Below are 72089 nucleotides of genomic sequence, written 5' to 3'. Positions count from 1 at the left end.
TCGTCTGAGGGACTAATATAAGGCCCGTTTATAAATTTTTGGGACTAAATAGAAGCAATTAAAACCTCAAAGACTAAATTGAGACTCGCGTGTAAGTTCAGAGACTAAATTGAGTATTAACTCAAAAAAAATCAATAACAAACTACAGATCAAATTCAAATCCATTAACTATTTCACAGACAGACTTAGGTCCAGTTTGAGTAAACAGCTTAATTAAGTTACTCTTGAAAAAATAGTTTAAATAATAAATGACTATATTAAAATTAGCTTATAAATAAGTTATTTTGTATTTGGAATTTTAGTTCTAAAATTGCTCATTTTATAGAAATGTGATAAAAAAAATAGTAGTAGTACGAGAAAAGTCATTTTTTTAACTTTTCTATAAACTCCTAAATAGTTTTTTAAAAAACTACAATTTTATTTTAAAAATTGTGTCAGACATTAATACTACTACTTTTCATAAATCAAAAGTTCAAAAAAAAAAAATAACTTTTGAAACTTCTTAAACGGTCTTATTATTTAATATTTGTTGTGATAAGATTGCCTGAGGTGGATGCCCATTTTCCACAAGTCTCAGGTTTTCAAGGAAAATAATATTAAATGAAGTTTGAAAAACGATGCTTATGTATATCTATATATAGAGAACATGTTATGAAGTAACACACAGTAACAATAAACAAATGCAATTCTCTCTCTCTTTACTTTAATACTTCTTTCTATCTTTATATATATATATACATATTACAACATATAATATTATTATATATACATAAATCATTATTGAGCTAATTATATTAATGCTAGAGTCTTCTATTTATACATCCTTATTTTATATTTAATATATCTTTTATTTATTTTACAACACGTTATCAGCACGAGACTCTGATCAAATCTTTAGGAAGACTTAGGTAACAATTTTTCATTATGTCGAAACTCTCTCATCTTGAATTCAATGCTCTTGATATATCTGGAAACAATTATTTATCATGGATACTAGATGTTAAAATTCATCTTGATTCAATGGATCTTGGAGATACCATTAAGGCTGAGAATAATGCATCCCAGAAGGATAAAGCCAAAGCCATGATTTTTCTTCGTCGTCATCTTGACGAGGGATTGAAAAATGAATATCTCACATTAAAAGATCCTGCAGATCTTTGGAAAGACCTTGAAGAAAGGTATAATCATCAGAAAACGGTGATACTTCCTCAAGCTCGATATGAATGGACGCACTTGCGTCTACAAGATTTTAAATCCATAAATGAATATAATTCTGCAATGTTTCGAATCACCTCACGAATGAAATTATGTGGGGAAAAGATCACTGATCATGATATGTTGGAGAAAATTTTCTCAACCTTCCATGCCTCGAATGTGCTCCTACAGCAGCAGTATCGAGAAAAATGATTTAAAAAATATTCTGAGTTAATTTCTTGCCTTCTCGTTGCTGAACGCAACAATGAGTTACTTTTAAAGAATCATGAAGCGCGCCCAACTGGCGCCGCCCCATTTCCTGAAGTAAATGCGGCAAATTACCCCATAAGAGGTAAATGGCAAGGTTTTAATAATAAGAAAAATTATGGAAGGAAAAGGAATTATATTCAAAAGAAAGGATCTCACCAGAAGTGGGATAAAGAAAGAAATATCGGGCAGAATAAATCAACAGAGGATAAGTGTTTCCGTTGTGGTGGAAATGGCCATTGGTCACGTACCTGTCGTACCCCAAGGCACCTAATCGATCTTTACCAGGCATCTTTGAAAAAGGATGACAAAGGAAAGCAAACAAATTTTATTTTAAATAATGCTGAAAATTTCACCACTCATTATGATGTATCTGATTTCTTTGAGGATCCTGAAGGAAATATTGGTCATTTGATCAATGATGGAATAGTTTAATGTGAGAGATTATTAAGCATTCATGTAAATAAATAATGTAAAAAACTTATTATTAAGTTTTATTTTCTATGTATTTAAGTTTCAAATATGATGTATATAAATAATGAAATATTAATGTTTATAAATTTTGAAATCATTAAATGTGTCATGTTTTAAAATAAAATTTTAGTATATGACATTATTTTTATGTGCAGTATTTTTTAGAAAAATAATTCCGATCAAGTATTCAATTTAACTGTGCATACTATTCATTTTATTATTATTTGTCTTTGAAGAAAATGGCAAGGATATGTAATGAAGATGTATGCCTTGCGGATAGTGCAAGCTCGCACACTATTCTCAAAAATGATATATATTTTACCCATCTTGTGCCAAAAGAGGAATATGTTAATACTATTATTGGCTCAGACAATGTGATAGAAGGCTCCGGAAGAGCTATAATTTTATTTCCTGGAGGAACAAAATTCATAATAAATAATGCACTATTGTCTACCAAGTCTCGAAAAAACTTGTTGAGCTTTAAAGATATTCGCCGAAATGGATATCATATTGAAACAATGAATAAGGAAAATCGTGAGTATTTATGTATCACAGCTCATGATTTAAATAAAAAGGTTATATTAGAAAAGTTACCCTCACTTTCATCTGGGTTGTATTATACCAGGATCAATGCAATTGAATCACATGCCATTGTAAACCAGAAGTTTACTAGCCCAAATGAATTCATTACTTGGCACGACCGATTGGGTCATCCGGGAACAACCATGATAAGGAGAATTATTGAAAACTCTCATGGACATTCACTAAAGAACCAGAAGATTCTTAAAACTAGTGAATTTTGTTGTGCTGTATGTTCTCAAGGAAAGTTAATTTTAAGGTCATCACCAGTAAAGATTGGATTTGAGTCCCCTGAATTCCTAGAAAGGATTCAAGGTGATATATGTGGACCTATTCATCCACCATGTGGATCTTTTAGATATTTTATAGTCCTAATAGACGCATCTTCGAGATGGTCACACGTGTGCTTATTATCTTCTCGCAACCTGGCGTTTGCGAGATTACTGGCTTAAATTATTCGATTAAAAGCACAATTTTCAGAAAATCCAATCAAAGCAATTCGTCTTGATAATGCTGGTGAATTTACTTCCCAAGCATTTGACGCTTATTGTATGGCTAATGGAATAAGTGTTGAACATCCAGTAGCTTATGTTCACACACAAAATGGGTTAGCAGAATCACTTATTAAACGCCTCCAATTAATTGCTAGACCCTTGCTTATGAGAACAAATCTCCCAACCTTGGTTTGGGGGCATGCTATTTTACATGTCGCAGCACTTATCCGTTTGAGGCCAACGAGTTACCATCAGTTCTCTCCTATGCAATTAGCTTTTGGCCAGCAGCCAAATGTCTCTCATTTAAGAATATTTGAGTGTGCGATATATGTTCCCATTACACCACCTAATCGCACCAAAATGGGACTCCAAAGAAAATTGGGATATATGTTGGATATGATTCTCCCTCTATAGTGAGGTATCTTGATATACAAACTGGAGATGTATTTAAAGCCCGGTTTGCAGATTGTCATTTTGATGAATCAAAATTTTCAACATTAGGGGGAGAGAATAAGTTTCCTGAAAAGGAACTTAATTGGAATGCATCATCCTTGATGCATTTAGATCCTCGATTAGGGCAATGTGAACTAGAAGTTCAGAAGATTATACATTTGCAAAGAATAGCAAATGAATTGCCTAATGCATTTTCCGATACAAAGAGGATAACCAAGTCGTATATACCAGCGGAAAATGCCCCAATTCGAATTGATGTCCCAGTAGGACAAGTAGCCACTGAAGCAAATTCACGTTAGAAGCGTGGCAGGCCTGTCGGTTTCAAAGACAAAAATTCTCGAAAGAGAAAAGAGGTAAATACGATTCCTGTTGAAAAAGACATTGTAAAGACACCTGCAGTTGTCCAAAATTCTGATATGATTTTAACGCCAGAAGACGTTTAGGTACCTGAAAATTGTGAAAATGATGAGATCTCGATAAATTATGTCTTTACAGGAAAGAAATGGGACCGAAATAAGATTGTCAATGAAATATTTGCATATAATGTGGCATTAAATATCATGCATGAAAGTAAGGATCTTGAACCAAGATCAGTCGAACAATGTCGACAAAGAAATGATTGGCCAAAATGGGAAGAAGCCATGAAGGTTGAATTAGACTCACTTGAAAAACGTGAAGTCTTCGGACCTGTAGTCCGTACACCAGAAGATGTAAAATCTGTTGGATACCGGTGGGTATTTGTGAGAAAACGAAATGAGAAAAATGAAGTTGTGCGCTATAAAGCCCGACTTGTGGCACAAGGTTTTTCACAGAGGGCCGGTATAGATTATGAAGAAACGTATTCTCCTGTAGTGGATGTAATAACATTGCGTTATTTGGTCAGTTTATCTGCATATCATAAACTGTATATGCATTTAATGGATGTAGTAACAGCCTATTTATATGGCTCATTAGATCGAGATATCTATATGAAAGTCCCTGAAGGACTAAAGATATCTAAACCATCCAATGAATATTCACAAGTGTTATACTCAGTTAAATTGCAAAGATCTTTATATGGTCTGAAGCAATCTGGACGAATGTGGTATAATCGTCTTACTGAGTATCTGGCCAAAAACGGATTTAAGAATGATGATATTTTCCCCTGTGTCTTCATAAAGAAAACTGCATCTGGATTCATTATTATTGCTGTGTACGTTGATGATTTAAATATCATTGGGACTCCTGAAGAGATTCCAACAATTATAAAAACTCTAAAAGAAGAGTTTGAGATGAAAGATCTTGGAAGGACTAAATTTTGTCTCGACCTGCAGATCGAGCATATAAAAATTGGGATCTTTATTCATCAAACAACATACACAGAGAAGATCTTGAAAAGATTTTATATGGACAAGTCACATCCCTTGAGTACTCCAATGATCGTAAGATCTTTGGATGTGGAGAAGGATCAATTCCGTCCTAAAGAAGAGAATGAAGATATCCATGGTCCTGAAGTACCATATCTTAGTGCCATTGGAGCGCTAATGTATCTTGCTAATAATACGCGACCTGACATATCATTCGCGGTGAATTTACTAGCAAGATATAGTTCATTTCCAACCAGAAGACATTGGAGTGGAATCAAACAAATTTTTCGATATCTTCAAGGAACGGTTGATATGGGATTGTTTTATCCCTATGGATCCAAGTCACAATTAGTTGGCTATGCAGATACTGGATACTTGTCTGATCCACATAAAGGGAGATCTCAAACAGGATACCTGTTCACATATGGTGGTACAGCTATATCATGGAGGTCCACAAAATAGACGATAGCAGCAACCTCCTCTAATCATGCCGAAATACTAGCGATTCATGAAGCAAGTCGCAAGTGTTTTTGGCTCAGGAGTTTGATCCAATATATCATGTCATCATGTGGACTGATTGATCATAAGATAGCTCCTACTGTCCTGTTTGAAGATAATACAGCATGCATTGCTCAACTTAAGGGTGGATACATCAAAGGTGATAGAACAAAGCATATCTCTCCTAAGTTCTTCTTCACTCATGATCTTCAAAATCAAGGGACAATTGATGTGCAACAGATCCGCTCAAGTGACAATCTGGCAGATTTATTTACAAAGTCACTCCCAAAATCCTCTTTTAAAAGATTGGTACATGAGATTGGGATGTGCCGATTTCGAGACATTAAATGATGTCGACAAGAGGGGGAGACTGTACTCTTTTTCTCTTGGTCAGATTTTTTTTCCCATTGGGTTTTTCTTGACAAGGTTTTTAATGAGGCAGTCTCCATCACTAAAGGATATTGTACTCTTTTTCCTTCACTAAGGATTTTTTTTCCCACTGGATTTTTCTTTAGTAAGATTTTAACGAGGCAATAATTCTAAATGGTCATCTAATGGGGAGTGTTGTGATAAGATTGCCTGAGGTGGATGCCCATTTTTCACAAGTCTCAGATTTTCAAGGAGAATAATATTAAATGAAGTTTGAAAAACGATGCTTATGTATGCCCATATATAGAGAACATGTTATGAAGTAATACACACAGTAACAATAAACAAATGCAATTCTCTCTCTCTTTATTTTTAATACTTCTTTCTATCTTTATATATATATACACATTACAACATATAATATTATTATATATACATAAATCATTATTGAGCTAATTATATTAATGCTAGAGTCTTCTATTTATACATCCTTATTTTATATTTAATATATCTTTTATTTATTTTACAACAATATTTATTCATTATTAAGGATATATAGTGTGTTTCCACTTTCCACCCCTAACAAGGAGCGATGATATGTGTGAAAGCGTGATAAATGTAGTTAATGGCAGTTTAAATGAGAGTCGGCACCAAATGACACGTGGCATCTAATTCACCCTCTTCCCCGTATATGAAACTTCCCACTTGACTTCACTGGACCCCAACAACCAACATACTAACAACGTAAACACCAAACACCAAACCAATTGGAATTGGAATTGCTGTGAGATCTTCTTCCGTTTCTCTTCTTTCATTTATCATCGATTCTGTGCTCCAATTTTATTCATTTTAATAATATTTATTAATATCACACGGGAAAGAAAAAGGGATAAGGATTTTATATGGTAAATAATAACTATTAGAAGGGAAGGTTTATGATTAGACTTTTTAGATGCTTTGCATTTTGATTGTTTCCATGATTCAAAGTTCGGATTTGATTGGTCAAATTCAGTAATGGATGTTCCTTCCTAGCACACGCTTTGCTCTCTTGGAACTCAAAAGGTGAAAGTCTTCTTTTTTTTTTTTTTTTTTTTTTACTTATTTGTCTTTTATCTTTGACCTTTCTCCGTTTGTGAATTGTTGAAAAGGGTGCCAACTTTTTGCTTGTTTGTAAGGTTGGAACGGTTTTCTGAGCTGAATTCAGAAGCAAATTACTGATTTTGAAATTTCCGGTCCCTGAGTTACTGTGTGTCGGTTACAATTTTATGAATTTGGTTTATGTGATTTCGGAATTCAGAGAGGGAATTTTGGATGAGGTTGGTTCAAATTTTACTTTTACCTGATGGGATAGCGCTTTGCGGATTTTCATTCTAGTTCTACTATGCTTGTTTACATTTACTTTATAATTTTAGGTCCTTTTTTTTTGCTTTTCTTTTCTGGATTTTTCAATTACATTGAATTTAGCCTTCTCAGGAACAATTGGTTTCAAAATTTCACACTTGTTGCATAATCTACATGTATGACTCTAAGGGCATGTTTGGTTGTTGCATAATCTACATTGCTTTTAGGCATATAAATTTCCACTGCATTTTTACCTCAATCAAACATAGCTTAAAGGTCCTGTGTTGACTTTGCATGTGTGACATTTCTGTTTCACTGTTTTCTTCCGGCAGATTTTTTAGTCTAGAAAAGATGGGTTGCATATGGGAGCAGCATTAGACTTGGGACAATAGTCGAAATCAGGAAGGAGGAGTTTGAAGGAAGATAATGAGGTGCCTACAGTCTGGGGAGCCATTAGGAAGAGCAGTTGAAATGGTTCCATCGTCAGAATCTGTTGCGACCAGTGACTGCTCAGCAAGTGGTCATTCTTGCCTTGGTGGACAAATTGGCAACAAGAAGCCTGACACTGGCAATATAGAGGAAGCTGAATCATCCTTACGCGAGAGTGGTGTCTTGAACTATGAGGTTGGTTTCATCAAAAATACCTTGCCATTTATGGTTTTGAGAACTGGAATTTACCAATTTGTTCCGTATATGATCTAGGTCCTAGGGAGAGTGTATATAGATGCCATGAAGCAACTAAATGTTTCTTTCCTGTGCACAAAATAACTTCTTGCTTGTCTGAATAGTCTACATGTAAACTGTCTCTATGTAGACATGATACATGACAGAGCTCAATGGCATCGTTTGATTCATGTAGCCGACCCCACCTATGGGACAAGGCTTTGTTGTTGTTGTTGTTGTTGTTGTTGTTGTCTGAATAGATTCTTCATGATAGGTAGGTTATTAATAGTTGTTACTTGTAGTCTAAACTGTATGTATGCTTGTATTTATTGCATATCTGAATGAATTCTTCACAGAATTCATAGTTGTTGGATCAAGCACTTACCATTAAGCCAAAAGCTATAGGTCTATAGCTAATTGGGAAAGGTGCAACTTTCTTTACTGTTTCTCAAAACTGCATCTAGCATAAGGGGTTGCACTACAGGCGCCTTGAGCCCATCGAATCTTAAGTAAGACCAATTATTGTAGTTTGATTGAATTCTTTATCCTAATTCTTTTAATTAAAATATAATATCAATCAAGTGGTTTCTTCAGAACATAGCTAATGCAGGTAGTTTTCTGATGATCTCTTTATTGGAATTGATGTTCCCTCTATTTAGCAATATTTAGTTTGAATATTAAAGTTGTGCATGTCTGTGATCCTCTTGTTAAGATTAGTGGTTATTGCTGCCGTTATTATTTAAGTAAATATGTCTGTAATCTGCAGGAAGCTAGAGCTCTGTTAGGAAGATATGAATATCAGAAGGGAAATTTAGTAGCGGCTTTACATGTCTTTGAAGGAATAGATATAGTTTCTGTGACTCCCAAGATTAAAGATGCCCTTTCCAAAAGCCGAGAACGGCGTAAGAGACATTCCCAGAATAATGATGAACCGCAAATGTCTGTACATGCTGTTGCCTTATTGTTGGAAGCTGTCTTCCTAAAAGCAAAATCTTTGCAGGTTCTTGGAAGGTTTAAAGGTATATTCAGTGATTGTTTTAATTTAAAGATTTTGCTCTTTGCTTTCACTTTTTAACTTTACTTTCACTTTGAGGAACATATGGGTTGGTTGAATTGTTTCGGTATGACCTCAAGGACAAGTTCAAGTTGTAGAATCAACCACATATGCTTTGCAAAGGGCTGCCTTTTCATTTTTTGCTAGGGCTTCTATAACTAATAATGAAATTATTGATTTAAGTTATTATGACAAGGTGTTGACATGGCTCTTTGAACAAGCTAAAAGAGTAAGCAATTGCATAGGCACACTTGTATTGTTATTTTCATGAATCATTTGCTATGCAAAATATTCCTCTGGAGTTTATTCCTATTGCAACGAGGCATAATATCTTTCTAGGTTTTACCGTTCCTTCAACTTCGACCCCTAATATAGTGCATCACCTGAGTTGTTAATATGTTAAATAATCCACTTTCTGTGCTTGAGCTTCACAGCCTAGAGATCCTTGGGTCAAGTACAGTGAGATCCCCTTTTCAATTTTGTTGTTTTAAAAAAAAGGTGGATTGGTTCAACTATATAAGAAACTATGAGTTAATCTAATATATTTTTCAAATAATTCTTGCAGAAGCTGCCCAATCTTGCAAAGTTATTCTGGACATAGTGGAATCTTCATTACCTGAAGGCTTGCCTGATAACTTTGGTGCTGAATGTAAATTGCAGGAGACTTTGAGCAAGGCAGTTGAGCTACTTCCGGAATTATGGAAACTTGCTGATTGTCAACGAGAAGCTATTTTGTCTTACCGGCGAGCACTCCTTCATGAATGGAATCTTGATGCAGAGACGATAGCGAAGATTCAGAAAGAATTTGCTCTTTTTCTTCTATATAGTGGCGGAGAAGCAATGCCACCTGATCTTCGTTCCCAAATGGACGGATCGTTTGTGCCTAGAAACAACATTGAAGAGGCTATACTTCTTTTAATGATTTTGCTAAGAAAAGTCACTCTAAATAGAATTGAGTGGGATCCCTCAATTTTGGACCACCTTTCATTTGCTCTATCTGTTTCTGGAGATTTGATGATTTTAGCCAATCAATTGGAAGAATTGCTTCCTGGGACTATCCATCGAAAGGAGAGGTTCTATGCTTTAGCTCTTTGTTATTACGGAGCAGGGAAGAACGTGGAAGCGCTGGATCTTCTTAGAAAACTGCTGAGTCATAGAGAGGACCCAAGACATGTTCCAAGTTTGTTAATGGCTTCTAAGATTTGTTGCGAAAACTTCAGTGTTACAAAAGACCCTGGGGTAAGCTTTGCTCGGATGGCACTTGAGAACTTGGTTGGAAGATGTAATCAGTTAGAAAATATGGCCAATTTCTTACTTGGTGTTTCACTTTCTGCATACTCGAAATTGGCCATTTCTGATGCTGAGAGGGTTAAGAGACAATCTGAAGCACTTCATACCCTTGAAACTGCCTGCAAATTGAGCAGAATGGAAGACCCTGTTGTATTATACCATCTGAGTTTAGAATATGCTGAGCAACGGAAGTTGGATGCTGCACTTCATTATGCTAAGTGCATTGTAAAACTTGAAGTTGGCTCTAATGTTAAAGGTTGGTTACTGTTATCTAGGGTATTATCCGCACAAAAGCGGTTCTTGGATGCCGAATCTATTATCAATGCTGCTTTGGATCAGACTGGGAAATGGGATCAAGGTGATTTGTTACGAACAAAGGCGAAACTTCAGATTGCTCAGGGCCAGTTAAAGAGTGCCATTGAGACGTACACTCAGCTTCTTGCTGTTCTTCAAGTTCATAGTAAAAGTTTTGGTTCTCGGAATAAGCTATTTAAGGTTTGTTTTCTTAATTTTTACCAGTCCCAAAAATACTTTTTCATAGTGATATTGCTTTAAGCTCCTTACCCTTTTCCATACCATCGGTGACAGGACAAAAGAGATCAGATTAGGAATTTGGAAGTTGAAGTATGGCATGATCTTGCTTATGTATACATCAGTCTTTCACAGTGGCGTGACGCAGAGGCCTGCCTTTCAAAATCTCGGGCCATCAAACTATACTCTTCTACTAGATGTCATGCAATAGGTAAATATGTGAGCGTTTTCCTTTGAGGTTTTTTAAAATTTTCTTTTAATTAATTTTTAGTCCGTGATTGAACTTTCCCTAACAGATTATGATTAATTCAAATAATCAGCATATATTGTTGTGTAGCATGTACTGTAAGGGCATGTTATAATGCCATTACTCCCGGATTGTTAGAAGAGTAGCTTGAGTACTAGTAAAGAGTAGTAAAAATGTATAAAACAACTGAATAAATTAACCAATGATAAACTAATCTAACTCGGTCTATGTTTACATAGCCGGTCCCAAGCCCGGAAAAATGAGGAGGGTTGTTCGGTCTGCAATAGCCAACGTAAAACAATGTCGCATCTCAATGCATGGCCACGATGCAATGACGTCTTTGGAACCATGCTGGGTTGTGTTAGGCTTGTGACAGGCTACGTAAAACAAGGTCGCATTCCCATGTCTTTGATCCATATAGTTGACCCTAGTTAGTGGGAACAGGCTTTGCTAAAGAAGAATGATAAAGTAATCGAAGTCTGCACACAGTAAACATATTTCAGTATGCAAAATATAACAGCATTGAAGATCAAAATGTAATACAGCATAATATTCATGATATTTAGATGAAAGTTTGGTCCGTGGAGCATTCCCCTTTTGTTTGGATTTACATTTGTAGCTCAAATATCATAGTTTGTGTAAAAAATTAGAATGAAAAGCTTCTTCCCAAAGTATGATAGAGGGCTTTCCAAAACAAATAACATATGCTATTGTAATAAATATTATATCGAATTGTTTCCCAGGATCTCATGTAATGTTTATTTGTTCAATTCCTCAGGTAAAATGTATGAAGCAAAAGGTCTTTACAAGGAGGCTCTAAAAGCATTCCGCGATGCCCTGGACATTGATCCTGACCATGTCCCCAGCTTGATCTCCACTGCCATGGTTCTTAGACATTGCAGTGATCAATTGAATCCTGCAGTCAGAAGCTTTTTGATGGACGCACTGCGGCACGACAGATTTTGTGCTTCTGCTTGGTATAATCTTGGCCTTCTCCACAAGGCTTACGGTACAGAATCAGCATTTGTTGAAGGTGCAGAATGTTTTCAGGCAGCACACTCTCTTGAAGAATCTGAACCAGTTGAACCTTTCAGATGACTGGTTCTATACCTGTCTGGTTTCTATTTATATTTACTATCTATTTATTCTCTAGTTTTCATTTTTTAATTTTGTGAAGGAAAAAAGTCAAAAACAAGAAATGGAAACATAAAACAGAATTTTATGGCATGTTTGGTTTGTGAAAAGGTTTTCTTATGTCATGTTTCATTTTTTTAAGGATTTTATAATGGAAAAAATGAAAATAGTAAAACAATAAAATGTTTTCTGTTTTCATTTTTCCTTCATCACAAACCAAATAAAATCCACAAGATTTTTCAACTTTTTTTTGTCCATAAAATTCTGAATATATAAAACTCTAAAAGAAAATAGAAAATGAAAACAGAAATTAAACCGTCATTTGTCCCATGCTTCAGGTTATCAGGTTATGCATCATGCATGACTATCCTCTATCATTTGTTTTTTATTGGGGTTAGATGACAAGGATTTTTGTTGCGAATCCGATCCCCTTTATGTTAGCATGGTTGGTCTAGTTTGACTTTGACTTCACCAGAGAGGTAGCATATATCAATTTAATGGAGATTTTGCCATGTTAGTCAAATAAAAATGATGGCAGACTCTCCAGGAAATTTTTTAATGCCATAATTCATGGTATATGTTTCACTTGTTCATGAATTCTGTAAAGATACTATCTCAATAAGGAATCAGAGAAAAACAGATGAGACATGTTTAATCCTACACTACAATTTCGATTTGAGAAATATTTGTGATTTATTTTATTATTATATTCACAATTTTATTTTCATAGGATGGAATTTGTCTTCCACGTTGAATGTAATGATTTAGTTATTAGCTTCTCTTGTAAGCAAATTAAAACCAAGGTTTAAACTTAAACAAGCTGGAGAGCGCAAGAATGTTACCCTAGTTGCCTTGGGAGTTGAACAAGGACACACTGTTTTTTTTTTTTTTTTTCGGTATTCTGACACCGGTTTTTATATAGAATTCTTTGTATCTTTTCAGTTTTCATCCCTTCTTGTCTGAACCATTTTCAATTTAAATATTTGTTGAAATTTAAAGAGTTAAACTCCAAAGTGTCTTTGATTTATCAATTGCGCTCTTTATGTTCTCGATATTAGAAAAATTGTACTTAGTTTGTTACTTATCTTATTTTTGGCCAATTTCGTTGCCGTCGACAGTGACATGCCACGTTGAAGTGAATAACGGTTAAATGAGCTGGTAATTGAAACTCTTTTGACCCAATTTGGTCGCTTGTCCCTTTTTCTAACTTTGTTCCTGGTCCCTTGTCCCTCTTTTTAATCTTGTTCCTGATCCCTCCTCCTCCTCCTCAACAGGTACCAGAGCGAGTCTCGCCGCCGCTGTTGTGCTGTGGCTGCTGTCGCTTTGCATTGATCGCCGCTACTCTGCTCTCGCGCGGCGCTGCTTCTGTTCTCTTTTCCCAGTCTCACCACTGCTGTTTTGCTTTTTTAAGTCTCTCTCTTAGACTCACACACCTACATGGAGGCCACTTCTCTCTCCAGCGTCGCTGTTCCTATGTTCTCCTTACATCGCTGCCTTTGTTCGTCACTATCGCCTTACTTTTGCAGGTAGGCGTCAATCCAAAATTTGTTTATTTTTGTGCTGAATTTTTCGCCAGTCCCCATTTTAGTGATTTTTTATTACTGTGTTGATTTATTTTCTGATTTTGATCACTGAATTTGTCACTTTTTACTGAGTCTGTGTCCTGCTTTTTCATCCAAGTCAGAACAGAGTTTTGCAGGTACTAGAGCGGTGTGGGTGTGGCTGCCACCCTATGCTCATCATTCCAAACTGCAATGATGTTGCGCAACAAAAAAGAAGAAGAAGAATGATGGTGAACAAATAGAGAAGAAGAAGATGAAGTGCTACTACAATTAGGGTTAAACAAAGGATAGGGGATCAATTGGGTAAAAGAATTTCAATTGCCAACCCATCTAACCGTTACACACTTCAGTGTGGCATGTCACTGCGATATCATTGTCGGGTGCAACAAAATTAGCCGGAAAAGAGATAAGGGATCAACTAAGTACATTTTTTTCAATTTCAGAGACATAAAGAGTGCATTGGTAATTTAGGGATAAAATTAGTATATTTCGTGAACCTCAAAAACCACTTTGAGAATTAACTCAAATTTAATCCAAATATATATATGTTCATACTATCTTAGGTATTAGGCATGAATGTGGAATTGGATTAATGTTAAAATGACCCATTTATAATAGAGAAGTTAATGTTCATATTGGTCTTCAAATTACGCTTGCATCTCAAACTTTTTTAAAATTTTAATTTAGTCTCCAAAATTTATATTTGTTTATTAAGTTAGTCCTTCGAATATTTTTCGTTAACGATATGGTGCAATGGTACATTGTCGTGGACTATCGATACTATATGTCATAACATGTTTTGACTAAGTGTAATGGAGTAATAATGTGTCACTCAGTGACATGTGATATGTTGACATAAACAGTGGTGTCACATAACAGAATGTAATTTATTCATGTATCGCAATATAAATTGTTCACTTATTATTAATATGCCATCATTATAAGTAATTCAATTTAGTCTCTTAATATTACAAAACTAGTTTAAAATATGTGAACTATTGTATTACGCTTTTGATTATCACGTTGAATTTAAATCGAAATTGTTATGAGAAAATGTTCAGAAAGCTTGATAGGGAAAATTTTGTATGCATGAATCACTATCCATTTTTAGTTGGCATTAATCATTCAAATAATATCAAAAACCTAATACTAGAAAAATATTTAAAATTTCACTAAAAATTACATTAAAAAAGTGAGATACCTATATTAGAATATTTAAAACTAAAAATGCATCTTATTTATTTATGTCAGGTTAGTGATGATTAAAAATTCTAAATTTAAAACACAAAAAAAAAAATCCTAAACAATTAATATGAATATACAAAATATAACATCAGAAGAACAACCAAAATTCAACTGAAATTCTGAAAAGAACATTTTCAAATGATGTATCTAGATTGGAACATGTATAACTAAAAATCTAAATTAACTAACATACAAATTAAAATTATGAGAAATAGAAAAGGCATTTGCCAAAGAAGAATATAAAATTAAGTTGTTTCAACCTCTTTTTTTTTTATTAGTTATGAACACATATAAAACTATATCAAATATTTTCTATCTTAAAAGACATAATTTACGATCCTAATAAATTAGAATACACAACTTCCTATCCTAGTAATATACACGAGAGTACTCAAAGAGCGCTGTATCTATATTTTATTATCCATTAATACCCCCTCAAGGTGGAGTATGCAAGTCTTCAATGTTCAACTTGACTAATATTGCTTCAAACTTGTTGGCACCAAGAGTTTTAGTAAAATGGTCGGCCAACTGAGTGTGAGTGAGAACATAAGATGGAAGGAGGCGTTGATGCACGATCGCATCCCGAACAAAATGACGGTCTACTTCAATATGCTTCATGAGTTAATGAAAAACTGGATTTTTAGCAATGTGAAGAGCAGCTTGATTATTGCAATAGAGACAAATATGAACATGATGAGGCACGTATAAAGAGGAGAGTATATCTTTAATCCACATAAACTCTTTTGTTATCTAAGTCATTGAACGATATTCAACCTCAACAGAAGAAGCAGACACTGTCTGTTATTTCTGAGTTTTTCAAGATATTGATGAGTGACCAAGCTAGATGAACCAGCCTGTGATTGACTTGCAAGTAAGTAGTGGACAACTAGCCTAATTGGAGTCATACCATCTATAGAGCAAATCATTTTCTCATGGGAGAAGAATTCCTTGCTCAGGGTATCCCTCTAAATAGTGTACAATACGTAAAGCGGCTTGCCAGTGTTCGGTGCGTGGATTTTGCATGAACTGGGATAACATGTGAACACCGTAGGTTAGATCAGGCCGAGTAAAACACAAATAAATTAGTCTTCCAACAAGCCGACGATATATGCTAGGATCGGATAAAAGAGAACCTATAGGTGACCCCAAACGATGATTCTCTTCACACGGTGCTACAGGCTTAGCACCTAGAAATCTTGTTTTGGTCATTATGTTCAAAGCATATTTTTCTTGGCACAGGAAGATTCCAGTTTGAGATCTGGCAACCTCAACTCCCAAGAAGTACTTCAACTGGCCTAAATCTTTCATGTGAAAATATTTGTGTAAATACTCTTTGATACGTTGAATTGCAGCACTATTATTTTCTACAATTACAAGGTCATCAACATACACCAAAACTACCAATTGCATGCTATTGTGGCGAAGGCTAAATAAGGAATGGTCCTTTGGGGATTGTTGAAAATCATATCGAAGAAGCATAGATTAAAATTTTGCAAACCAGTAACGTGGAGCTTGCCGTAGGCTATAGAGAGATTTCTGAAGTTTACAAAACAGTCCTTGTTGAGGCACTTGAAAACCAGGGGAAAGCTTCATATAAACATTCTCATCAAGCTCTCCATGAAGAAATGTATTGTGTACATTCATCTGGTGGAGTTCCCAGTCTTAGACTGTTGCCACTTCGAGTGTTCTGTGAATTGTTACCATCTTCACCACTGGAGAAAAACGTTTCATTCTAATCCAAGCCTTTCACTTGATTATTTTCCAAAATTACCAGTCTTAACCTCTCTATTGTCTCGTCAGAATTGTATTTAATTTTATAAACCTTCTTACATCCATGGGTTTTCTTTTCTGGGAAAAGGGTTGTGAGTTTTCAAGTGTCATTGATTTGAAGCGCACGAATTTCTTAGGACATAGCTTCACACCAACACTCATCTCTATCTGCTTGTGAGAAAAATAAAAGCTCATGTTCTATCTGGACAAAAGCAAAAAATTGCGGTATTGTTTGGAAAAAGAATTATAATTCACAAAATTTTGTATAGGGTAGGACACACCTGAGGATTTTGATGGAGAGGGAGGTTGGTCAGTAGGGCTTATTGATATCGTGGCAGTAGAAACGAAGTCGCACAACCTGACTGAGGGTGTCATCATGTTGTGACTCCGACCAAGTGAAACTTCCATCGTGACTAGTGGTAGATCGGAAGTCGGCGTTATTTCTGCTGTACTTGGTTCCGATGCATCATCAGCGATGTACTCTTCAATCTCTTCATTGAGTTCATGTCCCCTTTGTTTGTTAATAAATGCTTCAATGAGGAATTTTTCAGCACAGTCATTGAAATGTGGAGTACTAGGCTCAAGTGTGAGTTCTGAACTTGGCCCATTATGTGTGTCTTCTTCAATAATTATTTTTGTTACAGGAGGTCCAATATCTTCAATCTTTGGTGTCGGTGCCAAAGCCTGAACCTCTTGAAAAGGAAATATATCTTCAACAAAATAGACGCCACAAGAGATAAAGAAAACTTCTTTTTTCAAGTCAAATAGTTTTCATCCTTTTTGTCCAAAAGGGTACTCGACAAACACACATTTTCTACTACAGCTGGCAAATTTGTCCCGTTGCCTATTCTGATTTTGAGCATAATATAAAGAGCCAAAAACCCTTAAGTGCTCATAACTTGAAATTGTTCCATGAAAACCTCATACAGAGTCCTGCCCTTCAGTACTGAGAATGGGGTATGATTAATTAAATAGCCAACAGTTAAGACACATTCTCCCCAAAACCGAATAGAAAGATTACCTTGAAAGCGTAATGATCTAGAAACATTGAGAATATGTCAATGTTTGCGCTCCACTCGTCCATTTTGTTGTGGTGTATTGACACATGATGATTGGTGAACAATGCCTTGTTGTAAGAAGTATTGTTTTAAATACATAAATTCCATTCCATTATTAGATCGCACCATTTTAACATATTTGTTATATTGGCGTTCAACCAACGTGAAAAATTTTTCAATGTGATTGATACCTCAGCCTTTTCTTTCAACAAATATATCCAAACCGCTTGTGAACAATCATCTTAGGAAATACAAAGTACCACACGAGGAGGGAGTTCTATAGGGTCCCCACAAGTGACAATGGATTAAATCATAAATATTGGAAGCTTGACTTAAAGGAAACTTATCTCTTATTTGTTTGGATTTTTCACAAGTTTCACAAATTTCATTGTTTGTATATTTCTCACTTACATTGGAAAGCATTTTCACAATTTTAAATTATGGATTCCCTAGTCTCTTATGCCAAAGCGCTAGTTGATTCTCTATTCTGGCATGACGAGCTTGAATCTTGTGTGTCGCACGATACCAATAAAGCCCATCCTTTCGCTCACCCGCTCCAATAAGTATCCTCGAAGTACAGTCCTATATGACACAAAATTCATCAGTGAATTATACTAGACAATGTTCTGCATCTGTTAATTGAGAAACTAAAAGTAAGTTGCATTTTAATTTAGGTACATAGAGAATATTTTTTAATTCAAGTCCTCCGTCAAGAATTATTGTCCCTTGCTTGCACAGTGCACACTATCACCTGCTCTCCATCCGCTAAACCTACTGGACACCCGCATATAGTTTTCTTTTCACATAAATTTTTCAAAATTTCAGTCATGTAGTTGGAAGCTCCACTATCAATGATCCATAAATAAAAAATTCTCTTATTAGTCATTTTCTCAAATTCATTTGGTTTTTGCTTGTTGATCATATCTACCAATGCGTTCAATTGCTCATTGGTTAATCCTGATATCTCACGTCTCTTGTCTTCCGTGTTGATAGCATGGCTGCTATTTCCACCAGTGTGTGCCACATTTGCACATGCTGGAATTCCTCCAATATGTGTGCCTTGTCGTCCGTAGCCTTTGCCACCGTCTCTTCCTTCATTCCTTGGTCGATCACTCTACCATTCTGGATATCCCACCATCTAAAAGCATCCTTTAAGATCATGCCCACTTTTACCACAGAGCATATTGTTGATTTTTGGCTATCATCTCCTCGACTTTTTGTCCTGTTCCTTGCCTGCATTGCGAGTCCCACAATCAACCCTCTCTTTTCTGATGCCTTAGCCATCGTTTTCACTCTCTCCTCTTGGACTAGCATTGTGTATACACGATTCAGCGTTGGTAAAGGATCTGTTGCTAGAATATTTGACCGCACTGTTCTATAACTCGCATTATTTAGGCCCATCAGAAATTGGTGGACCCTCTCTTCTTCCCTTTGCTTCTCAAGTTGAGAGTCAATTCCTCACTTACATCCACCACACTTGCATTTGGAAATTTGCTCGCACCGTGCTAATTCATCCCACAGTACTTTTAATTTTCCATAATACACCGTCATGGCCATTCTTTCCTACTTGCATCTCGTCGTCTGTTCACAGCAAAAAAACCGTTCTTTGATGTTTTCTCACAGTATCCACGCGTTCTCAACAAACACAACGGTTGACCGAAAGCTTGGTTCGATGTGTTCAAGATCCAAGATACGATCATGGATTGGACTGTCCACCAATCCTCAAGATCAAGTGCATATTTTTATGGTTCTGTCGTTCTCAACAAACACAACGGTTGACCGAAGGCTTGGTTCGATGTGTTCAAGATCCAGTATACGATCATGGATTGGACTGTCCACCAATCCTCAAGATCAGGTGCATATTTTTCTGGTTCCGTGAGAATTCCATCGATGAATCTCTATTTTCTCCGAGCTCAAAGCGATATTTTTCACTGGTATAGCTTATTCCCCATAATTTTAATTTCTCGACGCAGCTGCACTTGTGTGATTACATTTTTTGGGTTGTCATTGACATTGAGATCATATGACGAGTAAGTTTTCTTAGTTTCTTTTTCTGAAGTTTCTGATTCATTTGCAGAGTTCTTTTCTGATTTTGTTACCATGATTATGCAATCTAGGTTTTTTTTTTTTTATTTCTCGTATTAAAGTGATAACAGTAGAAGAAAAATTGTTTCAACTTACTTTTCTATTAGTTACGAACATATATATATATATATATATATCAAATATTTTCTATCTTAAAAGGCATAATTTACTATTCTAATAAATTAGAATACATAACTTCTTATCTTAGTAATATACATGAGAGTACTCAAAGATTAATGTATCTATACTTTATTATCCATTAATATGAATTCATTTCAAAATTTTTTTCTAAAATAAAATAAAAAATTTTATTATTTACCCAAACCCTATTTTTCAACTTTAATTCCCAAATACAATTTTTCTTTTGGATTTAAGGAGAGTTCGTCGCACCCGCGAACTCCACTTCAATTTATTTCCAAAATACACTAAACTCAAATTTTTAAGGCATTATCATGATATTCAAAAGTACATAGGAGTACACAAAAATATACAGATAACTTCAATTAATTTAAGCTTCACAATAGATAATGACAAAAATAATAACTTTTTTATTTTATTTCAAAAAAAATCCAAATTTTTAAGCTTTACAATGGATAATGACAACCATTAAAAATTTCTGAAAAACCCATATTTCTAGAGACTATAAAAATAATTGCTATTGCTGTCTGCAATGTTGAAAAAGTCATATTTATGTATTTTAAAAATAATTGAAGTGAACTCTCCCTAAATCCAAAAAAAAAAAAAACGTATTTAAAAAATTAAAATTAAAAATAGAGTTTGAGTAAATAATAATATTTTTTATTTTATTTAAGTGAAAAATCCATTTATTCCAACTCTAAATTACCGCCCACTATTGATTAAATTTTTGGATTATCCAAAATCCAAATTTTAAGATGTTTAAAAATTCATATATTCGAAAACATCCGAAAATATTTATTGTAGAACATCCAAAAGTAAATAAGCAATTTTGGCCACTTAGATTCATAAAGAAAATTAAGTCAAATAACAAAAATTCAACAATTATATTTTTTCTCTATACATTCTTCTGTTTATAGAGTAAAGGAGTTTTTTATTTAAATAAATTAAATAAATATATTAATTATTGGAATAAATAATTTTAAAAATTATTATTAAAATTTATTTCTAAATTTTATCTCATTTATACGTCTCTAAATCTTATCTTATTTACACGATAAATAAAATCTATTTCAATAATAATTTTTAAAATTATTTATTTCAATAATTAATACATTTATTTAAATAAAAAATACTAGAGTAAAAATAAGATTTAGAAACAATGTTATTCTAAAATGAAAAGAGAAAACATTAAAAAAAAAAAGTAGCGGAGTAGGAAGAAGGAAGGTTCTGGAAGAGAAGGAATCAGAATCTAGGAAGCAAATAACAGAAGGGGAAATGAACACGTCAGCAAATAGTAGAAGGGCTAAAGGCAGCCACGCTACAAAATCACAGGAGCCAATCAGCATAAGAACTTGGATCTTGGGGTGGCCCCTTGTCTTTATCCTTGTCTCCGTTCCCTTCTCTCTTCTCTTCTGTTCTCTTCTGGTGCACTTCATAGCCCAATAGAAAAAAGCAAATAACAAATGAAATTGGCTTCAACGAATGAATGAAAAGTGTTGTGGTGCTGGTACCCTTAACTTTCCTTCTCATTAAAAAAAATCCCACTTCCCTCGCAATTTAAAAACGTCTCTTCTTTCCTCGCCGCAAATGCACTTCGCGGTTCCCATTCAAAACCCTCCTTTCTTTACTTCCGTTCTTTCTCTTGAGCTTCAAGAATAAACTAATATCTAACCAATCAAGTGAGTGAGTGAGTGGCTGGCTGAATTGGTAATTTCAGCCAGCCAATCAGGAACTGACACATGGAAACTGCACCCGCTTGCTTCTTCTGCGGTGGAATCCCTGCAACTGCAACTGCCACAGCGACATCAACTCCGAATTCTGTGCCTTTCCGTTGTGCCGTTAGAGTTCCCTTCTCTTCTTCGTTTGCCTCGCTCTGCCTGTTAGCTCGTACCAGGCACGGCGGCGGCGGCGGCGGCGCTTCTGTTTTCCGCTCTTTGTTCTCGTCGTCGTCTTCTTCGTCGGTCTCCGGCCTCGGCCTAATTCGAAGCGCCGCTAACAGCGAAACGAAGCTCCCGGCTCCAAGGAACGCTAAACGAAGTAGAAGAAGAACGCGGACGCCAACGGTTTCTCCTCCTACTCCTCGGCCTCCGTCTCCGGAGAAAACTAACAGTAACGGTAACGGTAACAGCAATGGGAATGGGGATCCTCTCGGGTGGAAGGATCTTGGGAAGAGTGTTGTGAGATGGATTAGGGAGAGCATGAGGGCCATGGCGTTGGATTTCGCGGCGGCGGAGTTGCAGGGGGAAGTGGAATTCGGGGAGTTGAGTCAGCGAATGGGACCTGGTCTGACTTTTGTGATCGAGGCCCAGCCTTATCTGAACGCTGTTCCGATGCCACTTGGGCTTGAAGTGATGTGCTTCAAGGCCTGCACACACTACCCAACTCTCTTTGATCACTTCCAGAGGGAGCTTCGGGAGGTTCTCCAGGACCTTCAGAATAAGTCCTTGCTACAAGACTGGCGCCAAACGCAGTCTTGGAAGCTGCTTAAAACTCTCGCCAATTCAGGTAGCTTTTACATTGTAGAGATTAACCTATATACAACTTTCATTTGGTAACTAACTAACTATGTCAATTTCATAATAAAATATGTGTCATTATGGTTAGAGTCATACCTTGCCTAGAGATAAGGCCTGGGCACTTTTTGTAAGAGTTTGGACTTATCGCATGAACTAGCTTTTGGGGTTTAGTTTTAAGTACACTTCTAACACGTGATTGCTTACTTAAACTAACGATCATATTTGCAATTACAGCTCAGCATCGAGCAGTGGCCAGAAAGATAGCCCATCCCCTGCCCAGGACTGTCCAAGGTGTTTTAGGAATGGACTTGGACAAGGTCAAAGCAATGCAGCAGAGGATTGAGGATTTCACCAACCGTATGTCTGAACTACTCCGTATTGAAAGGGATGCTGAATTGGAGTTCACTCAGGAGGAATTGGATGCTGTTCCTAGGCCTCTGGATGATGCTTCAGACCCCTCAAGACCGATTGAGTTCTTGGTTAGCCATAGCCAGCCTCAGCAAGAACTCTGTGACACCATTTGCAACTTAACTGCCATCAGTACCTCTACCGGTATTCTCCTTTTTTCATTTTCTTACGAGTTATCGAGAGATATAGTAGGCAAATATCCTGCCAATTTGGTATCTGCAATTCAACATGTCTTTAATTATGTCCATTCCATTTGCCATAAAAGAACTTGAATTGTTCACTTCATTACAACTTACTATTTGGAACACTATTTATAATAAGTGCCATGAAGCAGAGATGACAGGAGGACTAAGTCGCTCACCCGTTCTTTCATGAAGACTATTCCGAATTCATTTATATTAATGTATTGATATGTTTGTATAGTCTGTCAGTAGTTATTATTCAGTGGTTTCTTTTTTATTTATTTAATCATCCTCATTTTTTGTTTTAATTTAAATCACCCATCTATTCTAGTGAATGTATAGGGATCAGATGCCATTTATTGAGTGCATATCTTTTATTGATTTGATCCATGTTTTCTGTTGTAGATTTAAAAATACAATCTTTCTTCTCAAATGTCTGATTGAGTATGTTTGTTACTTCTGTATATGGCTCTTGTTTTCTTTATAAAGTGTGGACTTAATCATATTTGCTTGGTAAATCCATGTATTCACTTGTTAATATTCCTTACAAAAAGTTAAGAATTTTCAGTTAACTTTATGGAGGAATGGAAATGTTGAAGGTAGACTCAGACCTAGGATAGACCTTGACTAGTCTAGTTTTAGCATGTAAAATTGCAATATGATCCACTCAGTGTCTATCCTGAGTAATAAAGCTCTTAGCTAACCTTTGCCCTATTATTCAAACATATGCCGCTCTTTATGCCGTGTTAACACTTCACTGATGCAATTATGGAGACTGTTAATCAAACTTGGACCATGTAATTTAAAATGCCTCTATATGATCCCATTTTATTTTGTAAACAGGACTTGGGGGAATGCATTTGGTGTTGTTCAAGGTTGAAGGCAACCATCGATTACCACCTACTACTCTTTCACCTGGAGATATGGTTTGTGTCAGAACATGTGACAGCAGGGGTGCAGTTACAACTTCTTGCATACAAGGATTTGTGAACAATCTTGGGGATGATGGCTGCAGTATTATTGTTGCTTTAGAGTCACGCCATGGTGATCCTACATTTTCCAAACTATTCGGAAAGAGTGTGCGCATAGACCGTATTCAAGGACTGGCTGATACACTTACCTATGAGGTATTTGAAATCAAGAATGTAAATTATTGCATATAGTGGAAATATTCTGTGGTTCGAAGAAACATTTTTCGTAAAAAGGTTGAAGTAAGATTCTGAGAATTTTGTAGCCAAGGGAGGGCTATGCCACAATGATGTGTTTGACCAAATTCAGAAAATAAAAATGAAAATATATGATGTTTGCTGGAAAAGAAATAAAAGGAAAGACAGTGCTATGGTTGCAAGTGTCAACTAACTGCCACCTACTTCTCTTCTAAAATTTAGCTATATATGTTGCTGATTAGTTTCAAACAGATTAACCAACATAATCTGACTATTATGGTTATCTATCAATTTCACTAATACTCTCCTTGGCTAACTAACTATACATGTAAATATATGTCTTTTAAAAAACTTATATTTCTTGCTTCCAGCGCAACTGTGAAGCTCTAATGCTGCTTCAGAAGAATGGTTTGCGGAAGAAGAATCCTTCAATTGCTGTTGTAGCTACACTTTTTGGAGAAGAGGAAGATGTTGCATGGCTTGAGAAGAATAATTTTGTTGACTGGGAAGAAGAAAAATTAAATGGACTGCTAGAAAATGAAACATTCGATAGTTCTCAGCAGCGAGCAATTGCATTGGGTTTGAATAAGAAGAGACCTGTATTGGTTATCCAAGGGCCTCCGGGTACAGGCAAGACTGGTTTGCTCAAGCAACTTATAGTATGTGCCGTTCAACAAGGTGAAAGGGTTCTAGTGACGGCACCTACGAATGCAGCTGTTGATAACATGGTTGAAAAGCTTTCAAATGTTGGATTAAATATTGTCCGAGTTGGAAATCCTGCTCGTATTTCAAAAGCTGTGGGATCAAAGTCTTTAGGTGCAATTGTAAATGCAAAGCTTGCAAGTTTTCGAGAAGAGTATGAAAGGAAAAAGTCAAATCTAAGGAAGGATCTAAGACTTTGTTTAAAGGACGATTCACTAGCTGCAGGCATACGGCAACTTCTGAAACAGCTGGGAAGGTCTCTCAAGAAAAAAGAAAAACAGACTATGAATGAAGTTTTATCTAGTGCGCAGGTTGTGCTTGCCACTAATACTGGAGCAGCTGATCCCTTGATTCGAAGGCTAGATGCTTTTGACCTGGTTGTCATAGATGAAGCAGGACAAGCAATTGAACCATCTTGTTGGATTCCTATATTGCAGGGAAAGCGCTGTATTCTTGCTGGTGATCAATGCCAACTTGCTCCTGTCATATTGTCCAGAAAGGCCTTAGAAGGTGGCCTAGGAATATCACTACTGGAGAGAGCTACAGCATTGCACGAAGGGATTCTAACCACCAGGCTAACAACACAATACCGTATGAATGATGCAATTGCTAGTTGGGCCTCAAAGGAGATGTACGGAGGATTGTTGAAGTCTTCTGAGTCTGTCTTTTCTCATCTTCTTGTAGACTCTCCTTTTGTTAAGGTACTATAACCAAAAATGATATTTCACTTCTCCATTTTTCATTTAAGTGAATCAAGGTTGTCCTAACTAAATCATTATTCTACTTCTTCCTGTTGTCTGCTTTGCCAGTTCTTGTTTTTCAAAAATGCTGCCCAAGATCATTCAAGTTGTTTGTAGAAGTTCTATATATAAGCTCTGCATATGAACATAAAAATGTAATATTGATCACTTATGCTTCTTTATAGACGACATGTAATCCTGCAGATGACAAATGGCAACACTTTTCAGGAAACAGTTCTCAAAAAGTGTGGTCAAGAATGTATAAAATTAACAAATAACTTCCTGTTGGTTACCATTCTGTGAATTGTCATATCTTTTCTGTTTTATTCTGATTTGTCTGTGCTTTTTAGTCTAGGATGTATTTGATCTTTGTCGGTATTTCCATTCCATTTACTTCCGCTAATACTTGGGAGAATGCATTTTCTGTTTTTGCAGCCTACTTGGATAACCCAATGTCCACTGCTATTGCTTGATACAAGAATGCCATATGGAAGTCTGTCGGTTGGTTGCGGAGAGCATCTGGATCCAGCAGGAACAGGCTCATTTTATAATGAAGGAGAAGCTGATATAGTTCTGCAGCACGTCGTTTCCTTGGTTTATGCTGGTAATAACATTTGACTCTTTTAAAGTTGTGACTTTCATGATCTTGGGTAATACTTTTTCAAAAAACTATTTTCCTACTGTGAATGTTCTATGGTATGGACAACAAGTGATATCAACAAAGTAAACTTATCAACCATGTAGGGCATGGCAGGTTGTTCTTTGGTTGTTCCTTTTTTTCTATGTATTATATGTACTTATACCCAAGGCTTGACTCTCCAACTGTATAGATGATCAAATAAAATCTTGGGATGACCCTTCCATTCTATACTAGTTGGAACATTTTCTAGATAATATTGCATCTTCTCTATAAAGTTTCAAATTCTCAATCAGTTTCAAAATGAGTCGTGCCTTGTATTTCTGCCACTTCCAACCTTGCTTAAAATTTTAAGCATATTACTTGTAAGTCAAGAAAAAATATGTTAATGCATGTCCTCTCTTTCATCATACTTATAAAATCATGTGACATTATTTGTTGATCGTGATCTCGAATAAGATCTTCCTTTTGATAATTTGAATCTGAAATGCAGGTGTTAACCCAGCTGCCATTGTGGTGCAGTCCCCTTATGTCGCTCAAGTGCAGCTTCTGAGGGACATGCTTGATGAGGTACCTGAAGCTTCTGGTACTGAGGTTGCAACCATTGATAGTTTTCAAGGTCGCGAAGCTGATGCAGTAATTTTATCCATGGTATGATCTGAAACTCAATAGTGATTTACAGCTTGTCAAAGAGCCCATATCATCCAATTGCAATAGAATGTGAATGGGTTATTATACTGCAATCATTTTTCTATCTCTCAATGCCAGCATCCGGTTCTTATTATCAAGACTTTGACTACTCTGGCCTAACTCAACTAGGTTCTGAGAAGGATGTAGGGATCTCCTAGCGAGGATTTACCTACTTTCTTCATGGGACCTCAGCTAAATCAGATTTGATTAGTCAAGTTCCTGATTATAGGACCTTGATACGAGCCATTCACTCACGAAAAATAAAAAACAAAACCTGTGCTGTATCAGTTTTTCATGTGAATTGATGTTGTTTGGCTTGTTTTCTCCTTGTAAATTAAACAGGTACGGTCAAACACATTGGGAGCTGTTGGATTCCTTGGTGATAGCAGAAGAATCAATGTTGCCATCACAAGGGCACGCAAACATGTAGCCGTGGTCTGTGACAGCTCAACAATATGCCACAACACCTTCCTGGCAAGACTTCTGCGTCACATTCGACACTTTGGTCGGGTGAAGCATGCAGAACCAGGTAGTTTTGGGGGTTCTGGACTAGGGATGAACCCCATATTACCCTCCATTAATTAGTGTTGCATCAATAGCACTAATAGTTCATGGCCTTTCACGTGGCCAAAACTTATAATGTATATAGCAATTCTTGAATTTCATATTTGTATACAAAGTACAGCTTGCGCATGAAAAATAGCAAAATGCTTCATAGCCAATATACATATTGGCAAAATCTGATAGGAATACTTAAGTTTTAAAGCAAATTACTTGTTAGTCACCCCTTGTACTACCAATTGTGTCGCTTGTTGTAAAATAAATAGGGAAGAGGTAATAAAATAAAGTATAAATAGAAAAACACTATTATCAGTATTTACCAATACTATTATACTACTATAAAGATAATATATTAATATTAAATTAATAGTATATGAAGAGAGAAAGTAAAGAAGTGCTTTGTAGTGTAAGAAAGAGAGAATATTTGTTTTATTATTGCTTGTTTTGTGTTTGTGTGAGGCTTAGCCTCCTATTTATAGGCATACAAAAGGTAAATTTTCAAATGGAATTAGCTTCAGTCTTCCTTTGATAGTCTAAACTTTTCACTTGGAAAAGTTAGCTGCCCAAACATTAATGGGCATTCGTCTCATGCTTTATCACAACACTCCCCCTTTGATGATCATTCAAGATAATGCCTCGTTAAAACCTTACTAAAGAAAAATCCTGTGGGAAAAAACCTTAGTGAAGGAAAAAGAGTACAATATCCTATGTGATGGGAACTGCCTCATTAAAAACTTTGTCAAGAAAAACCCAATGGAAAAAAAAAACCTAACCAAGGAAAAAAGAGTACAGTCTCCCCCTCTTGTTGACATCATTTAATATCTCGAAATCGGCATATCCCAATCTCATGCACCAATCTTTCAAAGGAGGATTCTAGGAGTGACTTTGTAAATAAATCTGTCAGATTGTCACTTGAGCGGATCTGTTGGACATTAATTGTTCCCTGATTTTGAAGATCATGGGTGAAGAAGAATTTGGGAGAAATGTGCTTTGTTCTATCACCTTTGATGTATCCGCCTTTAAGCTGAGCAATGCATGCTGTATTATCTTCAAACAAGACAGTTGAAGCTATCTTATGATCAATCAGTCCACATAATAACAGAATATATTGGATCAAACTCCTGAGCCAAAAACACTCGCTACTTGCTTCATGTATCGCTAGTATTTCATCATGATTAGAGGAGGTTGCTGCTATCGTCTGTTTCGTGGACCTTCATGATATAGCTGTATCACCATATGTGAACATGTATCTTGTTTGAGATCTCCCTTTATGTGGATCAGACAACTGCATAGCCAACTAGTTGTGACTTGGATCCATAGGGATAAAACAATCCCATATCAACCGTTCCATGAAGATATCGAAAGATTTGTTTGATTCCACTCCAATGTCTTCTGGTTGGAGAGGAACTATACCTTGCTAGTAAGTTCACCGCGAATGATATGTCAGGTCGCGTATTATTAGCAAGATACATTAGCGCTCCAATGGCACTAAGATATGGTACTTCATGACAGATATGGTACTTCAGGACCAATGATATCTTCACTCTTTTCTTTAGGACGGAATTGATTCTTCTCCACATCCAAAGATCTTACGATCATTGAGGTACTCAAGGGATGTGACTTATCCATATAAAATCTTTTCAAGATCTTTTCTGTGTATGTCGCTTGATGAATAAAGATCCCATTTTTTGTATGCTCGATCTGCAGGCCAAGACAAAATTTAGTATTTCAAAAATCTTTCATCTCAAACTCTTCTTTTAGAGTTTTTATAATTGTTGGAATCTCTTCAGGAGTTCTAATGATATTTAAATCATCAACGTACACAGCAATTATAATGAATCCAGATGCAGATTTCTTTATGAAAACACATGGATAGATATCATCATTCTTGAATCCATTTTTGGCCAGATACTCAGTAAGACGATTATACCACATTCGTCCAGATTGCTTTAGACCATATAAAAATCTTTGCAATTTGACTGAGTATAACCCTTGCGAATATTCATTGGATGGTTTAGATATTTTTAGTCTTTCATGGACTTTCATATAGATATCCCGATCTAATGAGCCGTATAAATAGGTTGTTACCACATCCATTAAATGCATATGCAGTTTATGATATGCAGATAAACTGACCAAATAACGGAATGTTATCGCATCCACTACAGGAGAATACGTTTCTTCATAATCTATACCGGGCCTTTGTGAAAAACCTTGTGCCACAAGTCGGGCTTTGTAGCGCACAACTTCATTTTTCTCATTTTGTTTTCTCACAAATACTCATCGGTATCCAACAGGTTTTACATCTTCAGGTGTACGGACTACAGGTCCAAAGACTTCACGTTTTGCAAGTGAGTCTAATTCAGCTTTCATGGCTTCTTCCCATTTTGGCCAATCATTTCTTTGTCGACATTCTTCGACTGATCTTGGCTCAAGATCCTTATTTTCATGCATGATATTTAATTCCACATTATATGCAAATATTTCATTGACAATTGTTTTATTTCGGTCCCATTTCTCTCCTGTAAAGACATAATTTATCGAGATCTCGTCATTTTCACAATTTTCAGGTACCTGAACGTCTTCTGGCGTTAAAACTATATCATAATTTTGGACAACTGCAGGTGTCTTTACTATATCTTTTTCAATAGGAATAGCATTTACCTCTTTTCTCTTTCGAGAATTTTTGTCTTTGGAACCAATAGGCCTACCATGCTTCTAGCGTAAATTTACTTTAGTGGCTATTTGTCCGACTGAAACATCAATTTGAATTGGGGCATTTTCTGCTGGTATATAAGACTTGGTTATCCTCTTTGTATCGGAAAATACATCAGGCAATTCATTTGCTATTCTTTGCAAATGTATAATCATTTGAACTTCTAATTCACATTGCCCTAATCGAGGATCTAAATGCATCAAAGATGATGCATTCCAATTAAATTCCTTTTCAGGAAGCTTATTCTCTCTCCCTAATGTTGGAAATTTTGATTCATCAAAATGACAATTCGCAAACTGGGATTTAAATACATCTCCGGTTTGTATCTCTAAGATACCTCACTATAAAGGGAGAATCATATCCAACATATATTCCCAATTTTCTTTGGGATCCCATTTTGGTGCGATTAGGTGGTGCAATGGGAACATATATCGCACATCCGAATATTCTTAAATGGGAAACATTTGGCTGCTGGCCAAAAGCTAACTGCATAGGAGATAACTGATGGTAACTCGTTGGTCTCAAACGAATAAGTGCTGCGGCATGTAAAATAGCTGCCCCCAAACCGAGGTTGGGAGATTTGTTCTCATAAGTAAGGGGTCTAGCAATTAATTGGAGGCGTTTAATAAGTGATTTTGCTAACCTATTTTGTATGTGAACATGAGTTACTGGATGTTCAACACTTATTCCATTAGTCATACAATAAGTATCAAAGGTTTGGGAAGTAAATTCACCAGCATTATCAAGACGAATTACTTTGATTGGATTTTCTGGAAATTGTGCTTTTAATCGAATAATTTGAGCCAGTAATCTCGAAAACGCCAGGTTGCGAGAAGACAATAAGCACACATGTGACCATCTCGAAGATGCGTCTATCAGGACCATAAAATATCTAAAAGATCCACATGGTGGATGAATAGGTCCACATATATCACCTTGAATCCTTTCTAGAAATTCAGGGGACTCAAATCCAATCTTTACTGGTGATGGCCTTAAAATTAATTTCCCTTGAGAATATGCAGCACAACAAAATTCACTAGATTTAAGAATTTTCTGGTTCTTTAGTAAATGACCATGGGAGTTTTCAATAATCCTCCGCATCATGGTTCTTTCCGGATGACCCAATCGGTCGTGCCAAGTTATGAATTCATTTGGGTTAGTAAACTTTTGGTTTATAGTGGCATGTGATTCAATCGCACTAATCTTGATATAATATAACCCAGATGAAAGTGAGGGTAACTTTTCTAGTATAACCTTTTTATTTAAATCATGAGTTGTGATACATAAGTACTCATGACTTCCCTCGTTCATAGTCTCAATATGATATCAATTTCGGCGAATATCTTTAAAACTAAACAAGTTTCTTAGAGACTTGGTAGACAATAGTGCATTATTTATTATGAATTTTGTTCCTCCGGAAAATAAAATTATAGCTCTTCCGGATCCTTCAATCACATTTTCTGAGCCAATAATAGTATTAACATATTCTTCTTTTGGCACAATATGGGTAAAATATATATCACTTTTGAGAATGGTGTGCGAACTTGCACTATCCGCAAGGTATACATCTTCATTATATATCCTTGTCATTTTTTTCAAAGACAAATAATAATAATAAAATGAGTAGTATGCACAGTTAAATTGAATACTTGATCGGAATTATTTTTCTAAGAAACACTGTACATAAAAATAATGTCATATACTAAAATTTTATTTTAAAACTTGACACATTTAATGATATAAACATTAATATTTCATTATTTATGCACATCATATTTGAAACTTAAATACATAGAAAATAAAACTTAACCATAAGTTCTTTACATTATTTATTTACATGGATACTTAACAATCCCACATATTAAACTATTCCATCATTGATCAAATGACCAATATTTCCTTCAGGATCCTCAAAGAAATTAGATACATTATAATGAGTGGTGAAATTTTCATCATTTGAAACAAAATTTGTTTCCTTTCCTTTGTCATCCTTTCCAAAGATGCTTGATAAAGATCAACTAGGTATCTTGGGGTACAACAGGTACGTGACCAATGGTTCTTTCCACCACAATAGAAGCATTTATCCTTAATTGATTTACTTTGCCCATTGTTTCTTTTTCTATCCCACTTCTGGTGAGATCATTTCTTATGAATATAATTATTCTTCCTTCTATAATTTTTCTTATTACCAAAATTTTGTCATTTACCTCTTCTGGGGTAATGACTTGCCGCATTTACTTCAAGAAATGGGACCGCACCAGCTAGGCGCGCTTCATGATTCCTTAGAAGTAATTCATTGTTGCGTTCAGCAACAAGAAGACAAGAAATTAACTCAGAATATTTTTTAAATCATTTTTCTCGATACTGCTGCTGGAGCACATTCGAGGCATGGAAGGTCAAATAAGTTTTCTCCAACATATTAGGCTTGAGGAAGTATTACCGTCTTTTGATGATTGTACCTTTTTTCAAGGTCTTTCCACAGATCTATAGGATCTTTTAATATGAGATATTCATTTTTCAATCATACGTCAAGATGACGCCGAAGAAAAATCATGACTTTGGCTTTATCCTTCTGGGATACATTATTTTCAGCCTTAATGGTATCTCAAAGATCTATTGAATCAAGATGGATTTTAGCATCAAGTATCCATGATAAATAATTGTTTCCAGATATATCAAGAGCATTAAATTCAAGATGAGAGAACTTCGACATAATAAAAATTTGTTACTTGGAGTCTTCTAAAATTTGGTTAGAGTCTTGTGCTGATAACGTGTTGTAAAATAAATAGGGAAGAGATAATAAAATAAAGTATAAATAGAAAAACTACTATCAGTATTTACCAATACTATTATACTACTATAAAGATAATACATCAGAGAGAGAGTATTTGTTTTATTATTGCTTGTTTTGTGTTTGCCTGAGCCTTAGCCTCCTATTTATAGGCATACAAAAGGTAAATTTTCATATGGAATTAACTTCAATCTTTCTTTGATAGTCTAAACTTTTTACTTGAAAAAGTTAGCCGCCCAAACATTAATGAACATCCACCTCATGCCTTATCACAACATCGCTTAATTTTTTGGCGACTAAAATGCATTATAAGACCAATATTTTCATATATAAAAGAAAAGTTGCGCATTTAAAAACTATACTTACCGAAAGAATATGATCAATATTCGGTGCACTCCCCAGTTAATTAAACTCTTTTTAAAAAAATAGTTTAAACAATAAATACTTATATTAAAAATAATTTATAAATAAATTATTTTGTGTTTAGTTTTTTAGTTCTAAAAGTACTTATTTAAAAAAAATTTGATAAAAAACTTTTTATTATGAAAAAGATTATTTTTTTTAATTTCTCCATAAACACTTACATAATTTCTTAAAAAGTTAAATTAGATTTTGAAAATTGCACTAAACATTAATACTATTACTTTTCATAAGTTAAAAACTCAAAAAATAACTTTTGAAACTTCTCAAACGCACCTATGTATTGCACCTCCAACAATCAACAAATTGTAACATGATATCTTGTGATTTAATAACATAATGAATACTGGATGCGCTATGTCAAATAGATAAAGAAAAATGAATTGTATTCCCTCTCAAGTTTCAATTCAATATATTGAAAAGTGTAATTGTAGAACGGCAATATGAGCATCAATTGAAAAAGTGATGCGGGTGGATTGAAACATTTTGGACCATACACATTTGAAACTCCCTTAAACCTTTTGGTATATTAAAGAATTTAGGAACTCTCAAAGTCTAAAACAGAATACTGATCGCCAGTTGCATGTGAACATATAATGTAATCGCAGTAATAAGATTATTGATTCATTCCAAGAAAGCCTACAAAAATTATTAGGTGATCAAGATTCCCGTGAGCCTTTATCATTTTGTGGCAGCTTCGGCAGGGGTGCGAGTTGTCATCTGATCAACTGCGTGAACTGTGCTCTGAAGCTCCTCCCATATAGCTTTATACACCATCCTTTGCCGATTTACAGCCGATTGTCCCTCGAAGGCAGTGGATACAACATCGATACTGCAATACCAAACCACAAATTAGAGCTATGTTCTAGTCAGGCCATATAACTGTGTCAAATGCAACTGTCAACTACATGGAGCCTTTGGCTAAGAGACAACTTTTGATCAGAATACACATGCAACCATATATTTGAAATTGTCACTATTTTCAGTTTGCCTTGCATTTAGTTGTTTTTGGTAGCGTTCTATTTTATCCTAAAAAATTTTGGAGAACAGGATTAGAACGACACAAGCAATCTGCAATTACCAATCAACATTCTACATAGGCTCCAATAGTTGTTATGCAAGGAACAAACATATTCATTAAATTCTTCAGAGGCCCTAGAAATAGTTGGATAGCAAAAGGTTTATATATGATTTATGATAGACATGCTGAAATTAGGATGTTTAATTATGTGAATATCACCAGAGGATGTGTTTGATATAAGGGTAAAAATAGATAGAAATTTCATGAATGGATTCTAAATGTAAAATTTACCCCTCACCTTGACCCCATATCAAAGTCACCCATAATGTAAAATTTATGGTACTATTTAGTACATTTTGTTGAAATGTCATGCTTGCATTAAGTATGTTTCAATGGCTAAGATTGGACAATTGGCTTTTATTTAATGCACATTAGCTAATCTTTTACAGGGCTTTCCTCAACTAAAAGGATTAGACAACTTTGTTTCATTCAAGCTTGAATCTTTATCAGTTGTTCTCTAAATCCCTAGAATGTGTCATACCTATTGCGATGATCTAGAAAGCACAAAAACGTCATGTTTTGTCATCCATGGAGAAGTTACCACAACAGCATTTTGAATGAAACAAAATCTTTTAAGGAGAGGTAATTGTCAAAAAGAGAATAATCTTTTATGTGGGCTGTTGATTCCATGATCCGTGTCAAACTTGTTGTAAGGACTAATTCTATATATTTTGCAAATCTTAGCCTCTTGTGTAAGGATCAATGTGCTACACCCCTTGTATGTTTCTAGTTAAAGTTTTCAAGTGGCTCTCTACTAATGTTTGCTAGTAAATAACTAATAATTGATAATATATGTTAAAAATAAAATTACGTTGAAGTGATTTGCAAAACAAAACTTCACTTGGATGGTTGAAGAAAATGCTTACCTTACATGGCGTCCATCACCATAAGCATCTTTTACGGTGACTGATTCAGCATTGAGTTGATCCTTTATCTGTCAAAACACATTACAAATTATTTAAGATTGACTGATTCAGATACACAAATGTGAGTAAAAACGGAGTATTCGTGGATCATAGCCGTCCTTTTACCATATTTCTCCTCCATTTTACATTAACATTTTCAGTAATTTTCATACAAATTTTTGATAATCCATTGATCTTTCGTAATAACCCTAATTTCACTGTTCCATCCTAAATACCATATCCAATTTCCCAACCCTGTTTCAGTGTTAATTGGGGAAAACAAATTAAGAATAAAAAAACTATATAAATGGAGGGAAAGGATAATTATATAATTAGTGAATAACACAAGATGAATAATAAATGAAGAAAGAAAGAACCTTTTTCTCCATGGACTGCATGAGAGGGGAGTCAATAGAACCAGGGTCATTGACATGGGTGGCGCGTGTAGAAAACCTGCGAGTGGCGGCGAATAGAGAAGAAGAAGCAGCAGAAGGAGTGGGAGGAAGGGGTGAACGATAGCGTGATGAAATGATGGAATTAGGGTTAGGAGCAGAAGGTAGAGTGAGAGAGGGATGAAGCTGAAGGAGAAAGGGAAGAGCTTGACGGAGAAGTGTTGTGGTGGCGTTGGATGAGAGTGACAACATCTGAGGACGCATCTTTTGTAACTAACTACTCAGCTGCTCCTTCCTTGATTCGCCGATTATTATTACAGAAACACTCGTCTTCTTGCAAACAGGAACGCAATGTGGATGCCAAAACCATGTGGTGCACATTGCACAACACTTCCCCAACTTCATATTTTTTCTATTTTTTTTTTTTTAAGGATTTAAGTACTCCGGTTACGAAAAAACCAAAATAAAATACTTTTGTTTTTTTATCTGAATAAATAAAAGAATACTGAAATTGTAATGTCATCTATATTTTATATACAATCCTTGCAATTTTTTCTAACCATAATAATTATAAATTCAGTTTAAACCATTTTTAAAAAATAACTTCATTGATCTAAATTATTGAAATTGAATATATTGTAAGCATCATGGATTTTTTATTCTAAAGACTAACTCTAAAGTATAATCTATTTAATATTTTGTATAGTTATACATTTATAATCGAAGTAGTGTCTAATTTGTTTTTAAAATTCTCAATGAAAATTTCATTATGAATCAAATTAATACATCACTTTTAAAAATTGATTAAAATTAGTTTTTGAAATTAAATTTTGTGAATTTTTGTTAGTTTCTATCTTAGTTATCGTTAACATAATTGGTAAGTGCCAATTAGATATAGGGTATGTTTGGCAAATCCGTTTGAAGAGAAAAAGCACGTTTAAGTTTATTGAAAGTTTTAATTTTTTTTTTTGCTAACTTTTGATTTGACAAACGCAGAAGTGATTTTGTAATCAAAATTACGTTTACAAAGAAACAACAATTTCTAGCTTCTGCGTTTCACTAACAGGCTTTCAGTCATTTACACTAAACATCTATTTTTTCTTTTACTAATTTTATCTTTTAGACATGTTATTGTATTATTTATGGAATTCTTATTATTTCTCCCTGTATGAGCTCTTTTTTCTATTATTTATTATTTTTATTTTTTTGTTAAATTTTTATTTGACATTATATACTCTTATAATTGTGATTTTTGTATATTATATTTATTATTATCTTTTCATAATATGATTTATTGATCCCATTAGATAAAGTAAATTAAACAAAAAATTAACCATAAATAATAATAATAGTAAAAAATTATAGGTGCTAAAAAAGAATACTAAAAGAACTAAAAATATATTATATAAAATACATCATCAAAAACTTTTAGATTTGTTTCGATCTCTACCAAAATAAATATTTAATTTTATTATTTTTAGTATTCTTTTTTATAATTATAATTCTGGTATATACAATTTTTTATTGTAATTTTTTTATAACACAAATTATGATTCCATTAAAAAAAGACAAATTAAATAAAAAATTAATCATAGGTATTAATAAAATCATAAACGTTGGATTCTAAAATAATATTAAGAATAAGATTATTGAGAGTATTAAAATAAAAATACGATGTAAAAAAAATACTAAATTAATATTTTTATATTAATATTTAAAATTTAAAAAATATAACATATTTGATAAATACTCTTATATATATAATTTATATTTCTTATTTTTAATATAAAATATATTTTGCTAATTTTTATATGTTATTTTTATTTTAATAAATAAATATTAATTTTATTATAAAATTAATTAATAAGATTATTCAAATATCTAAATTAAAATAACTGGATAATATAAAAAAATTATTTAAATTGATATCTATTTTAGTAATTTTTCATCTAAAAGTAATTTTAAATAGTGTAATCCAAACAATATTTATTTTACCATAAATTTTATATTATAATAGTGTTTTAATTTAGTAATTTAGATTCATTTTAATCTCTCTACTAATATAAAACCCTAACTCTCAATTTACAACACTTTCATCATTTTCACATTTTCTTCTTCTTGTTTGTTGAAATTTATGTGTCCTTTAATTCAGTTCATATGAGAGTCTTCATCACTTCAGAAATTCATATCAAAGACACTTTTATTTTCAATTATGTTGATTTGTATATTATAAAAGGATAAGTTATATATATTCCACCTGCTCAATTTATGTCTAGGTGCACAATCTTACACTCAAGTTGAGTGAAAAAAAAAATAGAAGAGATAATAAAAAGTCAAGGTCTTTATTAGAAAAAGTAAAAAAATGTCACAATATTTTTTCAAGGAGTATTTGAATATAAATTAGACTCATATAATTCATCTGCATAAGGTTAAAAAGTAAGTAGAGACATATTATTTACTCAGATAATGCATTTTATTATTTTATTGATATTGATTCATTTTCAATCAAATATATAATTAATTTTTTATGCTATATTTTGTATAAAAAAATATGAACGAGTAAGGCATTTTTTGAGAACAGACCCAAACCAATCCAAACCAATTAATTTCAGATTGGATTGGTTTTGGTGGTCGGGTACCCAATTAAATCTTAAATTTAAAAAAAAAATTGGGAGAAAAGAAAAAAAATTTTCTAACAGTAAAATTTAGAAACAGATATGATTAATTTTAGCAATATCAAAACAAATCATATTTATACTCCAATTCTTTTTTTAAATTCACAGAATATCAACCCTAAACCAACAGATTTACAAAAATTAACCAACAAATTCACAAACAAACTCATAAAAATCCACTAATAATAGAAGAGAACATTAACCCTAAACTAACAAACTGACAAAATTTAACAATCAGATTCACAAAAAATGAAAAGAGAACAAATTGAAAATGAGAAAGATTGCTGAAGCACTGAAGCATAAGAAGATTTCTAAAGCATTGAAGCAGAAGAAGAGCCAACAGTGAAGACGATGCTGACGGAGACGATGATGCTACCGGAGAATGCGATGTTGACGAAGACGACGATGCTGCTGATAGAAATGACACTAACAAAGTCACTGACGGAGAGGAAGCTACCGTGAGAAAGATGTTTACATTGAAGAAGAAGATGATGCTACCGGAGAATGCGATGTTTACATTGAAGAAGATGAAAGGGGGTGACGGCTATATCTGTTAGGGTTAGGAGTTTGGGGAAATTAGGGTTTAGGTAAAATTAGGTTTAGGGGTAGTTTGGTAATTTCAAATAAAAATAGGGATAATATAGTAATTGGAAATAATTTGTAATCCAACAATAATAATATATAGAAATACTATTTGCTCATCAATTTTATAAATTAGTTTCAATAAAATGTTCAAATCCAAAAATTAGAAATAATATACTTAATTTCTTTATTTTCCAAAACAGTAGTATTAATATCTTAAAATATAAATTATTTAGTCCAAATCATATAAAATTCTTATTATTTCATAACTACCAACTTAATGATTTAAATATAGAAAATAATCCAATAATTAAAAAATTGGATAATAATCTTAATTTATTTCAAATTCAATTAATCAAAACTTGCTCTAATTATCTTTAATAAAATAATTTCTGAAATTAAGACTATAAATAACTATATGGTTTGAGGCTTGATCATCATAAGAGTTTTCAAAAGTTCTGGGTCTTACAAAGAGTATTTACAATGATTCTTGAAGATGCTCGTACTCGGACTCCCTGACCCAAGGTCAGTATTATGTCAAGACTCGTTTCTTAACTGCACTTTACGATTTTCGTGCGTTGCATTCTCTTATTTCTTTAACTGCTATATGTAAGTTGAGACGAGATGAGAAAATACAACACACCTGAAGACTAGAAAATAAGATAAGGACCGAGTACTAGCACCTGTTTATGGGTAAAGAAAATTTTGAGGGCAAAATTTTCTTTTAGAGGGTAGAATATAAGAACTCTAATTTTTGCACCAACGCGAGTTTTTCTTAAAATAATATTTTGAAGCGATTAGTTTTATTTTGACAAGTCGACTTCGAACTCCGAAGTAAAATAAATGGTAATATAATTCAATTATTATGTTATTTATTTATTTTACTTGCCCTAATTATAATGGAGCCTGGATAATAATATTATTATTATTATCAAATTCGACTTTTACCGATATAAATAATTATCGGTATTTCTTAATGAGTTTAGAGTTGTTAAAATTTTATCAAATATCTTTTAATTTCTAAGTTACTAATATCATTTATATTAGTAAATTATATACATTTAACCTTATATATATTATTATTATAATTATACTAACATTGTTATCATTATTATTGTTGTTGTTACGCAATTATCATTACTATTATTACTACTATCATTATTATATTAACATTACTATTCTTACCATATTATCATTAGTATATTATTATTATTACCCTTAGTTTCATTGCCGGTTTCATTAAAGAAACAAAAGGCAAGAAAGAAAAATTAAATAAAGCTTATGCATGCATATACATATATGTATATATATATGACCGAAGCCAAAGAAAGAAAATTGGATGTCTTTTATATATATATATATATAATTAGGCATGACACCTAATCATTCCCTTCATATCAATCTTCATCATCCGGTCACATTATTCATTGCATGCAAACGGTGAGGAAGAGAAGAGAGTGACCGAGAGAGAGAGAACCATAACCCCACCAAATTTCTCGCTCGGATTTCTTACGATTCGTAACTCCAATAAAAAATTTAATCCGGTAAAAGTGTTTGTATCCTCATCCTTTACGTGTTGGCGTCATTTTTGATCGGTGGAATTCGACAGTGATATAGCTTCCCTACTCCTTAAGTTCGGCCAACTGGAGTTCTAGGAGGCACAGACGATTCCGGACGTTTTCTTCTTCGGCAGTTCGGTCAGAAGGCTTCTCTGGAGTTTCGAGTATTTTGATTTCATACGAAAGTAGTGTTTTGGTAAATTCTCATTAATTAAATTTGAGTTGGATAAGTGAATGATTGTTGTGATTAATTATTGATGGAGTTTGGTTGACTCTATATTGAATTTTGTGGATATATTGTTATATGTGATTAAGCTTGTGATCTGGTTATATTTGTGCTGCCTAAACTGTGATCATGAGATTGATTTGGGGCTGTCGTTGTGTTAGTTTGAATAAAATGGGTGAGGTTTAATGGCTGACGAATTAAATTAAAAGTTGTAGAAAAAATCGGTAACCGAAAAAGCTCGAAAAATGGATTTAAAATCAAGTATATATTTTGAAAGGTCACACGAAAATATTTTGGTTTTGAAAGAGTTTTTGTTACCACATTAAATATTATTTTTGAATATGAAAATGTAGTTTGATAAAAGATCGAGGTTATTTTTAGAAATACGAAATTAAATTAATAATTTTTATAATGCTGGGTTAAAAGTAAAATATTTAAAAGTTTAAAGAATAGAACATTAATAAGCATGTTTTGATATAAAAATAGTAATGATAACACTCTTTTATTCTTAAAACTAGCATTATTTGTATCATTATAATATATTAGTATTTTATTTAAGACACTTAGGAAAAGGCGAGGGAATAATGTGAGGATGATTTATGAACGATAAGAAAGAAAAAAGAAGAAAGAAAAGAAAAGAAAAGAAAAATATTAAAGAAACCTCTACCACAGAAGAGTAGAGAGCAAAGATTAAAAGAATCTAAAGAACCTCTGCCACAGGAGAGCAGAGAATAGAAAAGAAAAGAAAGAAAGAACAAAAAGAAAAGGAGAGAAGCAGAGATGATTGTTTACCTACTGAAAATGAGCAAAGATATGGTGGTGAGTCCACCGTGATTTGCTTTCCAGAGATACATCAGCCAATCCAGGGGATGGTTGCACCTGTAAGACAGAGGTTGCTTACAGAGGTTATCGCTACATACATTTGCTAGAGAGAGCCTCACCTGTAAGACAGAGGTTGCTTACAGAGATTATGTTTGCATACATCGGCTCAAGAGAGTCGCACCTGTAAGACAGAGGTTGCTTATAGAGGTTATGACACTGGAAACCAAACTCAGACAAAGGTTGCTGAGTTACGTTGGGAGCGGGTCGAAACCGACAGATGAGCTCATTACATGCACTAGGGATAGACATGCATCATGATTGTTTGAGCATATCTTCTATGAATTCTGTTTTCTGTGATTGTGTATGTGTTGTGTTTGTTTTCTCTTTATGTTCTTTAGTTATTATGTTTGATGCGTGATTCGGTTGTTGCTGCTGACTGGGTATAGTATTAAAACGGACTTAACTAACCACCCCGACCCTACTAAGAATTCCTCAGTTCTTACCCCTGCTCTTCCCCCTTCGGATGGAAACAGGAGCTCTAGTTAAGATTACCCCTATACATACGAGGACCCAGCGAAGAATATGAAGGTGATAGAGATCTCGCCTTTTGGCTGCAATGATCGATCAGAGACAGTAAGAGTTGGTAGCGTATTTTGGGTGGCACTTATAGTGTAGCGTAGAAATTTTAGTTTAGTCTCTCTCTTTTGGATAGATCCACCGAGAGATTAGGAACTGTAACTACTGGCTAGGCTAGTTTTGGGCGCCAGCTTAGGGGCTTCCTTTATGGACCAGGGACCCGGAGTGTTAATTATGTATATAGTAGCAAGATATGAAGGGTTGTATGCTAACTCATGATATATATAGTAGCACCTTTATATGTATGTATGATCTATGATATATGTTATGTTTATATATAATGTTGGCCTTGTGTATGCTTTATTTGATTCCTTACCATGGTTTGTGTATGTTTAATTAGCTGTCCTCGTAAATCTTTTTATAAAGTAAAAGTTTTTCAAAAAATTTGATAGTGCGCTAATTTGATTACAGACTTAATAGTAAATAGTTAAAGTTTTGGGTAAGCAAGTTAGTGACACTCGATTTCCAGTATGATCATGACGTACTGAGAATTGAGTCGTTACATATAGTAGTGCCAACGATGATTTAAAAGTGATCCATCAATTATCAATTATTATTTAAAGGGATAAACTGTGTATTTTTGTTTTGTTTATTATCATTATCCCCTGATGTTCAGCCATTAATCCATTAATTATTTTTTTTATTGAATAGTCATTCCTCTGTGGTGATGTGTGTATATGGCCCTGGTGGGCCCAATAATTCTATCTACCAGTTTTATCCATTAACTATATTTTATTATAACATTTGGTAATTTCGTAACTTGATAGTTTGATGGTATTAATTATTTAAATCAGTCCCCAAAAGATTTTAGAATTGGACATTCAAGTCCCTAAGAAAAATTAATACACAGATCAATTCTCAAGATTTTACTCCGGCAGACAAATCAGTCTCCAGTTCATTTTTTGGCAGAGTAATTACCCATATCAGTCCCTAAAGATTTTAAAAATGGACATTTTAGTCTCCAAGAAAAACTAATGTACAAATCAATCTCCAACGTTTCTCTCTGTTAGACATAACAGTCCTCCGTCCAAAAATAAAATAAATAAAATAAAATTATTATTATTAATTGCACAATAATATTGTACTATTTTTTTGTATTTTTTGAAAAAAAATAATAATAAATTTATTCATTAAATTCTTATATATATATATATATATATATATATATATATATATATATATATATATATATATAAGAATTTAATGAATAAATTATTATTATTAATTGCACAATAATATTATACTATTTTTTTTGTATTTTTTGAAAAAAAATAATAATAAATTTATTCATTAAATATATATATAGTCACTCAATAATAATAATAATAATAATAATAATAATAATAATAATAATAATAATTAGAGATTATTTTACAAAAAATTTAAGGTTAAAACCATTTGATATTTTTTTATTTAATAAAATTAAAAGATGTCCTATGTAAAAAAAATATATATGTTTGTATTAAAAAATATGTATTAAAAAAATATTTTAATTTGAATTTATATTAAATACATATTTTTCTTAATACAAACATATTTTTTAAAATAGTACATCTTTTGATTATATTAAATACAAAAATATCAAATGATTTTAACCTTAGATTTCTTGTAAGATAATCTCTAATAATTTTATTGATTATTATTATTATTATTATTATTATTATTATTATTATTATTATTATTATTATTATTATTATTATTAATTACATAATAATATTGTACCATAATTTTTTGTATTTTCTAGATAAAAATAATGATAAATTTATTCATTAGATTCTTATATTTGTATTTATATTTATATAGTCACTCAATAATAATAATAATAATAATAATAATAATAATAATAATAATAATAATAATAATAATAATAATAATAATAATAGAATTATTAGAGATTATTTTACAAGAAATTTAAGGTTAAAATCATTTGATATTTTTGTATTTAATATAATCAAAAGATATACTATTTTAAAAAATATGTTTCTATTAAAAAAAATATGTATTTAATATAAATCCAAATTAAAATATTTTTTTAATACATATTTTTTAGTACAAACATATTTTTTTTACATAGCACATCTTTTAATTATATTAAATATAAAAATATTAAATAGTTTTAACCTTGAATTTTTTGTAAAATAATCTCTAATAATTTTATTATTATTATTGATATTATTATTATTATTATTGAGTGACTATATATATATATATATAATGAATAAATTTATCATTATTTTTGTCCAAAAAATGCAAAAAAATATAGTACAGTATTATTGTACAAATAATAATAATAATAATTATTTTATTTTTGGATGGAGGACTGTTATGTCTAATAGAGAGAAACGTTATACATTAATTTTTCTTGGGGACTAAAATGTCCATTTTTAAAATCTTTGGGACTGATCTGGGTAATTACTTTGCCGAAAAATGAAATGGGGACTGATTTGTCTGCTGGAGTAAAACCTTGGGGATTGATTTGTGTATTGATTTTTCTTGGAGACTAAAATGTCCGATTTTAAAATTCTTAGGGACTAATTTGGGTAATTACTCATTTTTTTTACAATTTCAAACCCCTTGGTTATGCTTTATTATAAATATCATTGTTACCTATAGCAATTAAATATCAGTCTAAACTCTATCGCTTTCTCATCCCAAATATTCCCCACCATTCCCCACCCTTTTCTGTTTCCCCAGACTTTTCGATTTATCTTTTATCATGCGGTCGCTTTCTTCCATAATTCAAAAGTTTTTTTTTCATATTAGTGGACCATGGGTAAGTAACTAAATTGGTTTAATTATTCTGTTGGTCCCTATAGTTTCGCGAAATTTTCAATTAGGTCCCTATACTTTTTTTCTTTTTAATCGAGTCCTTGCACCAATTTTTTTAATTGGGTCCTACAATTTTTTCCTTTTATTTAAGTTCCTGTACTAATTTTTTTTTAGTTGGGTCCTTATAAAATTAAGCCGATTACTGCTGAGAGGGACCTAATTGAAAAAATAAATTAGTGTAGGGATCCGATTAAAAGGAAAAAAAGTATAAGGACCTAATTGAAAATTTCGCGAAACTATATGACCAACAGAATAATTAAACCAACTAAATTTCATATTGATACACATTTATGTGCATACACACACGTATATTGCTGCATGTTGTTAACAGTTCGTGGTGATGCTTTTACCTAATTTGGAAGGTCCATTTTCATACTGAACTTCTGATATTCTTACTTTCATTATGTCATGGATGTGCCTTTGTCCCTCTACACAGGCTGGTGAGAATGGCGATCCAAACCACGATTTCTATAGACTTCTCTTTCTTACATTAGACCCTGTTGCCGTATGTTTTCTTTTGCCTAAATCTCATCCGTTATATAGATTTTCAAAACTGCTGATTACGCCGATACTTTCATGGGTTCCATTGTTTTTCATTTATTTTCCGGCAATATCTTCTTGCATATTGGTTTTCAGGTTCATTTAATTATATATTAATATGCAATAGCTTATATATAAAAAATACATATAGATATAATTATATGCTCTAAATCATATATATATATATCTTATGCTCAAATACATGTTTCTATTTACATTTATATTTTTTTTTGCAAACGTGTTTACATCTATTTATCAATTGTAAATTTATAAAATAATTTATTCATGTGTGTGTGCGCGCGCCTTTCATCATGAACTGGGTAATTTCATGATATTTAAGAATAATCATGGAAATGAGTTTCGCGTTATGTTAGATAAGGTAGGACACAATACGTTTTTTTCTGAGGGATTCGGTTTGATGGTTGCCGCCTATAATATTAGGCACGGGACTTAGTTGCACGCATACTACCAAGGTGTTGGAACTCTTTAAATTTCTATAAGCAACCTTGATGGAATCCAGATTGTTTATCCGAAACCACACACACATAGCAACTCAACTGTTCCGAGGCCGGTAAGAATGGATCAACGTCGCCCAGACGCCCTTTCTCGTGATGTGTTTCGTACGGGTGACGTGATACCTCCATTTGCTCTCGAATATACTCCTCTCCCGTCGCCTGCATTGAGCAACAGAAATGGCAGTTCGGACTACCGAGCCAACAGCTTTGGATGTCCTATATACTGTGCATCAACTGGTTCCCGAACAAGTCCGGTTAGCCGTGATGACATCATGTCACCAAGGCGAGCACAAAGTCCACCGATTATACAAGGTAAGTGCCGCAGTGAGTTATCTTTATCAACCGGCAACTGCGTTCGTGTATGTGCCTGTCATAGTTCTTTATAACGCTTATATGCAATTACTATTTTTTCGGTTGGGATTATCTAAGTCCTTTCGTTTATTGATTATGTGTTTAGATGCAGATCCGGGGAGTTTTTCTGAGTGGATTCGTCTGTAAAATTCCTTCCGTGGTTGCTGAATGATGCTCCGAAGCATGTTTAATGTCGTAGTTATTTTCCTTTACTACTTTTAGTTCTTGCCAACTTGATACTTTGCTTTGTTATGGTTAATGTTTTTTGGCTTTCGTCCTCAGGTTCATGCTTAGGTTGTGTTGTGGTTATTGTGGATGTGATTACATGCTTTGTTATCTTGAAGCATTGTTTTGTTATTTGGATGTTGCAACATTTGTGCGTGCAGTGCAATCTTGATGCAGGACATTAAGCTGGTAGATTGATTAGAGCTGTTTAAACACTGTATAGTTCCAATGACTCGGATAATAGTATTGCATGTAAGTTATTTATACATGGGCTACACGCCTACACGTAGATATAAATATATGAATCCTTATATCTATATACATATACATACAGATTTAATTATAGTCAGATTTAAATATTGATATATATATATATATATATATATAACTAATGCATTAACGTCATTGTGTTCAGCTTCAGTAATTTTGATTGTGAGTGCTAACAAATTGGCGTCCAATGTCCTTAACTAAATGCGACGCCCCCGTTTTTTGTTATAATGTTAACTTTTATTTTTTTTTCATGGTTCGCTCGTATCTTTGATATCAGTTGTTTTCAATGCAACTGAAATCGTTGGCAACGTTGACCAAATTTGTCGCCAGTATTATATTTAGAGGCTCCACCTAATTATATTGATCCGGTGGTGTGCACACGCGGTTTTGTTGTTACATATGCCCACAAAAAATGTGTGATTAATCTGCCTATCTTGGATTTTTTGAAATTTGGTTTATTTCTCTTTAATTAAATATTATTTTAATCCTCCTTATCAACAACAGAAATGCAGATGAGACATAATTGATTACTAATTTTATGGGTGGCATACGCAGCATTTATGGAGATGCAACTGTTGCTGTACTTGGTTGCATAATAGATACAGCGGATGGGGTTACCTCCCAGCAATTTATATCATTGTTTCTTTGCATAAATGTAAATTTATTTTATTTATTATATATATTAATATCATAGCTTTATCTTTATATGTCCACATTCGTCTTTTAACTTTTATCTATTTCCGTAAAACTATTTTTTATTTTTGTTATTTCTTGATTCGTTACTTATTATTTATTTTTTTATTTTTAATTTGTATTTATGTCTTATCTATAAACTCTTGGTATCTAATAAGCTTACCTATGTTGTTATCAATCTATTTAATTAGCTTATGTATTTCGCTAGCAATCTATCTGTATATCTATGTGTGCAACTAATGATCCCTCAAATCTTTTTAACTTTTTTATTGGTTTTTTTAATGGATTCTATTTTTTTGTGTGTCTCATCATGCTTTCATTTTATTATATTCAATGCACAAGTTAATACTAATAAATACATCACCTTAACAACCTGTGTCATTCAATTAATGCTCAATTTCGTTTGACTTATGCATGCTTCTGCGCCGAGTCTTTTTTACCAAAGAACAAGAATAAGCCAATTGGTGCGCTTCCCAAATTGCCTTCGTAGGATTCTTCTCTGATCTTGCATTTCTTTTCACAAACGGTGAGTGCTCTAACTTTTCATATCTCATGTGTCAGCTATTGTTGTGATTTCTCCGCGCTTATGCAATCTATTATTTTGTGTTGGCTGGGATAAACTTTCTTTCTAACTTTCTTGGTGGTACCATAAACTTAATTTTGTTATCCATCATCGTGCACACGCCGTTTGGCCTAGCTGGATGCTTCGTGTCAACTGGTTTCATGTTGAAGATGTTGCTTAATATTATGTTGGAATTAGCTCTGCAATTGCGATCTGCTTTTTTTTGTTGTTGACGATTCACATGATTTTGCTTTCGTTGGGGCATAACTCTCTCTCATCTGCCAGTTTTCTATTTCAGGAAACATGTCCAACTCTTCTGCGTTAGGCCTTGCATGCAGATGCATGGTTTTTCGTGTGGACCCAATTTTGGTTCTTTTTTTACTCTAACATGATATTAGCGTCTGTTCCAGGGATTATCAGATCATATATGAACAACTTTTTGTAGTAACAACAAATTTTTTTTCAGGCCACCGTCGCTCTTCCACATAATTTTAATAGTCAATTCCGGGATGAACTTTCCGCCGAGGTTAAATTCATTAATTACTCAGGTCATCAATTCACCATGGCGCTCCGAAAGACTCCTTCTCTTTGTCTCATAGTTGGGGGATTGACTTAGTTAATTCATGCTTATAACATTAAGGGAGGTTTGTTGGTTTTTCCTGGCTTATGTTGGCAACGCGGAGTTTCTTATCATTCATGTGTTGCGCGCTCACGCACATTTGGTTGATGATGTCCTATCGGTGGACGAACCATTTTCTGTTAATGAAATTCTAGGGGAAATATGTAATTTTCCCGATTCTTTTAAATCCATGGTAGGTGATGATGAGGATTTTTGCTATCCAATGAGTTTCATTTGTATTTGGTTTCTCCTTTACACCTCAATGGTGATGCATACTCGATCCAGTTAGCATCTAGCGTAGAAAACATGCCAACCTTTTGGTTATTCTGGAGTTATATTTGACCCCCTGGACTGCGTTTGTCCTTGCATCTTTTGATTATCGTGCTCTTAGTTCAATCTTTGGTCGTTATTCAGTTGTTTACCCAGGAATTCTGCCCAGATTGCTACCAAATTGGGAGGTTGTTGTTGTTGACAAAAAAATTTCTAAATATCAAGCCGATGAGTATATTCTGGTGAGCTTTTCTTGCATGATTCCGTTGCTTTGTGTCTGAGTTTTTCTTCACTTTCGTGTTTAAAGTCTAGATAGCGACATTATTATTGTATAGTATAATATCCTATAATTGTTGTTGACAGTCCTTGCATCCCGTGTTTGTTTTGTCCATGATTTCTGTTACTCTCTCACTGTCGCATGTTAGGAAGTCATTATTTTCTTCAAGAAAACACATTTTGTTTACTTTGTTTTGTAGACTCTCTCCATCAGTTTTGTCGAAAGGGCTTTTTGTGTGAAACCTGCTCAAGTCGATGTGGTTGACGAGGCCGGAGTTTGTTACACGGTGGATGTTCGCTCCAAATCCAGTTGGCCCCAAGAGTGCTATCTTGGAAAGGGATGGAGGTCTTTTTGTCACCACTATATGCTTCAAATAGGGAGCATAATCAGACTAATGGTTTATTCCCTAAAGTACTGGCGTGTGCATTGTCGTGTGTTATCTATTTGATATTTTGTTGAGTAATACAGAAAACTATGTACACAACATTAACTGTGGATACTGTTGTTGTGGGTTTGGGTCACAGATTGGTGTTTGGTTTATTCATAGTGAGGTTCGGACCATCCACCGTGTGTGTGTTAGGCCATACTTAGCAAAAAATCTTCTTTTCATCAACCTCAAACTGCAAATTAAACACGATTGAAAGTGAGTTTATTTTAACCTGGTCCATGTTTTCCATTTTAGTGTTTAAGTTCAATATATTTATAATAGAATCAATGTGTTGTTTATAGAAATCAAAATGACTTATATATGAAAATTGCTTAAACAGGTGCTAATCTAAATCACTTTTAATATTGTTAGTGGTTGAAACACGTTTTAATTATTTTATTAACTCATTTCTAACCAAATTATTGCTGTCGTATTAAATTAAAGTTCCATGGGAGAATTAAGCACATATGTTTCTTATTGCAAGTAAACAAAACTCGAAGCATATTAACATATAAAAAACCAGGAACAAATTTCTATCGTTCCAGTTTAAATTTACTATCGCATAATTAACCTACGTCCACTTAGATCGATACACAATTATTATAACAAAATCTGTTGCAATGCAGTGCAAACAATAATCTACCAAAAAACTTAACTAATTTCACAATGGTGACCGCCGTCGTGAATGGTTATTATATTTATTAATACTATTAATACTATACACGCACTCACTATGAATTTAGTAAGAAATAAGACAAATATATATACAATATGTCTAACATTCATTAAATTTAAATATATTCAGTTGGGATAAAGTCATCACATGATCACGTAATCTTTGGCACGCAAATTGCCTTCACATCGGTAGCCATCTGAACCTACAATCAAAATCAAAATACATTCATAAAAGCTTCAAAATCAATACAGTGACAAGGGTGTTAATATTGTATTCACCTCCCGAGCATTTCGAATGCTGTGTTCTACTAAGTTAATGACTATTCAAAGTAAATAAGAAATTCAAATAGATTAGATAGATTATATATAGGTAATAGGTAATATAGGTATCATATTTTTCTAATTTTCTGAAATCAAAGAATTTAGTGCTGAGTCAAAGTAAATAAGAAATTCAAACTTAACCACAAGTCATTTTGTCAACAGTTTCGTTCGACGGTGCATTTAATTTGTTCTCAGTGTCAAACATTGCGTTCGCCGAGCTCTGTCACAGTTAGGTGGATGCACCTTCATTAATGCGTCACCTTCGTCCCTATAAATTATCCGATCCTCTGCATCATGCATCCACAACGACTTCCTCCAACACTTTGATACTAGTCAATTTTACATATTTACTTGCTTATCGGTTGTGTATTTGGTTATGGTTATTACGATAAACACAAGTAATAGCTTATGCTTCACTGCGTTATCTATAATAACATAATTACAACATTGAATGAAATACTTCAATTTGAATAATTTTTTTGCTTTTTTTTATTTTTCTTTTTTATATGTCTTAGCCTGTTATGATGGTAATGTAATAAGAACTAAAGTTTCTTATATTGTGTATTCTACAGTATATTATGACATTATATATATATATAAGTTCAGAAGTGAACTATTATTTTTGGTTACATGTCATAATATATCTTAAGGTTTATAGGATTACAACCCAATTAAATTAACAATTTATTCATCTTATTATGATTATATGTTATACATATTTTATTTTCATTGCCATCACAATTATTTGCGTCTGTTTTGCTCCTGTTATTATGACAGTAACTATGATAGTTATTAATATATTAATATATTGATATATATTGATATTACTATTGTTATTATCGATAATGGGGGATACTGCAATTATTATTATTATTATTATTATTATTATTATTATTATTTCTTATAATTTTTATTCCCTCCCTAACGTGATTTGTATTGTGCCGTATATGCTCTATACCTTACTGCTAATCATCTGTCGAATGTATACCATTGTGTTATTATTATTATTATTATTATTATTATACTTTTTTCTTTGAAAATTTATTATTATTCTTATTCTTATTGAAATATAATCTGTTTTATTTCTTCCTATTCTATATTTAGATTCAAACTTTTTAATATATTCTTTATATCTTTCTACAAGTTGACCAGGGTTTATAAGGTTGTTATCTCATAATCTTAATTCAAGTTGCACCATGACGGATATGGACCATATGGAACAGACTTTTGATGCTATTAAAGACATCTCTCCTATTCCCAAGAAAAATTGGTGTCTTAGAGTCAGGATTTTAAAGATGTGGAGGGTACCCTCATATGGACAGAGTAACTCCAATTTTTTAATGGAATTGGTTGTGCTTGACAAGGAGGTTTAGGACACTAGAGGGAAGATTTTGTTTTTAATTCAAATCTTTTTCAAATCATATCTCTTCAATCATATCTTTTCAAAATCAATTTCTTTTCATTTTTTTAAAATTATTATTATTTTCAAAAATCCTTATTACAATTAATGATTTAATTCAAAATTTTCAAGTTGTTACTTGCCTATTAAGAAAGGATCAAATTTTAATTCTAGAATCATATCTTTTAATTTCCTGTTAGTCAAGTAATCAACTTTAATTTTAAAAATTTCTCTTTTTAATTTGATTTTCAATCATATCTTCTCAATCATATCTTTTCAATCACATCTTTTTCAAAATTAATTTTCAATCATATCTTTTTTATTTCTAATTTCAAAATCTTTTTCAAAATCACTTAACTACTTTCTCAATTTTAATTTTCGAAAATCATCGATCAATTTTTCAAAATTTCTTTTAATTATTTCAAAATCTTTCAAAATTTAATTTCGAAAATTCTTTTCCCCCTTCTCACCTTCTTCTATTTAAGGGACTAGCACTCTTCCTCAATGTGCAATTCGGACTCCCTCTCTCTATAAGTTCGAATTCTCTCCTTTCTGCCTCCTCCTTCCATTCTTCTTTTTCTCTGACACATCAAGAAATCTCTATAATGTGACATAGAGGATTCCATACTTTCTTCTCCTCTCTTTCATATGAGCAGAAGCAAGGACAAAGGCATTCTTGTTGAAGCTGATCCTAAACCTGAAAGGACCTCGAAGAGAAAGCTAAAGTACAACTCTCTATAGTGCACCAACAGAAACTTTCAAACAAGAAGCCATGGCAGCCGAAAACAACAACAATGCCAACAATGCAAGGAAGGTGCTTGGTGACTTTACTGCACCTACTCCCGACTTCTATGGGAGAAGCATCTCAATCTCTGCCATTGGAGCAAACAACTTTGAGCTTAAGCCTCAATTAGTTTCTCTGATGCAACAGAATTGCAAGTTTCATGGACTTCCATTGGAAGATCCTCATCAATTCTTAGCTGAATTCTTGCAAATCTGCGACACTGTCAAGACCAATGGGGTTGATCCCGAGGTCTACAAGCTTATGCTCTTTTTCTTTGTTGTAAGAGACAGAGCTAGAACATGGTTGGATTCACAACCTAAAGAAAGCCTGAACTCTTGGGAAAAGCTAGTCAATGCCTTCTTGGCAAAGTTCTTTCCACCTCAAAAATTGAGCAAGCTTAGAGTGGAAGTCCAAACCTTCAGACAGAAGGAAGGTGAATCCCTCTATGAAGCTTGGGAAAGATACAAGCAATTGATCAGAAGGTGTCTTTCTGACATGCTTTCAGAATGGAGCATCATAGGTATCTTCTATGATGGTCTGTCTAAACTGTCTAAGATGTCATTGGACAGCTCTGCTGGAGGATCTCTTCATCTGAAGAAGACGCCTGCAGAAGCTCAGGAACTCATTGAAATGGTTGCAAATAACCAATTCATGTACACCTCTGAAAGGAATCCTGTGAATAATGGGACAAGTCAGAAGAAAGGAGTTCTTGAGATTGATACTCTGAATGCCATATTGGCTCAGAATAAAATATTGACTCAGCAAGTCAATATGATTTCTCAGATTCTGTCTGGCATGCAAGCAGCAACAGGCAGTACCAAAGAAGCTTCATCTAAAGAAGAAGCTTATGATCCTGAGAATCCAGCAATGGAAGAGGTGAATTACATGGGAGAATCCTATGGAAACACCTATAATCCTTCATGGAGAAATCATCCAAATCTCTCATGGAAGGACCAACAGAGGCCTCAACAAGGCTTCAACAACAGTAATGGTGGAAGAAATAGGTTTAGCAATGGCAAACCTTTTCGATCATCTTCTCAGCAACAAACAAAGAATTCCAAGCAGAACCACTCTGAATTAGCAACTGTAGTCTCTGATTTAATTAAAACCACTCAAAGTTTCATGACTGAAACAAGGTCCTCCATTAGAAATTTGGAGGCACAAGTGGATCAACTGAGTAAGAAAGTTACTGAACTCCCTCCTAGTACTCTTCCAAGCAATACAGAAGATAATCCAAAAGGAGAGTGCAAGGCCATCAACATAACCCACACGGCCGAACCTGGAGAGGAGGAAGAGGCAGTGATCTCCACTGAGGAAGACCTCAATGGACGTCCACTGGCCTCCAAGGAGTTCCCTAATGAGGAACCATGGGAATCTGAGGCTCACACTGAGACCATAGAGATTCCATTGAATTTACTTTTGCCATTCATGAGCTCTGATGAGTATTCTTCCTCTGAAGAGGATGAAGATGTTACTGAAGAACAAGTTGCTAAGTACCTTGGAGCAATCATGAAGCTAAATGCTAAGCTATTTGGTAATGAGACTTGGGAGGATGAACCCCTCTTGCTCACCAAAGAACTGGATGACTTGACTAGGCAGAAATTACCTCTGAAGAGACAAGATCCTGGAAAGTTCTCAATACCTTGTACCATAGGCACCATGACCTTTGAGAAGGCTCTGTGTGACCTAGGGTCAAGCATAAACCTCATGCCTCTCTCTGTAATGGAGAAGCTAGGGATCCTTGAGGTACAAGCTGCAAGAATCTCACTAGAGATGGCAGATAATTCAAGGAAACAGGCCTATAGACTTGTAGAGGATGTCTTGGTAAAGGTTGAAGACCAATACATCCCTGCTAATTTCATAATCCTAGATACTGGGAAGTGTATGGATGAATCCATAATCCTTGGCAGACCCTTCCTAGCCACAACAAAAGCTGTGATTGATGTTGACAGAGGAGAATTGGTCTTTCAAGTGAATGAGGACTCCCTTGTGTTTAAAGCTCAAGGATCTCCCTCTGTAACCATGGAGAAGAAGCATGAAAAGCTTCTCTCAATAAAGAGTCAAACAAAACCCCCACATTCAAACTCTAAGTTTGGTGTTGGGAGGCCACAACTAAACTCTAAGTTTGGTGTTAAGAGGCCATCATCATGCTCTGAGTATCTGTGAGGCTCCATGAGAGCCCACTGTCAAGCTACTGACATTAAAGAAGCGCTTGTTGGGAAGCAACTCAATTTTACTTATCTATGTTAAATTTCTATTTTCCATTGTTATTTTATGTTTTCTGTAGGTTGATGATCATGTGAAGTCACAAAAACAATTGAAAAAGCAAAAACAAACTGAAAAACAGAATGAAAAATAGCACACCCTGGAGGAGAAGCCTACTGGCGTTTAAACGCCAGTAAGGACAGCAGAATGGGCGTTAAACGCCCAGTCTGGCACCATTCTGGGCGTTTAACGCCAGAAATGGGCACCAGACTGGCGTTTAACGCCAGAAAAGGGCAAGAAGCTGGCGTTAAATGCCAGAAATGAGCAGCAACCTGGCGTTTAACGCCAGGATTGGCAGTAAAGGGCGTTTTGCAAGCCTAATTGGTGCAGGGATGAGAAATCCTTGACACCTCAGGATCTGTGGACCCCACAGGATCCCCACCAACCTCAACTCACTCTCTCTCTTCTTCACACCTTTTCATAATAATCTTCCCCAAATACCCTTCACCAATCCACATCCATCCATCAAAAACCCCACCTACCTCACCACTCAAATTCAAACCACTTTCCCTCCCAAACCCACCCATACTTGGCCGAACCTTACCCTCTCCCCACTCCTATATAAATCCATCTTCACCCCTTCATTTTTACACATCTTAAACACTAACTCTCCCCCTTGGCCGAAACACTAACCCCCCTCCATTTCCTCTATTTCTTTTTCCTATACTCTCTTCCTTCTTCTTTTGCTCGAGGACGAGCAAACCTTCTAAGTTTGGTGTGGTAAAAGTGTTGCTTTTTGTTTTTCCATAACCATTTATGGCACCTAAGGCCAGAGAAACCTCTAGAAAGAGGAAAGGGAAGGCAAAAGCTTTCACCTCCGAGTCATGGGAGATGGAGAGATTCATCTCAAGAGTGCATCAAGACCACTTCTATGAAATTGTGGCCAAGAAGAAGGTGATTCCCGAGGTCCCTTTTAAGCTCAAAAAGGGTGAATACCCGGAGATCCGACATGAGATTCGAAGAAGAGGTTGGGAAGTTCTCACCAACCCCATTCAACAAGTCGAAATCTTAATGGTTCAAGAGTTCTATGCCAATGCATGGATCACCAAGAACCATGATCAAAGTGTGAACCCGGACCCTAAGAATTGGCTTACAATGGTTTGGGGGAAATACTTATATTTCAGTCCGGAAAATGTAAGATTGGCATTCAACTTGCCCATGATGCAAGGAGATGCACACCCTATACTAGAAGGGTCAACTTTGATCAAAGGTTGGACCAAGTTCTCATAGACATTTGTGAAGAGGGCGCTCAATGGAAGAGAGATTCAAGAGGGAAGCCGGTTCAACTAAGAAGGCATGACCTCAAGTCCGTGGCTAGGGGATGGTTGGAATTCATCCAACGCTCAATCATTCCCACTAGCAACCGGTTTGAAGTTACTATAGATCGGGCTATCATGATCCATAGCATCATGATTGGAGAGGAAATAGAAGTTCATGAGGTTATATCCCTAGAACTCTACAAGGTGGCAGACAAGTCCTCTACTTTGTCAAGGTTAGCCTTCCCTCATCTCATTTGTCACCTTTGCAATTCAGCTGGAATTGACATAGAGGAAGACATCCTCATTGATGAGGACAAGCCCATAACTAAGAAAAGGATGGAGCAAACAAAAGATCCCACTCATGGACAAGAGCATGAGAAAATTCTTCATCATGAAATCCCTGAGATGCCTCAAGGGATGCATTTTCCTCCACAAAATTATTGGGAGTAAATTAACACCTCCCTAGGAGAATTAAGTTCCAATATGGGACAACTAAGGGTGGAACACCAAGAGCATTCTATCCTCCTTCATGAAATTAGAGAAGATCAAAGAATCATGAGAGAGGAGCAACAAAGGCAAGGAAGAGACATTGAGGAGCTCAAGCACTCCATAAGATCTTCAAGAGGAAGAACTAGCCGCCATCACTAAGGTGGACCCGTTCTTTAATTTCCTTGTTCTTTATTTTCTGTTTTTCGAATTTTTACGCTTTATGTTTATCTATGTTTGTGTCTTTATTACATGATTACTAGTGTCTTAGTGTCTATGCCTTAAAGTTATGAATGTCCTATGAATCCATCACCTTCCTTAAATGAAAAATGTTTTTAATTGAAAAAGAAAAAGAAGTACATGAATTTCGAATTTTAAAATAGTTTAATTATTTTGATGTGGTGGCAATACTTTTTGTTTTCTGAATGAATGCTTGAACAGTGCATATTTTTTATATTGTTGTTTATGAATGTTAAAAATGTTGGCTCTTGAAAGAATAATGAAAAAGGAGAAATGTTATTGGTAATCTGAAAAATCATATAATTGATTCTTGAAGCAAGAAAAAGTAGTGAATACAAAGCTTGTAGAAAAAAAAATATGCAAAAAAAATTGCGAAAAAAAAAAGCCAATAGCCCTTTAAACCAAAAGGCAAGGGTAAAATAAAAAGGATCCAAGGCTTTGAGCATCAGTGGATAGGAGGGCCTAAAGGAATAAAATCCTGGCCTAAGCGGCTAAACCAAGCTATCCCTATCCATGTGCTTGTGGCGTGAAGGTGTCAAGTGAAAACTTGAGACTGAGCGGTTAAAGTCGTGGTCCAAAGTAAAAAGAGTGTGCTTAAGAGCTCTGAACACCTCTAATTGGGGACTCTAGCAAAGCTGAGTCACAATCTGAAAAGGTTCACCCAGTTATGTGTCTGTGGCATTTATGTATCCGGTGGTAATACTGGAAAACAAAATGCTTAGGGTCACGGCCAAGACTCATAAAGTAGCTGTGTTCAAGAATCAACATCCTGAACTAGGAGAATCAATAATACTATCTGAATTCTGAGTTCCTATAGATGCCAATCATTCTGAACTTCAAGGGATAAAGTGAGATGCCAAAACTGTTCAGAGGCAAAAAGCTACTAGTCCCGCTCATCTAATTGGAGCTAAGTTTCATTGATATTTTGGAATTTATAGTATATTCTCTTCTTTTTATCCTATTTGATTTTTAGTTACTTGGGGACAAGAAACAATTTAAGTTTGGTGTTGTGATGAACGGATAATTTATACGCTTTTTGGCATTGTTTTTAGTATGTTTTTAGTATATTTTAGTTAGTTTTTATTATGCTTTTATTAGTTTTTAAATAAAAATCACATTTCTGGACTTTACTATGAGTTTGTGTGTTTTTCTGTGATTTCAGGTATTTTCTGGCTGAAATTGAGGGACCTGAGCAAAAATCTGATTCAGAGGCTGAAAAAGGACTGCAGATGCTGTTGGATTCTGACCTCCCTGCACTCGAAGTGGATTTTCTGAAGCTACAGAAGCCTAATTGGCGTGATCTCAATTGCGTTGGAAAGTAGACATCCTGGACTTTCCAGCAATATATAATAGTCCATACTTTACCCGAGATTTGATGGCTCAAACTGGCGTTCCAAATCAGCATAGAAATTCTGGCGTCAAAACGCCAGAACTGGCATAAAAGCTAGAGTTAAACGCCCAAACTGGCACAAAAGCTGGCGTTTAACTCCAAGAAAAGCCTCTACACGTGAAAACTTCAACGCTCAGCCCAAGCACACACCAAGTGGGCCCTGAAGTGGATTCTGCATCATTTACTCATTTCTGTAAACCCTAGGTTACTAGTTTTCTACAAATAGGACCTTTTGCTATTGTATTTTACACACTTGATCATACTTTTGATCTTGATTCTTCTGGTTTCCTCTCTGGGGCCAAAGCCAATGATCACCATTATCACTTTTGTATTTTCAACGGTGGAGTTTCTACACACCATAGATTAAGGTGTGGAGCTATGCTGTTCCTCATGAATTAATGCAAAGTACTATTGTTTTTCTATTCAACTCAAGCCTATTTCTGTTCTAAGATATCCATTCGTTCTTCAACATGATGAATGTGATGATTTGTGACACTCATCACCATTCTCACCTATGAACGCATGCCTGACAACCACTTCCATTCTACATGCAAACAAGCTTGAATGTGTATCTCTTGGGTTTCTAATCTAAGATTAGAACCTTCGTGGTATATGCTAGAATCAATTGGCGGCCATTCCTGAGATCCAGAAAGTCTAAACCTTGTCTGTGGTATTCCGAGTAGGATCAGGAAAGGGATGACTGTGACGAGCTTCAAACTCGTGAGTGTTGGGCGTAGTGACAGACGAAAAAGGATCAATGGATCCTATTTCAACATGATAGAGAACCAACAGCTGATTAGCCGTGCGGTGATAGCGCATTTGGAACATTTTCACTGAGAGGATGGGAGGTATCCATTGACAACGGTGAAACCCAACATAAAGCTTGCCATGGAAAGGAGTATGATTGATTGGAAGAAGGCAATAGGAAAGCAGAGGTTCAGAAGGAACAAAGCATCTCCATACGCTTATCTGAAATTCTCACCAATGAATTACATAAGTATCTCTATCTTATTTTATGTTTTATTCATATTTTAATTATCAATTCTCCATAACCATTTGAATCCGCCTGACTGAGATTTACAAGATGACCATAGCTTGCTTCAAGCCGACAATCTCCGTGGGATCGACCCTTACTCACGTAAGGTTTATTACTTGGACGACCCAGTGCACTTGCTGGTTAGTTGTACGAAGTTGTGACAAAGAACTAAGATTATGAACGTGCGTATTAAGTTTTCAGCGCCATTACCAAGGAATGAACGATCACGATTTCGTGCACCAATATACTTTTAAAAAAAATGATAAAGAATATATATATATATATATATATATATATATATATATATAAAAGAAAAAAAATATAGAAAATAAGAAAAGAGAAAAAGAAATAAAAAGGGGACAAAAATGCCCCAAAGTAAAGTAACAATAACAATGCATATGGAATGTGAATTAAAGAGAATGCATGAGTATGTGAAAAAGTGGGAATCATGGGTAGCTAGGTTGTGTATTAGAGTTGTATAGGTTGTTATATGTATTTGGTGAGAGCTTAGGTTAATCAAAGATTCAAATTCTAAGCTCACTTGACCATATGCATCCCTACCTTTACCCTACCCCATTACAACTAATGAATAAGTCCTCATGATGAATGTATGCATGCATTGAATAATTGTTGATTGTTAGATGAAAAACAAATCATAGAAAGCATGAGTAGAAGAGAATTGAGTGAATCAACCCTATACACTGGAGCGATTAGAGCGGATACACTTCCGGTGAGGGTTCGATGTTCAATCCCTTGTTCCCGGCTTTCATGAGCTTTTCTTCTTGCAAGTCTATTTGTGCCTTATTTTGATATTCAAATTGGTAGAATTTTTGAGTCGTCATATGACCTTTTCCCTACTTGCTTATATATGTTCTTGGAGATTGATTTACTTTTAACCAAGTAGGTAGAATCATTTTGCATTTAGTTACATTCATATAGATAGATGCATATAGTTTATTTGCATTGAATAAATGTTCATAACCCTTTTCTTGTCCTTCTTTATTCTTAGCATGAGGACATGCTTGGTTTAAGTGTGGGGAGATTTGATAAACCCCAATTTCGTGGTTTATCTTGTACTTATTTTGGGGGTTTTTATCAACTTTTCTCACATTTATTCAATGAAATAGCATGGTTTTGTAATTCTCCCTTGATTTGTGCTTAAATGTGAAAACATGCTTTTTAGGCCCTAAAATTGGTGATTTTAATTCACTTTAATTCCATTCAATGCCTTGATATGTTTGTTGAGTGATTTCAGGTCCATAAGGCAAGTATTGGATGGAAGAAGTGAGGAGAAAAGCATGCAAAGTGGGAGAACTCATGAAGAAATGAAGGAACTGTAAAGCTGTCAAGCCTGACCTCTTCGCACTCAATCGACCATAACTTGAGCTACAGAGGTCCAAATGAGGCGGTTCCAGTTGCGTTGAAAAGCTAACATCCGGGGTTTTGAAATTATATAAAATTTGCCATATGTTGCTTCGCTTTCAGGGGCACGCACGCGCCATGTATGCGTGCGCGCTGATGCTGCTCGTGGCCCACTAAAGTGAAATCGCCCCCAGCGATTTCTGAAGCATTTTTGGGCCCAATCCAACTCATTTCTGATGCTATTGAACCCAATGATTGAAGGGGGGAATGAACCAAGTAGTCATAGTTTAGTTTTCATCATGTTTTAGGGTAGAATTCTAGAGAGAGAGGCTCTCTCCTCTCTCTAGATTTAGGATAGAAATTAGGATAAAGTTAGGTTAATCACTCTCAAATTTGTCTTTTAATTCTTGTTTTGATTTCAATTCTCATTATATTTTATTTCTCTTGTTAATTTCTTGTTTTGCTCTCTTTTATGTTGAAGAACAATTGTTGGATCTTATTTTTCTTTAATGCAATTTTATGTTTCCATGCTCTTCTATGTTTATCTTCATTGTTATTGTTGATTTCTTGCTTATGATAGTTATGGGTTTTGCTAATTCTTGCATTTGATGATGTTTACTTTTCTTGCACTCTAGGTGTTTGATATAATGTTTCCTTTCGTTCTTGAGTAGTTTTCTTGACTCTTGGCCTAGGCCAAGGGAATTGAGTGACCTTGAGTCATTTGGTCTCAATGATTTGGTGATTTGAGAATCCTTGGTGATCAATTTGATACTCATTGATACCGACCCACTACTAATCTAATTAGTAGATAGGTTGGGACTTATGGGTTGATGTGATCAAGCCTATTTAACGTACTTCAAGCCTAGAAGTAGATATTACGTACTTAAGGCTTTGGAAGTAGACTTAATAGGTTGGCCTCTCATAATTATCAATATATGGTTTGTAGACAAGGATGGTGATCTCAATTACCTATGTCTAGCCAAGAGTTCTTTCCCATTTATTTTATTAGTCCTTATTATCTACTTTCTTGTCATTTGCTTTCTTGCAAAAATACAAAAATCAAACCCCCTTGCCTCTTCATAGCCAATAATTAAACACTTCATTGCAATTCCTTGTGAGACAACCCGAGGTTTAAATACTTCGGTTAATTCTTATTTGGGGTTTGTACTTGTGACAACTCAAATTTTTTATGTGGGAATTGTTTGTTGGTTTAGAACTATGCTTACAACGAAGTTCTTATTTCTATAAGAAGAAAATCTAGACCAATTCTCAAATCTCATCAATCAATAAACCATTATTTTATGATTTATATTGTGTTTAATTGAGTGGTTTTATCAAGTCTTTATCCACTTATTCATATGATTAGCATAATTTTATAATGCCTTCCTAGTATTATTTATGGTTGAAAATTTGCTTCCTAGAGACCTTTAATTATGTATTTTAATTCTCCTTTTATACCATTCGATGCCGTGATCCATGTGTTAAGTGTTTCAGGCTTCATAGGGTAAGAATGGCTTAGAGAATGGAGAGGAAGCTTGCAAAAATGGAAGGAACACAAGAAACCAAGGAGATGACCAGCGAACAATGACGCGAGCACATGGCCCACGCGAGGGCGCAAAAAGAAGAAATCGCAGCGACACGAACACGTGCCTGACGCAAACGCGTGGATTGAAGTCTGCACGAATGACGCGAATGCGTGGATGACGCGAACGCGTGGACGACGCGTACGCGTGACCTGCGTGATCTGCAAAAATAACAGAATACGCTGGAGGTGATTTCGGGCCGCATTTTGACCCAGTTTTTGGTCCAGAAACACAGATTAAAGCTAGGGAATGTACAGAAACTCAACACACACCCACAGGCATCCACACACATTCAGAAACATCGATATTAGGATTACTCTTAGTTTTAGATCTGAATCTAGATTAGCTTTGTATTAGCAGTTTATGCTTTTGCTTTGGATTTTGGATGCTGAAGAGTCATTACCTCCGTGAAGACACTACTTTAGTTTGTTTCCTTATTCCTTTACTTTTATTAGCTACTCATTGACCCTATTCAAATAAGTATGTTGCATTTTAGATTTATTAATATATAGAGTTACTTTTATTTTTAATTAATTTTAAATCTCTATTCTATTTTATTTAATTTATTATGTCTTCTTATATTTTTATGAGTATTAATTCCATGTCACTGGAGTAGATTTTCTACTTGACATGGGGTTGATTAAGAGGAGACACTTGAGTTGGAATGCTCAAAGTGCTTAGTTAATTTGAACATTGTTGGCTAATTCTATATCTACTAACGCTAGACCTTCCCAAGGGAAAGGACTAGGATCTGCGGATAAGAATCGGTCCAATCACTTGACTTTCCTTTACTCAGTAAGGGTTAACTAAGTGAAAACAACAACCACTTTACATTACACTTGAGAAGATTCCAATAAGGACAGAACTTCCAATTAATCAATTCCCCAGTCAAGGCCTTTTTAATATTAATAATAATTCTTAGTTATTGCTTTAATTTACAATTATTTTAATTACTCATTATCCAATTCAAACCTTTTGGAAAATTTCTAATTAATAAATTAGCACTCTTTCCTGCAACTCATTGGGAGACGACCTGAGACTCATACTCCTAGTATTTTTAATTCTAATTTTTGTGACAACCCTTTTTAAATTGGTGAGGCAGACTTTAGCTGGTTGAGAACTATACTTGCAACGCATTTCTCTTATTAAGATTCTCTTAACTGGTTAACTTCTGCCACGCATCAATTTTTGGCGCCGTTGCCGGAGAGTTAGAATAGCGTGCTAGATTATTAATTAGTGTACATATTTTATTTTATTTGCATATTTTATTTTTATTTCTGTTACCATGAGCTATATGTCTTTCTCATTGAATGACGCGTTCACTGCCTGATCCGAGCTTAGCCGCTTTTGATCCTGAAATTGAAAGAACTCTTTTACGTATTAGGCGAGCTCGACGTCGGTTAGCCTCTGAAGGTGGTGAAGTGATTGTTATCGATTCACCAGTCTCATCTGAGGGCAAATTCTGAACTGCCATCTGAGAGCGAGACAAGCTCATCTACTACTGATTCAGTTGATTCACGTGCAAGTAGCATGGCAGCACCTAGGAAGATTACTCTCCAGGAGGCAGGAGTCCCAGATTTTACCCTGCAGCCGTATCAAGTGCATCACCCAACTCTGGCTGCAGATTTTGAACTAAAGACTGCACTAATCAACTTGATGCGCAAGTTTCATGGCTTACCTGCTCAAGAGCCTATTAAGCACCTTAGAGATTTCCAGACAGCCTGTTCTACTGTTAGGCGTAATGGTGCAGATGAAACTTCTATTCTGTTAACTGTCTTCCCGTTTTCTCTTGAGGGAAAGGCAAGTGAGTGGTACTACTCCCAACCTGAAGTGACTGTTACCAACTGGGATACGCTCAGGAGAGAATTTTTGGAAAAATACTTTCCATCTAAAGTCATAGATAGACTGAGAAAAGAAATCTCCTGCATTGTTCAAGGTGACTCAGAGACTCTCTATGAATACTGGAAGCATTTTAAGAACCTTCTAGACGCATGCCCCCATCACATGATTGACAGACTAGTGTTGATCAGCTACTTCACTCAAGGCATGAATCCCCATGATAAGACTACACTAGATGGTGCTAGTAATGGTTCTATGAAAAAGTACAGAATCGCAGATGAAGCATGGCAACTGATCAGCGATTTAGCTGAGTCCACTAGGAATCACAGGCCGAGGCATAGCCACTCAAAAGCTGTTGCAGAGGTTTCCTCTAGCATTGAGACTACTGCTCTTACACAGAATATATGTGAAATGACCAACCTACTGAAGCAAATGCAGTTGAACCAACAACAACAAGCTCAGCCTCAACCACCACAACAGAGCCCACAGTTAGTTCCCCAAAGAGTATGTGGAATCTGTGCTGATTATAGTCATTATACTGATGAAAGTCTGCAGCTCCAACAGGAAGACAACACTGTGGCAGCCACTTATAACTTCTATGACCGCCCGAATCAAGGATACAATCAACAAGGTAGCAACTACAACCAAGGTGGCAACTATAACCATGGATGGCAGGACAACTCCAACCATGGTTGGAGAGATAATTCTAACCATGGCTAGAGAGACAACTATAACAGAGGAGGTAGAGATAACAATGAAAATCAGAGGTGGAATAACAACAACAACAACAAACAGCAGAATCAGAACTAACCTTACAGAGCACCTCACCTAAGATAGTCCCAAGGACCCCAGCACAACCAACAACAGGTTCCTCAGATCACTTACTCCAATTCCTCATCAAATGACGAGATGCTCCGTTCTCTTGCACAAGGGCAACAAGACATGCAGATGCAGCTGAACTCTACTTTAAATGGTATGACTGCCACTTTACAAGCTCTCGTCTCCCGGTTAGATTCATCACCTAATTCCACAAATCAACCTTCAAGCTCCAGTGGAATTCCTTCTCAACCCCTACCTAATCCCAAAGGTGGCATCAATGCTATCACTTTAAGGTCCGGAACTACATTGCATGAGAGGAACCAGGAGGAGCCAAGCCTACCAAAACACGTCCCAACTGAGGATGTAGTGGAAGTGGAAGATGCTGAAGAGGAAGAGGACGTACAAGACATAGTTGAAGAAGAAGCAGCTCAACCACAGAACAAAACACCAAAGGATGCAGAAGCTGTACAAAATGCCATTCCTATCCCATTTCCACACCTGGCAAAGAAATCCAGGAAGCAGATGGAACTTAATCCCAAAAATGGTAGAAATATTCAAAAAGGTTGAGGTAAATGTTCCCCTTTTTTATGTTATTCAGCAGGTACCTAAATACGCAAAGTTTCTAAATGATTTATGCATACAAAAAGATAAAATTAATGAATTAGAAACTATTCCTTTAGGTAATTCTATATCTGTTTTGATGGGAGGTATACCTGAAAAATATAGTGATCCAGGTCCATGTATGGTTAACTGTACCATTGGAGGTGTAATTTTTTCTGACTGCATATGTGATTTAGGAGCATGTGTTTGTATAATGCAATTGTCTATATATGATACCTTGAGGCTCTCTCCCTTAAAAAGGTCGGCAGCTCATTTTGTGTTAGTAGATAAAAGCATTATCACAGTAGTTGGAATTGCTGAAGATGTACTAGTGAGCATTAAGGGGCTCACGTTTCCTATTGACTTCTATATCCTGGAAATGCCCCCTAATGACTCAGGAAAACCATCATCAATCCTGCTTGGAAGACCATTCTTGAAGACTTCAAAGTTCAAGCTGGATGCATTCTCAGGAACTTACTCCTTTGAGATAGATGGAAGAACAGTGAGTTTCAGTTTAAATGAAACTTTGAAGCACCCTCCGGAAGATCATTCTATCTTCCAATGCAACATTATTAATGAAACTGTAGCTGAAGTTTACCAAGAAGAAATGGAAGAGAAGCACATGGAGCAAGGTCCAAGTGTGGGAACACTTTCTGAAAACAATGAAAATCCTTTGCCATTATCACCAGCCCCGGATGATCCAGAACCTAACTATGAGCAAAAATTAAAATTAAAGCCCCTTCCTCCACACCTCAAGTATGCTTACCTTGAGGATAATCAAAAATTCCCAGTTATCATTACAAGGGAACTTACCTCTCAAAAAGAAGAGCAACTGCTCAGTGTACTGAGAAAACATAAGAACGCAATTGGATGGAGCTTGGCAGATATAGTAGGCATTAGCCCCCAAGTTTATGAGCATAGAATATTCTTAGAAGAGGGAGCAAAGCCTATCTGTCAGCCTCAAAGAAGATTGAATCCCACCATTTTAGAAGTTGTCAAGAAGGAAGTGACCAGGCTACATGAAGTAGATATCATTTACCCCATCTCGGACAGTGAATGGGTCAGTCCAGTACAAGTAGTGCCCAAGAAGTCTGGAGTCACAACAATAAAGAATGAGCACGGAGAGCTCCTGACAACTAGAGTGCAGAATTCATGGAGAGTTTGTATTGACTATAGGCGTCTCAACCAAGCCACTCGCAAGGATCATTACCCCTTGCCATTTATTGATCAGATGCTTGATCGCCTGTCAGGTAAATCTCATTACTGTTTTTTAGATGGTTATACAGGATATTTTCAAATTCATATAGCTCCTGAAGATCAGGAGAATACCACTTTTACATGTCCCTTTGGAACGTATGCTTATAAAAGAATGCCTTTTGGCTTGTGTAATACACCTACTACTTTCTAAAGATGCATGATGAGTATCTTTTCAGATCTTATTGAGAACTGTCTGGAGGTTTTTATGGATTATTTTAGCATATATGGTGATTCATTTAGCCTTTGCTTAGATAGCTTATCTAGAGTATTAGACAGGTGTGTTAGCACAAACCTCGTGTTAAATTTTGAAAAATGTCACTTTATGGTAAAACAAGGAATTGTACTAGGACATGTTGTGTCTAATACTGGCATTTCTGTAGATCCAACAAAGGTAGATGTTATTTCTAGTTTACCTTACCCCTCCTCCGTGAGGGAAGTCTGTTCATTCCTTGGCCACACAGGTTTTTACAGGAGATTCATTAAGGACTTCAGTAAGGTAGCATTGCCTTTATCCAGATTGCTGCAGAAAGATATTGAGTTCGAGTTCAGTGAGGATTGTATGCAAGCATTTGATAAGCTGAAGATCGCCTTGACTCAAGCTCCAATTGTAAGAGGACCAGACTAGAGCCAGCCATTTGAAATTATGTGTGATGCTTCCAACCATGCAGTAGGAGCGGCGCTGGCTCAGCGCGAAGGTAAGGATCCTTTTGTAATCGCTTATGCATCTAAGACTTTAGATGCTGCTCAATCTAATTATACTACTACTGAAAAAGAGCTTCTTACTATTGTTTTTGCTCTGGATAAATTCCGAGCCTATTTACTTGGTACTAAGGTAGTAGTGTACTCAGACCATGCAGCTCTAAAATATTTATTAGCTAAAAAGGAGTCCAAACCAAGGCTTATAAGTTGGATACTGCTGCTGCAAGAATTTGATTTAGAAATTAAGGATAGAGTGGTAACCAGAATTTAGTGGCAGACCACTTGAGTCGCCTTAAGCACATTAAGGATAAATCCACTCTTATAAATGATAATTTTCCATTTGATAGCTTGCATGCAGTATCTAAAATAGTTCCTTGGTATGCACCTGTAGCTAATTATCTAGTTAGCCACACTTTCCCTCCAAATTTTAATAAACATCAAAGAGACAAGTTGAAAAGCGAGTCCAAATATTATATATGGGATGATCCATATTTGTGGAGGTGTGGTGCTGACCAGGTAATTAGAAGATGTGAGCCTCAATCAGAATTCCAGTCCATTTTAGAGGCCTGCCACTCATCTGAGAGTGGAGGACATTTTGGCCCTCAAAGAACAGCTAGAAAAATTCTAGACTGTGGATTCTGGTGGCCTACTCTTTTCAAAGACGCTGCTGAATTTTGTAAATCTTGTTTCCCATGCCAAAGGTTTGGTAATATATCCAAGAGGGATGAGATGCCTCAACAGATTATGCTTTTCTGTGAAATTTTTTATGTTTGGGGCATTGACTTCATGGGTCCATTTCCAAATTCTAATGGTTACTTTTATATACTGTTAGCTGTAGATTATGTTTATAAATGGTTGGAAGCAATTCCTACCCGTATTGATGATGCTAACACTGTTGTTTCCTTTATTAGAAATCATATTATTTGTCGTTTTGGATCACCACGAGCAATCGTGAGCGATCAAGGCACTCACTTTTGTAACAGGAGACTAACAGGATTATTGAAGAGGCATGGGATAATTCACAAAGTAGCAACAGCTTACCATCCCCAGACCAATGGGCAAGCAGAAATCTCTAACAGAGAGATAAAGCGTATTCTGGAGAAGATAGTAAAACCTCATAGGAAGGACTGGAGTGCCAGGCTACAAGATGCACTCTGGGCATATAGAACAGCGTACAAAACACCCATTGGGATGAGCCCCTTCCGCTTAGTATACGGAAAGGCTTGCCACCTTCCAGTAGAGGTGGAACACAAGGCTTTCTAGGCTGTAAGGGAGTGCAACATGAATCTTGAGAAAGCTAGTGCTGAAAGAAAGCTGCAACTAGCAGAACTGGAGAATCTTCGCCTAGAAGCATATGACAACTCCAGGAGATACAAAGAAAAGATGAAGGCTGTCCATGACAAGCATATAAAAAGGAGAGAATTCAGACTAGGGGAGTTAGTTCTTCTTTATAACTCCAGACTGAGGCTTATGCCAGGCAAACTGAGACAAGATGGGAAGGTCCATACAGAGTAGAAAAAGCATAACCATACGGAGTTTTCCACTTGCGTCATCCTTCTAGCTCCAAATTCTTAAAGGTCAATGGACATCGCCTGAAGCTTTATCATGGTGAGAAGATGAAGAATAACAAAGAACTAGAGGTTTTCCTCTTGGAAGACCCCCTACAGAAGCAGAATGAGCCTAACGAGCGTCCAACTTAAGGACGTAAAAGCAAAGTGCTAGGTGGGAGACAACCCACCACGGTATGATCGTTCCATTTCAGTCTTAATTTTATTTTCCTTTATTTTATTTAGATTTTATTAATGGCTCTTCTCATCATCTCCGCATATAGCTGCATATAGTTCATAGTTGCATTTGCATTCTGCATATATTTTATTTTTCTTTAAAAAAAAATTTGGCACGCGACGCGCCAGCGTCGCTGATGCGTCCGCGTCATAGGTGCATTAAGAAGAAAAGAGAATTGAACAGAAAGTTACACGAAAGCATGGCTGGAGGCGTGCCTTAGGCACAATCATGCCCACGCGATCGCGTCAATGACGCGACCGCGTCAATGACGCGTCCGCGTCATTTCGGAAACGAGCCTCCCACGCGTCTGCGTCACCCATGCGAACGCGTGCCCCTAAAAATCGACGTAAACGGGTGTATGGCAGCAAGTTACGATGGAGTAGGGCTGGAATGATACTGGAAGCACAAGCCCTACCACGCGGCCGCGTGCCCCACGTGACCGTGTCGTGTTTAAAATATGGCCTACCACGCGATGGAGTCACCTACGCAAACGCGTCACCATAAATTTTGGCATAATGAGTTTGAGATAGAGAGTTGTGCGAACGCGCGGCTGCCCTCGCACCATTCGCACAAATCAAGTCACGCGACCGCGTGATCCACGCGTTCGCGTCACTTGACAAAAATCACACACCACGCGACTGCGTGACTGGTGCACGAAATTGTGATGTCCAGGCTCGAACAATCCCTGGTAATGGCTCCAAAGCTTGGTGCTTTGATCTTAATTCATAATTGTCACAACTTCGATACAACTAACCAGCAAGTGCACTGGGTCGTCCAAGTAATACCTTACATGAGCAAGGGTCGAATCCCACAGAGATTGTTGGTATGAAGCAAGCTATGGTCACCTTGCAAATCTCAGTCAGGCAGATATAAAGTGATAATAGAGTTTTCGAAATTTAATAATAGAATAGGGATAGAGATACTTATGTAATTCATTGGTGAGAATTTCAGATAAGAGAATGGAGATGCTTTTCGTTCCTCTGAACCTCTGCTTTCCTGCTGTCTTCATCCAATCAGTCTCACTCCTTTCCATGGCTGGCTTTATGTGATACATCACCACTGTCAATGGCTACTTTCGGTCATCTCTCGGGAAAATGATCCAATGCCCTGTCACGGCACGGCTAATCGTCTGGAGGCATCACCCTTGTCAATGGCTTCATCTTATCCTCTCAGTGAATAATATGCTCACGCACCCTGTCACGGCACGGCTATTCATCTGTCGGTTCTCGATCATGCTGGAATAGGATTTACTATCCTTTTGCGTCTGTCACTAACGCCCTGCAATCGCGAGTTAGGAGCTCGTCACAGTCATTCAATCATTGAATCCTACTCGGAATACCACAGACAAGGTTTAGACTTTCCGGATTCTCTTGAATGCCGCCATCATTCTAGCTTACGCCACGAAGATTCTGGTTAGGAGATCTGAGAGATACTCATTCTAGCTTAATTCATGTAGAACAGAAGTGTTTGTCAGGCACGCGTTCATAGAGGAGAATGGTGATGAGCGTCACACATAATCATCACCTTCATCACGTTCTTGGGTGCGAATGGATATCTTAGAAGCGAAATAAGAAGAATTGAATAGAAAACAGTAGTACTTTGCATTAATCTTTGAGGAACAGCAGAGCTCCACACCTTAATCTATGGGGTGTAGAAACTCTACCGTTGAAAATACATAAGTGAAAGGTCCAGGCATGGCCGAGATGGCCAGCCCCCAAAACGTGATCAAAGGATCATAAGGTAATCCAAAGATGCCTAATACAATAGTAAGAGGTCCTATTTATAATAAACTAGCTACTAGGGTTTACATGAGTAAGTATTTGATGCATAAATCCACTTCCGGGGACCACTTGGTGTGTGTTTGGGCTGAGCTTAAGTGTTGCACGTGCAGAGGCCATTTGTAGAGTTGAACGCCAGCTTTTGTGCCAGTTTGGGCGTTCAACTCTGGTTTTGGCTCCTTTTCTGGCGCTGGACGCCATATTTGGGCAGAAAGCTGGCGTTGAACGCCAGTTTACGTCATCTATTCTTGGCCAAAGTATGGACTATTATATATTGCTGGAAAGCCCTGGATGTCTACTTTCCAACGCAATTGGAAGCGCGCCATTTCGAGTTTTGTAGCTCCAGAAAATCCACTTTGAGTACAGAGAGGTCAGAATCCAACAGCATCAGCAGTCCTTTTTCAACCTCCGAATCTGATTTCTGCTCAAGTCCCTCAATTTCAGCCAGAAAATACCTGAAATCACAGAAAAACACACAAACTCATAGTAAAGTCCAGAAATGTGAATTTAACACAAAATCTATTAAAAACATCCCTAAAAGTAACTAGATCCTACTAAAAACATACTAAAAACAATGTCAAAAAGCGTATAAATTATCCGCTCATCAGTGACCCACGCGTCCGCGTCACATGCGGCGCACAGTTTATCCAGATCAGCCAAAATATCTTATCTTTTCTTCCCCAAATCCTAATTTTTCTTTTTCCTTATTATTTCTTTCTTTCTCCTTCTTCCCTC

General features: G+C 35.2%; 3 protein-coding genes and 1 long non-coding RNA gene across 22 annotated transcripts; 3 read left to right on the top strand and 1 right to left on the bottom strand.

The window, feature by feature from the left end:
- Positions 1 to 6255: 6255 nt before the first annotated feature.
- LOC112727099 (protein NPGR2) lies at positions 6256 to 14143 on the top strand. Of its 19 annotated transcripts, XR_011868378.1 has the most exons (10): positions 6389 to 6736; positions 6850 to 6990; positions 7348 to 7639; positions 8445 to 8697; positions 9298 to 10517; positions 10611 to 10764; positions 11579 to 11912; positions 13053 to 13092; positions 13209 to 13460; positions 13619 to 14143. XR_011868378.1 is itself a non-coding variant. In XM_072208981.1 (7 exons), exons 3-7 carry the CDS (start codon positions 7442 to 7444, stop codon positions 11896 to 11898), a joined length of 2145 nt encoding a protein of 714 aa, XP_072065082.1. In that variant the 5' UTR covers positions 6259 to 6736; positions 6850 to 6990; positions 7348 to 7441; the 3' UTR covers positions 11899 to 12617. The 19 variants fall into 19 exon arrangements, 3 of the variants coding, with proteins under 3 accessions (XP_025632515.1, XP_072065082.1, XP_025632513.1); XR_011868382.1 differs by lacking the exon at positions 6850 to 6990 and having other exon boundaries at positions 6299 to 6458; positions 13634 to 14143; XR_003165563.2 differs by lacking the exon at positions 6850 to 6990 and having other exon boundaries at positions 6302 to 6736; positions 11579 to 11901.
- Positions 14144 to 21088: 6945 nt separating this feature from the next.
- LOC112727098 (DNA polymerase alpha-associated DNA helicase A) lies at positions 21089 to 27603 on the top strand. The gene is made up of 7 exons (XM_025776726.3): positions 21089 to 22297; positions 22543 to 22860; positions 23742 to 24025; positions 24436 to 25467; positions 25942 to 26110; positions 26637 to 26794; positions 27176 to 27603. Exons 1-7 carry the CDS (start codon positions 21532 to 21534, stop codon positions 27416 to 27418), a joined length of 2970 nt encoding a protein of 989 aa, XP_025632511.1. The 5' UTR covers positions 21089 to 21531; the 3' UTR covers positions 27419 to 27603.
- A 6218-nt stretch (positions 27604 to 33821) lies between these two features.
- LOC112727097 (protein BOLA4, chloroplastic/mitochondrial) lies at positions 33822 to 36206 on the bottom strand. The gene is made up of 3 exons (XM_025776725.2): positions 35685 to 36206; positions 35269 to 35336; positions 33822 to 34153 (listed from the first exon to the last, which is right to left on the bottom strand). The coding sequence occupies exons 1-3, from the start codon at positions 35961 to 35963 to the stop codon at positions 34003 to 34005; spliced, it is 498 nt and encodes a 165-aa protein (XP_025632510.1). The 5' UTR covers positions 35964 to 36206; the 3' UTR covers positions 33822 to 34002.
- An 11477-nt stretch (positions 36207 to 47683) lies between these two features.
- On the top strand, positions 47684 to 50015 carry LOC140177296 (uncharacterized). The gene is made up of 2 exons (XR_011869115.1): positions 47684 to 49315; positions 49550 to 50015. It is a non-coding gene; the product is annotated as an uncharacterized lncRNA (long non-coding RNA).
- The last annotated feature ends 22074 nt before the right edge of the window (positions 50016 to 72089 follow it).

This window comes from Arachis hypogaea, chromosome 12, assembly GCF_003086295.3.
Source record: "Arachis hypogaea cultivar Tifrunner chromosome 12, arahy.Tifrunner.gnm2.J5K5, whole genome shotgun sequence".
NCBI classification, from domain to species: domain Eukaryota; kingdom Viridiplantae; phylum Streptophyta; class Magnoliopsida; order Fabales; family Fabaceae; genus Arachis; species Arachis hypogaea.
Note: the sequence above shows the minus strand (reverse complement) of the source record. Positions and strands in the feature narration are given on the sequence as shown.

Bases quoted from the DNA above. Each gene is read 5' to 3' on its own strand.
- LOC112727097 (XM_025776725.2), bottom strand. From the start codon at position 35,963: ATGCGTCCTCAGATGTTGTCACTCTCATCCAACGCCACCACAACACTT. The intron at 35,337-35,684 runs GTTCTTTCTTTC...GTGTTTTGACAG, and splicing joins TGCAGTCCATGGAGAAAAAG to ATAAAGGATCAACTCAATGC. The intron at 34,154-35,268 runs GTAAGCATTTTC...TTGGTATTGCAG, and splicing joins GGTGATGGACGCCATGTAAG to TATCGATGTTGTATCCACTG.
- LOC112727098 (XM_025776726.3), top strand. From the start codon at position 21,532: ATGGAAACTGCACCCGCTTGCTTCTTCTGCGGTGGAATCCCTGCAACT. The intron at 22,298-22,542 runs GTAGCTTTTACA...TTGCAATTACAG, and splicing joins TAAAACTCTCGCCAATTCAG to CTCAGCATCGAGCAGTGGCC. The intron at 26,795-27,175 runs GTATGATCTGAA...TAAATTAAACAG, and splicing joins ATGCAGTAATTTTATCCATG to GTACGGTCAAACACATTGGG.
- LOC112727099 (XM_025776730.3), top strand. From the start codon at position 7,442: ATGAGGTGCCTACAGTCTGGGGAGCCATTAGGAAGAGCAGTTGAAATG. The intron at 7,640-8,444 runs GTTGGTTTCATC...TGTAATCTGCAG, and splicing joins GTGGTGTCTTGAACTATGAG to GAAGCTAGAGCTCTGTTAGG. The intron at 10,765-11,578 runs GTAAATATGTGA...TCAATTCCTCAG, and splicing joins TACTAGATGTCATGCAATAG to GTAAAATGTATGAAGCAAAA.